Genomic DNA, 58,552 nt, shown 5'->3' on the forward strand with positions numbered 1-58,552 from the left:
GAGCCCGCGAGGGGCCTGGGGGCCCCGGGCTGGAGGAAGAGCCGAGCACCGGCGCAGCCTGCGGGACTGGCACTCACCGGGCCTCTCAACCCCCAGACCTTGCAACTGCAGTTGGAGCTGGAGGAGGAAGAGGAGGAAGCTGGGGATCGAAAAGAGGGAGGGGATGAACAGCAGGAGGCGCCCCCCGGCGAGGAGCTGGAGCCCAGGACCCGCGCAGGGGCCGCCGACGGACTGGTCCTGGACGTGCTGGGTCAGCGGCGCCCGCCCCTCGCCCAGAGACAAGTCTTCTGCTCCGTGTACTGCGTGGAGAGCGACCTGCCCGAGGCCCCCGCCTCGGAGCAGCTCTCGCCGCCCGCGTCGCCACCTGGGGCTCCGCCAGTGCTGAACCCTCCCAGCACCCGCTCTTCCTTCCCCAGCCCCCGACTGTCCCTCCCATCGGATTCTCTCTCCCCCGACGGCGGCAGCATCGAGCTGGAGTTCTACCTGGCGCCCGAGCCGTTCTCCATGCCCAGCCTGTTGGGAGCTCCACCCTACTCTGGCCTGGGCGGTGTAGGGGATCCCTATGCGCCCCTCATGGTGCTGATGTGCCGGGTGTGCCTGGAAGACAAGCCCATCAAGCCCCTGCCTTGCTGCAAGAAGGCCGTGTGCGAGGAGTGCCTCAAAGTCTACCTGAGCGCCCAGGTAACTTCACCCCCTTCTCTTCCCCATTTATTATTCCAAATCACTGGCGAGGAGGTCCTGCTCTCGATCTGATCTCCCTGCTCGCACGAAGAGGTGACCGACACACTTACTAAGGATCTCTGTTAGTTTCTCACGTCTCGATTGTTATTTAAGTGTATTTTGACCTCACTGGTTTACTTAACTAGAATTTAACTTTGCTGTGAACTTCAGGCTATGGTTGGCAGTTGTAGAAGGCACAAGATACAAGTCTTTGCCCTCCTCTTATTTCTTATACAGGATTGCAAGCACGAGCTTGCTCAAAGGAGGAGAGCAAGAGACTGCCTCATCGGCCTGGTATCCCAGAAACTAACAAGCAGTGGGCATAGAATAAATATTTATGGAGCTGGTGGAGAAAAGAATTGAAATAAATATTTTAGACCCATACTACATGAATTTGTAATTTTGCTTCATTTATATATTCCAGAAAAGCGTGAATGTTTAAAAAAATTTATCCCTTGGCCTTTGCCTACTTTTCAGTTTCCTTTTTGCACAGTAACATTGAAGTACTTTTTTTTCACTGAGGTTTTAGGCCAGCACTCTTTAAGAGGGAAGCAAAACAGAAAGAGCAAAACAAAGCAAAGAGAGGCTAAGAGGTTTCTCAAAACAAGTACTGGTGAAACTTTCTTCCTCTGCTTTTATTTGAAAACTTGTTTTTTTTCTTGGAAAGCTTGAGAGTGCACCAGACCAGCTTTCCTTCACTGAGGGTGAATGCGTTCTTCCAGCAGTTCTCAATCTGTGATGTGTCTGCCAGTGTTTTGCACAATCCTGAATGCCCTTTGATCCTGTGTCCAATTGTCCTAGGCCTATTCATCTTTCAAAACCCTGTGTGTTCAGGTGCCAACTCTTCTGTGAAGCGTTGCTTCACCCTCCGAGTCACTGCTTATATACTTTCACAGTATCTTACATTATCTTACATGCACTGAAGTTGTTTCTTTCGTGTCTGCTTGTCTTGTTAGACCGTCTGGACAATGTCTTAGAGTCCCATATGTGGTAGCTTCATGTTGAGTCCCTTGCACATCATAGTGTTTTTAATAACATTGGCCGGGGCAAACTGAACAGGGCTCCATACCACATGATTCCTCTATGTTTTGTGGCTAACTCATGCTTGGGTCTAGACTGGAAGTGTGTACAGTCCCTAACTGAAAATGCAAACAGACACTTAAAACGGTATGTTACATAAACAGTAAGTTGGCTAACATAGTGGAGATTATTTAAAAGCCTCTGAGAGACTGTTGTTTCTTTCATGCGTTATCTACAGAGATTCTTAAAAACAGGAGGAATGTCTGCTGCTGGTTGTGGTAGTTTCTGTATCATCATCCTCAAACAGATTTCGCTGCCCAGTGATGGGATTCAGACATTTCCAAAACATAAGCCTGGCTCCAGGGAAGTCACTGTGAGAGCAGATGTGTACAAAAGAACAATACAAGGTAGCATGGGATGAGATGTCAATAGAGTAACAATTCCAGATAGCACTTCCTGTTAAATGCTGGATACACATACCAGAAATTCAAGGGAGGTAGTCATTGTGGCTTGGGGCACTTTAACTAGCAGTTTGATTTCCTTACGGTGGGCCCTTTCCCCAAAGCAGTTTTCTTTTTCTTTATTACATCTCATTAGTTAATTTTAGGAAGTTTTAGTAATGGTGGTAGGGAGACAGAGGGAGATAGTCAAGTGGTCATTGCAGTGTACAGAACAACCACTAAAAACTACTCTGCAGTGACACAGTATCTGAAGCTTGTCTGCAGCATTTCTGATTGTATGTATGTTCCTAACCTTCTTCCAAAGTATTTGCTGGGACTTTCAATAAAGAATAATATACATTATTGACCGGGTGTGGTGGCTCACGCCTGTAATCCCAGCACTTTGGGAGGCTGAGGTAGGTGGATTACCTGAGGTCGGGAGTTCAAGACCAGCCTGACCAATATGGTGAAACCCTGTCTCTACTAAAAATACAAAATTAACTGGGCGTGGTGGCGCATACCTGTAATCCCAGCTACTCGGAAGGCTGAGACAGGAGAATTGCTTGAACCCGGGAGGCAGAGGTTGCAGTGAGCCAGGATCACACCATTTCACTCCAGCCTGGTGACAGAGCCAAACTCTGTCTCAAAAATAAATACATAAATAAATAAATAATAATAATAATATACATTATTTAAAATAATAAACAGCAACAAAAAGATGAGTCATAGCATAGCATAGGGCATGCTTTCACCTCAGGGCTTTTGTACTTGGTTTTACCTGTTCCAGGAAGGTTCCCTCCGTGGCCCTCTTATCTGCTCACTGTACTCCTTTTTCAGGGCTATATTCAAACGTCATCCCCTGTGACTTTCACTGACCACCCCACACGCTCTCTTTTTTCCTGCTTTTCATTTTCTCCATAGCACTAACATACTCTGTCTTCCACTTAATTAAGTCAAGACAGAAGTTTTCACATGATTTGTACACTTCTGTATCTTTAGCATCTATAGCATTGTCTGGTATATAACAGATGGGCAGCCAGAACCTACTGAACTTGTGAAAGGCCTGAGATTGCCCCAGAAACCAAGGCTAGGAAATGGTGTTCCGCATTGGCACTAAATTCTGTTCTGAGCTTCTTGATATTTAAGACAAAAGACAAAGGATTAAAGCAGACAAAAGTAACAGGTTTGCTAAGTTTGTAATTAAACTTAGAATTAAAGAGCTTAGATAAACTTGTAGCTTATACATAAAATAGCCTTTTTCAGTAGGTAAAAATACAGGATTGTCGTTGTAATATTTTTGATCTATGTCAATTCAATGGTCCCTTCTACTCAAAGGTTGTGTTTCTCTGTCACTTAACCTCTCTATGCCTTAATTTCCTCATCAATGAAATGTAATTGCGGACAGTCTGTAATAACCCACCAGTTCCAAAGCAAAACAAAATCAAACTGCATGGTTATTTTTCTGTCCTACTGAACCACATCAAAACGGCATAGTGAATGCTTTCTTTCTCAGGTTAAAAGTTCTCTTAGGTTTGACAGAAGCAAATGTGTCAAGCCTAAACTTTCAAGGTTCCTAAAACCTTTAAAAAAATGATGTATTTGAGATAAAGAGCTATTAGTGACTTTTTTTTCCACCATTTCTTTTAGTTTGTGCCACGTAGTGCATTATTTAACATCACTTAAGAAAATAAAAGAGTCCCTATGAAACATTTCATGCCAACATTAAAATGCATATTAAATGTGAGTTGGAATATTGCCTGGTTAAATGAATATTTTTCTAAAAGGAGATGCAGAGTTCTTTGAAAGAAGATATGAACTTGGAAGATAGGAATGTGGATTTTTAGACAGCATGTTTTCAGCAGTGCCATGGACTAATTTGTGACAAAGGCCAATTGGTAGGTGTCATCAATATTTCAATATAGACATAGCAAATTAGATGGTGACTTAAGTACCACTATGCTGTGTATAAAATTGTAGTTTTATTTTTTAAAACATAGTTCTTCTCCAGTTATTGCCATGACTGTGGCTAGGGAGCCTTTCTTAGTGGAATAACTTACAGTGCAGTGGGTACCATCCAGTTTCTGATTGTCATGGTGAAGGGGTGGACTAATAGCTTATAAATCTTTAGCACCACAGTAGATGTTGATTTAGAAGCTGTACAGCTCCAGGACAGAGATAGTTATATTATTTATATTATATTGCTCATGTACATAAATCTCTGGCACATTCATTTCAGAAGTACATTTCCCAGTGACCTGTGTATGCATGTGTGAATATGGCTAAAGCATGTAGTCCCAGGGATGCCTGCAATATCCTGCAGGTCTCTTAACCCTTCTCGGTATTGGTCTTCTCAGCTGGCTTGGCCTTTACCACATTTTCCTAGGAGGAAATATTTTCTGTTGCCTTCTTTGTTTCATAGAATGATACTATGTTCATTTCAGAAATCCTCCACAGATATCTTTCTTTTATGATTTGGTTTAGAGAGAAAAATCTGTCATAAATATGAAATATTAATATTTAGTATTTTAGATGAAGAAAGGAAGAGAAATGAGGATGCCAAAGGGCTTGCTAAAGGTGACAGCTGTTGTGGATTCCACCACTCTGCCTAAAAGTGCTAGAGATTGGCAGATGCATATAACTTGGAATGTATACACCTGTCCAATGAGTATTAATAGATACAAGCAACACATTTCTTCTACAGATTGTGAACAAAACAGCTGCTAGATGATAAAGTCCTAAAATGACTGTCTACTGTAGTCACCCTAGAATCAGTGACCCAGAGGTGAAAGCTTATATATCCTATTATTAAATTATGAGTCATCCAAATCTTCATGGGTAAAAGTGTAACATAAATTCCTTTTTTTTTTTTTTTTCTTTGAGACAGAGTCTCGCTCTTGTCGCCCAGGCTGGAGTGCAATGTCTCGATCTCGGCTCACTGCAACCTTTGCCTCCCGGGTTCAAGCGATTCTCCTGCTTCAACCTCCCGAGTAGCTGAGATTACAGGTGCATGCCACCAAGCCCAGCTAATTTTTTGTATTTTTAGTAGAGATGGGAGTTCACCGTGTTGGCCAGGCTGGTCTCGAACTCCTGACCTCAGGTGATCCACCCGCCTTGGACTCCCAAAGTGCTCAGTGATTACAGGCATGAGCCACTGATCCTGGCCCCATAAATTCATTTCCTTTAAACCTTAAAGCACCCTGCATATTTTTAGAAACCATCATGTTCAGTGTTGAGTTTGAATGCAGTTGTCTTCACACAGGTGAATTTATAGAACCTGTCATGACCATCATGGTTTTGGTAGTCCTGAAAATGTAAAGAATAATACGAGACTAAAATTTGTTGAAGTCACTCTAAAAATTTTAAAAGTGGGAATTAAGGCATATTTAAACGTATCCTTCTGTGTGCAAAATGGGTGTGTGTGTGTGTGTCTGGGGCTATAATAACATTTGCTTTCATGCCTTACTCATTCCATTATTTTCCTCCACTCTCTACATCATTGCTCTTTAATAATGTTTCTTTTTTCTTTCCCTTGTTCTTTTACTTTTTGCAATCTGATTTTAATTGGCATTTGATTTCTCTAGAGGAATCCTCTGTCAAGTGCTAAGCCCTGGGGCCAGCAGAACTTTTTCCGAGGCATGTTGCATGGGTATTTCCTTTCTCTTCCAGTTGTCTGGAGATGAGACTACATAGAGGAACCTTGCATTGCGTTCCACTGCCTAAAATATCTCAAAGTAACGTTACAAGTACTACTGACCCAAGGCATCAGCTGATACCTGAGTGTGATTTTTCCCTCCTAGAGTAGAGCTCAACTTTTATACCTGAAGGCTCTTCCTTAACTTCTGATACAAAAGACATAAAAAAGAGATCATTAGAATTTAAACTCTCAGTTTTTTATTACAGGTTTGTGATGGACAAGGTAGGCATACCTGAGCGGTAATTTCTTATAATTTTTCATTTATCAGTGTACTTTTTGTGCATTTAACAAGCATTTATTGGGCTACCTGTATGACAAGCACCATGAGATACTCTATAAATGTATTAAATGTTCTAAAGGAACCATCTTATAGCCTTATTGGCAGTATTTTTCCCAGCTTTATCTGATGGCATAAATAAACTTTTTTTTAAAAAAGTTACCAGACAGCTATGGATCTTCTTTCTCTCTGGGAGATTTTTATTAAGCCAGTTCTGGGACACCAGCTATCTTTTTATTAATCTTACTTACTATTCCTTCTGTTATGTTTAATCCAAAGTTATAAATCTATTACTCATTTCTTAATATAAATATTTCTCAGCTATTTTTGATTGCTGGAAATATATTAGTAAATATAAAGATGTATGTATTTTGTTCATTTCAAAATATTTTCTGCCATTATTTAAAAGAAAACACAGTTTTGCTCAGTTTGTTTTGGATCATTCATGACATACTTAAAAATATTTATTTTTTTCAAATTCAGTTTGTCGGAAGGGTTTTACATTATAAACAAAATGAGCCTTCCCAAATTGAAGTTTTGCTTTAAAAATTCAATGTGTATGGGAGAATGGCTCCTAGTTTATATTGTTCTCTATCAACTTTATCACTACTATTTGCCCCACCAATTTTGGGATAATTGCACTTGAATTTGTAAGTTTTTACAAACAGTAAGAGAAACCATTTATTGGACATCTATCTTGTAAACATTCTTACATGTATTTTTATTTAATTTTAATTCATTTATGTATTAAATACTTATTACATATAAGGCACTGTTTTAGGCTCTGGGGATACAAGAAACTAAAACATTTAAAGCTCCTGACCTCATGGAATTGTATGCTAGGCTGTGGAGATGGACAATGAGATAAGTAAATTATTTAGCATATTAGGAGATAATAAGGGCTATGGAGAAGGAGAAATAAGGGAAGGGTGATATTGGGGAGGGGTTTTCCTTGACAACTTTATAGTTTTGGGGGGAGTTGTCAGGGAGGATATGTTTTACGAAGGGACTTTTGAGAAGAGATCTTCGTGATGCAAATGAAGGAACAAACCATGAATATATCTAATAGAATAATAAGTTGTAAAGTTCCAAAGGTAGGAGCATACTTGCGAGTTTCCAGGAATTGCAAGGAGATCTGCGTGGCTGAAGCATAGAGAATGAAGTGGATAGTGCTAAAAAGAATACAGCAGGAGGAGTGGGGAAAGCTGGTCAGGCAGGGATTAAGCCCATCAAGTATCATCATTTCCCTAAAGTAAGATGTTGTAAGAAGACACTGAGCAAAAGACTAACCAGATATGCCTTTCCCTTTAAAAGAGATTACTCCATCTCTTTGTGGAAAATATACTGTAGGAGTCAAGACTGGAAGTAAAAAGATCAGTTAGAAGACTCTGGAATAAATCAAAGGAGAGACAATACAGTTCAGACTAGAGTGATACAGGCGAACATGGTTTGAACTGGTGGAATTTGGAATATATTGTGAAGTTAGAACTGACAGAATGCCAGTGATTGCACGTGGGATGAGAGAAAGAGTCAAGCATGAGTCAGGTTCTGAGCCCAAGCAATTAGAAAACTGGGGTTGCCGTTTAATAAGATGAGGAATAGTGTAGGAGGACTAGGTTTAGGGAGAATGAGAAATTTGACATGCCGTTTAGACATTCATGAAGGGATGTTGAGTAGGCAGTTGGCGTCTGGCATTCAGAAGGGAGATCTGAGCAGAAGATACACGTTTGAACAAGGATGGGATATAGATGGTATTTAAAGCTATTAGACTGGATGAGGTCACCTGTGGAGTGTCACTAGCTAGAGAAGAAGGATAGGAGATTGAGTCTGAGCATACCAGTGTTCATGAATATGGAGTCTGGGACATCAGAAAGAACAAGCAAAGAGTCTAAAAGGGAGTGGGCTAATTAGGCAAGAAGAGTACTGAGAGTACTTACCCAGAAGTCAAAGACAGTGTTTTAAAAGGGATAATGATCTGTGTCTAATGCTTCTGATAGTTCCAGTAGGATGAGGTTTGAAATTAACCGTCAGATTTCCCAACAAGGAGTTTATTGGTAACTGTGAGCCTAGTGCTGTTTTCATTGGCAGCCGTGGGATGGTTTTCAGGTTAGAGTGGGTTCAAGAGAACAGGAACAACTCTGTTTTTGTACTGCGGGTAGTAGAATGTTATATGAGGGAACTCAAGGTTAGAGAGATTAAATAACTTGCCCAAAGTCTCAAAGCAAGGGAATGGCAAAGGTGGAAGTGAAATTCAGATGTTTGGCTCAAAACCTGTGGCTTTTTTGCATTCTTTAAATTGATTATCTCATTTATAAGGTAAACCTGTATTTTTCTTTTTCTTTTAAGTTGATACACATATTGTACAAAAAGCACAAGTCTTCCAATCCAAGAAGGAGAAGACACTTAATTACATGTTTTGAGGAAGTGAGCGGCTCCCACTCACGCTTAGATCTAGAGATGACAGCCAAACTCAGTCTCATCTTCATGTAAGGAAGTCAAGAGGAATTTGGCTTAGGAAAGCTATGAGTTGATATGATTTACTGTTAAGTTTTTTTGCTTTGTTTTGTTTTGTTTTGTTGGAGATGGAGTCTCACTCTGTCACCAGGGTGGAGCGCAGTGGCATGATCTCGGCTCACTGAAACCTCCACCTCCTAGGCTCAAGCGATTCTCCTACCTCAGCCTTCTGAGTAGTTGGGACTACAGGCACGCGCCACCACGGTCAGCTAATTTTTGTATTTTTAGTAGAGACAGGGTTTCACCAGGTTGGCCAGTGTGGTCTTGATCTCTTGACCTGGTGATCCTCCCGCCTCGGACTCCTGAAGTGCTGAGATTACAGGCATGAGCCACGGCGCCTGGCCGATTTACTGTTGAGTTTTAATGGCAGCATACTCTCCTGTTTTCTTCCTAAGTTTCTGGTCATTCCTTTTGTCAGAACTTTCTTGTATTAATTACCATCTCTTAACGTTGCTGTCTGCGTGTTCCTGTGTGAAACCCCTTCTCTTCTCACTTTGTATACTGTTAGTGGGGCCATCTTACCCACTCTCATGGTTTCAACTAACACCTACCTGTTGTTGGTTCCCAAATCTTTATCTCTATCCCCAGTCAACAGTATTATATAGCCATCTCTCTCCTGAACAACTGTAGTGGATGTCCCATACATAGCCACCTTAAACTTCTCAAAACTAAACCCCCCTTTCCTCCCCTTCTTTGCCACATGCTCAAAGCCTTGCTTCTTTTTTGAGATTCCGTTTCCAGTCATTGTACCCAGGTCAAAAACTTGGGGGTCATCACTGAGCTATTCTTTTCCCTTATCTCCCACATCTAATTAATCACCGGGTCCTGTCAATTCTACGTCTTTAAAATATATCTGTACTCTCTACCATTTTCTGTTTCTGCTGTCATTTCACTTGCTCAGCCTCTACCATTTCTCTCCTGGATTCTTATGAGAGTTTCCTACTTAGTCCCAGTGATGCTGTCTTGACTCTCTCCGACTTACTGTACACACATATGCCAGAGGGTTCTTTATAAAATGCTGGACCAGTCTTGGCACTCTCTTTCCTAGCCTTTCAACACCTGCTTCTTGCTAATAAATTAGAATTTAAACTTTATAACAATATCTATATGTCCCTGTGCATTCTGACTCCTGTGTGTCCCTCCGAGCTTTCTTTCTCAACTGTCCCACGACACCTGTAGAGATAAGAAATTTTTTCTTCTTTGAATGCTCCATGACTCTGAATTATGAGCCTTTGCCTTTAGTGACATGAAGTTTTGTCTTAGGGGAATCCTCTTTCTCTTTCCTTGCTGCCCTAACTCTCTTTGCCCCATTCACACCCATTCTTCCAGTTCAGCTTAGACATTCTTCTGGGAGAATCTTCTTGACCCTCTGATTAAACATCCTTCCTATATTCTTTGATAACCCTCTTTACCTAAGGTTATCAAACTATATAGGAATCTTCTATACAATTATTCTTGTTTCTCTGTATTTAAATCGCCTGTTTCCTGCTCTGTGCTTCCATTAGACTACAAAGCTTGCTGCATGTAAATTTTTTTCCTAACTAATTTCCTAGCACTTTGTGTGTTATATATACTCTATAAGTAGAGTGGATGTTTAAATTTATTCCACAATAAATAATACAGTAGAAGCTAATATTGTCAATATGTAAACTATTTGGATAGGCAAAGTGATATTTTTAAATGAAAATTTGAATATTCCATTTTCTTGTTTAAAAACCTGTAAGACCTCCTCATTGCTTCACATAGAGATTCCAGCTCATAACACTGTGGGTAAGGTTTGGCCTCTGCATCTTCTTCAGTCCCTTCTTCTGTCACTCCAGCTCTCCTCCCTCCAGCCATAGAGTATTCTTCTCATGGTTAATTTCAGTTCACTGACTCAGTCTTCCTTGTATCACCAGACTGAGTTAGTCCTGTTAAGGTTCTTAGAGTCCTTTTTCCTCTGCCACCACGTATTTACCTCTTTTTATAATTAAATGGTATGTGATAATTTGATGTTTATTACGTCAGTGCTCCCCCATTATTCTTTGAGCTATTTTCATAATTAGCACCTAGCACAGAGCCCAGAAGAGAATGAATGATTGAAAATAAATTATGTTTGCTATAAAAAGTAAGGTAACTCTTTTAATCTGAACTTTTGACATATTATTCTACAATGCATTTATTTAGATTGGTGCAAAAGTAATGGCAGAACCTGCAATGAGTTTTGCATTAATCCAGCGAACTACTGCGGCCTGAGTCTTTATGCTAGCATCCCATCTGTCACTGAGGCGCGTCTTCTTTCATTCCAGTACCTGTTCTGGTTACTGTCTAAAAACAAACAAACAAAAAACATTTTATTTTGATAATGACATTGTGGGTCAGGATTTGGGAAGGCCTCAGCCAGTCAGTTCACCTTCGGGGTTTCTCATGCAGTTTTAGTCAAATGTCAGGTCACTCGCTTGGTTGGCAGCTGATGCCGGCCGCTGTCAGTGAGCTCAGCTGTGGCTGTCTACAGAGTGCCCACACATGGCCTTGCCGGCATGGCAGTCCCCGAGCTTCTTACTTGCAGATTGGCCTCACCCGGAGCCAGCATCCCAAGGGATGTGGAAACTGCATGACATTTTCTGCCCTAAGTTTGGAAGGCCCTCAGCATCACTTTGGTGAGGCAGTGATAAGCCTGCCTAGATTCAAGGGGAAGGGACATTGACCCCAACTTATTTTGGGCAAGTGTCAGAGAATTTGGGGCCATATTTTGAAACCTCCACTACTTAAGAGAAAAATCAAGAATGTGGTGAATTAGCTTTCGAGCCTGAATTTTAATTTTTTTAAAAAAATTATATATTTTCTATCATTTCCTTAAATATTTCCAATTCATATCGTTCTATTAGTAAATACTTTGTTGGTGTGTTTTTGTGCTTTATCTTTAAATAATTTAATAATACAGATTCACATAGTTTTAAAGAAAACTTATGTGAAAGCTATTCTCTTTTAAAATTAAATATTTTAAGTAGTTCCACTGTAATTGAAATATGTCAAGGTGTCAGGATCAGCTTCCAATAATTCTGATTAACAACACTTAATATTATTCTGTATAGCATAATTTCCTTTCCATTAGAGTATATCAAAATTACAGCTTCAGTTACAGTTAAAATATTTGAAAAACTTAGCACTATCTTTCTGAATAAAAGGAGTTCATGTAACAGATTTTGTTTTGTAGTCTAGATATATTTTGTATAGGAATAGTATTGTATCTAATGACACTGCAGAATTAACCACCCTAGTCAATCTTTGTGAAATTGGCCTACTGTTTGTTTGTGGTATTCTGGTTTGTGCGGGTGACTGTTTGTTTGTGGTATTCTAGTTTGTGTGGGTGATGTTATCGTGTGATTTGTATCTTCTTGAATAGATAGCTGTTTAAATTTCCAGAAGCATATATGTTGTCCTCGAGTTTCTTCCTGTTAGAGATCTGTATTCTCTGGAACAGAAGAGGCATGTTGCTTTTATGATGTTTGCCCCACTCCACCTTTGCCCCCTGGCTCAGGTAACTAAATTCTGGGCTTTTTCATTCATGTGAATGACTAATCCCTTATTAAATCTTTCTAAGCTATTTGCCTCAATAACATTCTCTACTGTAAGATTCAAAACTTAATTATAGGGTACCTGGCAAATTGCTTCCCTTTTTGTGGTGTTGATTCTTGCTTTATTTCCTTACATCATTATTGGCCATACTCAGTGTTCATGAAACTCATGAGCTCTGAGTTGTATGTGGCAAGTTTAATCACCACAGCTTTTCCCCTGGTTGCTTAACAATTTAAAGCAGCAGGCAAAATGAAACAATTGCTTATAAGCCATTTTTCCTAATGTTTAGAGTTTAGTGTATTATTATTATTATTATTTTTTTTTTTTTTTGAGACGGAGTCTTGCTCTGTCGCCTGGGCTGGAGTGCAGTGGCCCGATCTCAGCTCACTGCAAGCTCCGTCTCCCGGGTTCACGCCATTCTCCTGCCTCAGCCTCCCGAGTAGCTGGGACTACAGGCGCCTGCCACCTCGCCCGGCTAGTTTTTTGTATTTTTAGTAGAGACGGGGTTTCACAGTGTTAGCCAGGATGGTCTCGATCTCCTGACCTCGTGATCCGCCCGTCTCGGCCTCCCAAAGTGCTGGGATTACAGGCTTGAGCCACCGCGCCCGGCCCGGGAGTACAAAGTCTTTATGACCTTCGCAACCAATGTCTCTTGGATCTCACCTTTTCCCACTCCCATCCAGTCACCCGTGCTGAGAACAAACCCGGGGCAGGCTCATGGCACAGGCCAGGATGGTCTCGATCTCCTGACCTCGTGATCCGCCCGTCTCGGCCTCCCAAAGTGCTGGGATTATAGGCTTGAGCCACCACGCCCGGCCCGAGTTTAGTGTATTATTAATGTATGTTCATCTAAGTAGAGCTATTGGGTGAAATCACAAGTGACTCTGATATGGCCAGATTGTAGCCCATCTTTTTGAAAGTAATTAATTAATGAATAATTCATTCATTCATTGAGACAGTGTCTTGCTCTGTTGCCTGGGCAGGAGTGCAGTGGCTCAATCATGGTTCACTGCAGCCTCCACCTGCTAGGCTTAAGCAGTCCTCCCACCTCAGCCTCCCAAATAGCTGGGACTACAGGCGTGTACCACCATGCCTGGCTAATTTTTTGTTTGTTTGTTTTTAGTAGCTATAGAGTTTTCCATATTGTCCAGGCTGGTCTTGAACTCCTGGGCTCAAGCGATCTAACCACCTGGGCCTCCCAAAGTGCTGGGATTACACGTGTGAGCCACCGCAGTCAGTCCATTTTTTTCATACGAATATATAAGCAAAGTGGGAAAAGTGACTTTCATTCTCTTGCCAGAGATACTCTTGGTGGAAAACAATAGGTGCAGTCCCCAAATTCTCATTTAATCCTACTTTTAACTAGTTTTAACTTCAGTGTTTTATTTTTCCTATGTTATCATTTTTCTGCCTCAAGAGTTTTAAAAAATATTTTTCCTATGTTACAATTTTTCCTCCTCCAGATATTTTTTAAAACAAACACTTTGAAAACGATAGGCTCCTAAAATTAAAGAAAGAAGTATTCCTTGTGTCTTCAAGTGTTGGTGCTTTATGTTAAACTTATATGGTATATGTGTATATATGTATATATGTATACATAGACATATGTATACATACTGTTTGTCAAGTTCTCACAGTTATTTTTGTGTCACGGGGGAACATTTTCTGATCTTAATTTAAAAAATCCTAAGCCTAGTCATTTCTAGTTAAGTTCATGTATTTGAGGTGTAGTTTCTCCTCCCTCCCTCCCTCTGTCTCTCGTTTCCTCCATTCCTCACACTGTCGCCTGGGCTGGAGTGCAGTGGCACAGTCTCAGCTCAAGGCAACCTCCATCTCCTGGGTTCAAGCAATTCTCCTGCCTCAGCCTCCCGAGCAGCTGAGATTACAGGTGCCTGCCAAGTTTTATATTTTTAGTAGAGACAGGGTTTCACTATGTTGGCCAGGCTGGTCTCAAACTCCTGACCTCATGATCCACCTGCCTCGGCCTCCCAAAGTGCTGGCATTGTAGGCGTGAGCCACCATGCCTGGCCTATTTATTTATTTTTTGAGTCGGATTCTTCATAGTGATTCTTGTGCCTCAGCCTCCCGAGTAGCTGGGACGGCAGGTGCATACCACCACACCCAGCTAATTTTTTTGTGTGTGCTTTTTATAGAGATGAGGTTTTCACCATGTTGACCAGACTGGTTTTGAACTTCTGGCCTCAAGTGATCCACCTGCCTAGGCCTCCCAAAGTGCAGGGATTGCAAGTGTGAGCCAATGCATCTGGCCTCAGGTGTAGCTTAAATCAACCAGAATAGATAACCCTTGGGTTTACCTTTCCTTTGTTCTTAGTTTTTATTATGTCACCTTTTGAATCCTTGAGGCTTTTCCTTCGAGATGAAGGGAAAGCTTAGAAGGAATGTTGAGCAGGAAAACCCTGAAAGGATAGTGATTTTTTCTTGACACTTTGCTCGTTTTTTTTGTTTGTTCTCAGTATTTTTGAAAACAAACTGTTCATACATGCTTTTCTCTTTAAAATCACTAGTATGTCTACAAACTAAACACTTGGAATCAGAATTTTCCATCCTGCTTAAAAATCATCCAAATGAAGAGCTTCAGAGAGAGTTTTTAACCCTTTTTAAAAATAATATAAAACATTAACACTTTCTGACTAGTTGCAAGATTGACATCACGGAAAGCACAAATGTCCTAGCTGAATTTCAGCAACAACCTTTGCATAATTGATAGATGAGACACCAAAGTAAGTATAATGATTTAGAAAGCACAAGCAACAGTGCATACTTTTGCATCTCTTTGCCTGCATGAGGTGTCTTTTCAGTTATAATAGTTGTTAAAACAAAGTATTGAAATAAATTGAACATAGACCTTAGAAACCTAGGATCACTAAATGCTGAACAAAGATTATAAAATAATGAAGCCAGTTCTAAAACATTGCTTTCACAATTACTCGTGACAGCAAAATGTTTTATATCATTAATTCATGTATTAAAATTAAGATGCTGAAAAAAATCATGGGAGCATTTAGATTGCTCTGTTCTAATATGCTTTTGGCGTATTACAATCTAAATAGATTTGACAGGGCTCTGTTGGTTTGCTTAGGGTGGTAAGGAGGTCAAGGTCAAGCAGGCAGTCTCCTCACAGCCTCGTTAACAACATGCTGACCTGTGGCCATAAACTACCCTTAACCCTGCACAGTCATATCATAAAGTGTCTGCTTCTGGTCATAAGACTGACTGAGACAAGATGGAGGAATTACTGTTAATCTCATCACCTCTTCTGAAAAAACAAATTGTGGAGCCCCAAGGGGTGTTGCAGCTCTTGCTTGTGGAGTCCCAAGATCTGAGTCCCCAAAAATGTTACAGCTCTTCACTCCCATAGTGAGCGGGAACATGTTACAGCTTCTTTCTCCCATAGTCTGACAAGCAGGAGTGTGCTGCAGCTCCTTTATACTTGTCGCTCACAGCTTAGTGGGCAGAAAGGAGGGTTACAGATCCTTCATTCCTGGTGCCTGCAACTTGGTGAATTTGAGGGTTACAGCTCATTTGTTCTCACTCCCTACAGCTTGGAAGTCTAGGCTGTTGTCCCATGACCAAGAGGAATAAGGTATATGGACACCAGAGAGTGAGTAAGGCAGAGAATAATTTTATTGAGCAGCAGAAGCAAAGCTGTCAGCAGAGAGGGGACCCTGAAAGCAGTTCCGCTTTCTGCCTGTGTGGCTGAGTCCAAGGTTTTTATGGGGGTGGAATGTGGGAATGCATGCTGATTGGTCCATGGGTGGTCTTTGGAAAAAGCACCATTCGATTGGCTAACAGGTATCATCCAGAAGAAACCAATAGAGAGAGAGATTGTAAGATGGTGATAGAAATTCTCACTTTGGTCATTGATCCAGAGCTGGCAGTTTGGTTTTCAGGTTTCAGGCTGTCTTGACTTGAAGGTTGGGTTTCACCGGGGACCTGACCCTGTCTGCCTACAAATTTGTCTGTCCCCTGTTACTATCAGTTATGTAATGCTGATTGTTGACTTAAGGTGTTCTAGGAAGAGAAAGTTGTCTTTGTAGGAGTAAAAAAGTTAGAACTTGGCTATTGTCTGAAAAATGGTTGTTGCTGCATAGGGAGGGTAGGAGAAAGGAGTTAGGGGTGGGCAGCTCTCTAAGTGAGCAAACATGAGGAAATAGAGAGGGTGTGCAAGTGACCATGACTGGAGAGGGGTTCAGAAAGGCAGTGTGGCAAATACAGGTAGGAAGGTGAGAGCGGAATGGTGACAACAAGAGTCAGCAGAACAGATACCAGCACAGTGCAGAGCACCAAAGGCAGAGGCACCTGAGCAAGTGTGCAAAGCCTGGGGTGGGCATAGGCATGGCATGTTTTAAGAACTGAAGGAGGCAGTGAGGTTGCAGTAGCACAGAGAGCAGGGGGGAACCTGAAGGGGATGACTTACAAAGGTAATAGGAGGGTCAGATAGTATAGATCCTCCATGGAAATTATACTTTATACTATGATGGCAAATCTTCGGACAGTTTGCTTGAGCTGTAACATGACAATTAATGCTTTAAGAGGATTCTAGCTTCTGTGTGGAGAATGAATTGTGTTTAAGGGTTGAGTTGGCAAGAGTAGAAGCAGGGAAATGGGTTAGGAGGCAATTGCAGTAGTCAGAGGTGACAGTGGTTTGCACTAGTGTACAAGTGGTGGAAATGGCTCTGTCTCGTGTCCTGTCACTTATTGGATCTTTGCCTTTAAAAAATGTTGGAAGTGCATTATCTTTAGTGCAGCAGAACATCCTTGCAGCCTTTCTGTTGAGACATCCCAGGTTTTACAACTCTGTGTACCAGCTGTAGCTTTTATCTTTCAAGCAACATAGGATTAGCCTCTGCTCAATTTGATTCTCTCATATTTTACCCATCTGGGAGGGATTTTTTGTTTGTTTTTAATGTTTGGTTTCAGAGACATGTAAAAAGTCACTGGCCAAAAATTTTGGAAACATCTTTTGAGAAGATGTCCATAGTTACTTCACTAATTGTCAGAATCAGTTTTTCAAAACAGTTTAGCCATCCTCTGCTTCTCAATATTTTGCAATTTGCTTTTTTTTAGTCTTTCCTTAATTTGATGCTCAACAGTTTATCTTCATTATTTTTTAAAACAAATAGAAACTATCACCCTCCCCTTCCCAGAGATAACAAAGGTCTTACTGGCCAACCTTCAGTTCTGAGAGAATGTTATTGGAATTTTTTGGTAATTCTATTTAGTTCTTGTTTTTAGTTTGTTGAATTGTTTTTGATAACTTATTTGCTTCCCCAGTTAATTCCTATTTAATTACGCATATTCCTCTCTTCCTTCTAATTCTTTTTTTGTATAACAGTGTTTCCTTCTGGTGTAAGTTCCATATCCTCTACCTTTCATGGCAAAGGCCTTGGGGTCATGGCTTAACCATACAATAGCTGTTTTGATCGTGCCTGTCCTTTTCTTTGTTTTTAGTTAGAGAAGAGTGATAAAGTAACAACTTAAACAAAGATTTGCTTTGTTGATTTTATGCTGAATGACTGAATTGCCCCTCCCTCCATACTTTGATTTGTTAATTTCGTAGAGTCCTGAAATTTCCCTCTAGTTACACTCTATGTTGATCATAAAATCAGTAGTATTTCAGTGGAAGGTACTAAAATGTCAGTGTGATTTAAAAAAAAAAATTTATGAGAAAGCCTCAAGTATTTATCTTTAAAATAGATATGTTCCATGTGCATGTTGTCTACATTTTAGAAGAACATAAACTCTGTACGTCTGTTTAATTACTGATTTCTCAGTTTTCTCTGCATATCTGGATAAATGTAATTTAAGAAGCAGTAATTTACTCAATTTAAAATATTTTCAAATTACATGGTGTGAGCAGTCACAAGACACTGTATGGTGCTTAAGAATACTGTTTATAATGTTTATGAAAAAATTGATAAGAATTAAAGTAATTAAAAGTTTGATTTTATGTTTTATGTTTAGAACATTCATTAAATTTGTAATATCTCTTTAAATCCTTTACGGGACATTTAACTGTAATTTTTCCCCATGTGAACACAAAATATCCGAGACAGGTTTCAATTAATTTAGAAAGTTTATTTTGCAAAGGTTAGGGATGCACTGTGACATATCCCCAGGAGGTCCTGACAATGTGTGCCCAAGGTGGTCATGGTACAGCTTGCTTTTATACGTTTTAGGAAGACAGGAGACATCAGTCAGTATGTCACCAAACATTGGTTTGGTGAGGGGGTGACTTCCAGGTCATAGGTAGATAAGAAACAAAAGATTACATTCGTTTGAGTTCTTGATCAGCCATTCACTGTATATACAATTTAGTCTGGCTCAGTGAATCTGCATTTTTACATAAACAGTAAGGCAGAGAAAGCAATCAGATATGCATTTGCCTCAGTTAAGCAGAGGGATGACTTTCTGTCCTGGACTTGTGAAGATATGCTATCATTTATTGCCAGGGTGAAATTCAACAGAACTGTTTAACATAGAGTAAAGATTTTGGCTGGGCGTGGTGGCTCACGCCTGTAATCCCAGCACTTTGGGAGGCCCAGGCGGAGAGAGAGAGAATATCCTGGCGAACGTGGCGAAGCCCATACGAAAAAAAAAAAAAAAAAATAGCCAGGTGTGGTAATGGGCGCCTGTAGTCCTAGCTCCTCTGGGGGCTGAGGCAGAAGAATCGCTTGAACCTGGAAGGCGGAGGTTGCAGTGAGTCGAGATCGTACCACTGCACTCCAGCCTGGCGACAGAGCGAGACTCCATCTCAAAAAAAAAAGAAAGATCTTGAGGCCCACAAGGAATTTCCTTGTGGGCAAATTGTGAGGGAGGTATGTAGCTATGTAGCTTTTTTATGTTTGTAGCTATCTTATTTAGGAATAAAAGGGGAAGCAGGTTTGCCTGATGTAGTTTCCAGCTTAACTTTTCCCTTGGCTTAGTAATTTTTGGGGTCCCAAGATTTATTTTCCTTTCACACTAATATTAATCTTTCTGTCAAGAATCAACTCACTTCAAAGTAAGTTCAATGTTTGCAAGAAGTTTCTCTGTAAATGTGATAGGATTTAATTTTTGGATCATGACAGTTTAGCATTTTTCCTCAAAAGTACCAACTTTATTGAAAAACAGAAGATACTTCATAAGGTAATACAAGATACTTTTTCAATATTTACCTCACTTTCTAGATACTTGGATATTTTATATAGCAAAAATGTGGTCATTGGTACCTCATGTATGGGAAAGTTCTGTAGTCTAAACTCCACCCCCAGCCTCCAAAAAAAAAAACAAAAAAAGGATGCCTGCATTGAGTTTTGTTTCAGTAACACATTTTGCATAATAATTTATAATCATTGCCATTTTGTAGATCATTTATTATTAATAATATATTTACATATGTGTCTATGCTAGATCCTTCCTGAAAACAAAGTATTAAACAATTGCTTTATGTACCTACCCTCTAAAGGCATTTGGTTTCTAGATGATATGAAAACACTGGTTTCTCAAGTCATCTTTGGTACATAATTGATAGATTTATAAAGTAAAATATGTCCAAAGTTGATGACTTAATGGTATGTGAAAGTTATTTACTCACTTCCTGGTGAGAAGAATAGGAATGGGGTTGCATTATTCACATGTTACCTTTGATGAATATATTGAAGGGCTGTGAAGGGAATTCATTCATCTTTCCTTGGCTAGCAGGTTTGCTGCTGGTTCATGAAAGGGTAAGAAAAGGGAAGAAGCACATAAAGGCGTCACAGTAAAAGGATCACTTCATAGAGTAATTTGTTTTAAGGAAAAGCTTTCTATATATTTCTTCTTCAACACTCCCCCACCCCACCACAAATAGAGGTTCTTAACTTGAGAGTCTATTTGTTCATGTATTGTCTTCAGAAGGGTCATAAATGTTCTGAAATTTTATGTAAAATCAGTTTTTCTCTTATGAGTGGGTCCATAACGTTTATTAAGTCTTTGGACCATTACCCAACAAGGTTTAGAACCACTGGTTTTAAAAGGCTTTTGTGTCTTGTGATGTAGAGACAATCAGATTCTGGGGATTCTTTGGTTTTCATGGTAACTAAGATGTGGGATAGAACTCTGACTATGTACTTTATTTAGTACACAGAGGAGGACACAAACATGAGAAAATTAAGGTAGTGAGTGAAATATGGTCAGGACAAATGTAAATTTAGAGCCTGAGTGGTGGTTTAGTGGATTTATGTCCTCACTTGTCACTAATGAAAAGGACCTTACAGGTTATATAATTAAAGGTAGATACTAAATACTGAAACTAATACCACTCATTCTATTCCATCTTCTGTGGTAGCCTTCACTTTCATAAGGGGGTGGGGGAGATACATAATGATGTTTTTACCCCTAGTAAAATTAATTAATTGATAATTTCCTATGGTGTTTTGTGGCTATATTGCAAATGAAGTATTTGCTTACTGGCTCAGTAGGAAGAGGCTTGGAATTAGATAATTTGGGTTTAATCTTTGCCCTGTAATAACTGTAAGACGCTTGGAAAAGATATTTAATGGGTTAGTGTCTTAGTCTGTGCTGCTACAACAAAATACTGAGACTGGATAATTTATAAACAACAGAAATTTATTGCTCACAATTCTGTAAGCTGAGAGTTCAACATCAAGGCACCAGAAGATTCAGTGTCTGGTGAGGGCCTGTTCCTCATGCATGGCACCTTGTGTGCATCCTCACATGACAGAAGGGGCAAAACAAGCTCTCTGAAGCCTCTTTTATAGGATATTTATCCCGTTTATGAGGGCAGAGCCCTCAGTCACCTCCCAAGAGCCCCACTTCTTAATACCATTCACCTTGGGTGTTAGTTTTCAACATTAATTTTTAGGGAGAAGCAAATATTCACATCACAGCAATAAGTTAAATCATTTTGTGTTTTTATAGGTACAAACAATTTACTGGAACAGAGAAAAGTGCTAATAATGAGACCCACTTGTGTATGGGAACTTGGGACATAATTGTGGTTGTGCTATAGTCAATAAAATAGAGTGGCCGGGCATGGTGGCTCACGCCTGTAATTCCAGCACTTTGGGAAGGCAAGGTGGGTGGATCATTTGAGCCCAGGTGTTCGAGACCAACCTTGTCTGTACAGAAAATACAAAAAAGTAACCAGGTGTGGTGGTGTATGCCTATAGTCCCAGCTACTAGAGAGACTTGAGGTGGGGGAATCACCCAAGACTGCGAGGCCAAGGCTGCAGTGAGTTGTGATCACACCTCCAGCCTGGACAACAGACTGAGACCTTTTCTCAAGAAAACAAAGAAAGAAAATAGAGTGGAAGGGAGTGGACATTTCAATAAAGGTGCAAGGATGGTAGGCTTTCCATGTAAAAAATGAGGTTTTTAAAAAATCTCATCATATGGAGAAATAAAGTCCAGATATGTTGAAGACCTAGATGTGTAATCAAATTTTAAGTGTACTAGTAGAATTGATTTTCTGATGTCTGTATAACCTTGGTATGGAAAAATATTGCTTAGAACTGGAGAAATACAACTCTGAAAGGAAATGACTAAGCTTGATTCCCTCTAAGCAAATAATTCCTGAAGGGGGAAAATGATACTATAAACTGAGACAAAAGACAATTCACATCTGGGAAAATAGTTTTATAATATGTAAGACATAAAAGGTTATTATCCATGGTATATGCAACCTCATACGAATCAATAAGCAAAAGACAAAGCACCCAATAGAAAAGAAATGCAAAGTTTAATGACATTAATGGCCAATAAATGTATACAAAAAAGCTCATACTCATTATTAGGTCACGTGATCCATACTAATAGAATAATGCAAGTCAACAAAACCAGTTAGTGTCTCACACTTTAAAGTGCAAGATCCAAAAGTCTGGTGTGTACCAAGTGCTGGTTAGGATCGGAGAAAAAGGGATGTTCACACACTGTTTGTTCTGAGAAAAACTCCTGCACATGTGTAAGATGTATAGATGAGTTTATATATTACAGCATTATTTGTAAGAGTAAAAAATTGGAAACAAATTGGTTTTTCTTTAATTTTTTATTTTTAATTTTTGTGGGTACATAATAGGTATGTGTATTTATGGGTTGTATGAGAAATTTTGATACAGGCATGTAATACTTAATAATCACATCATGGAAAATGGGATATTCATCCACTCAAACATTTATTCTTTGTGATACAAATAATCCAATTATACTCTTTTAGTTATTTTGGAAATGAATTTCTATCTTTAGGAAATTGATGAGAGAACTCTGATATATTCATAAAGTAGAATATTCAACTGCACATAATCTTAACTAAATCTCTACATATTAACATGAAAACATGTATTGGAAATATAATGTTAAGGAAAAGAAGATCAAATTTCAGAATTTAAGCAGTTTCAAAGCAGTGAAGTTTTAAGAACACATAAAGCTACAATATACGGTTCAGAGAAATATGTATAGTATAGTAAAAAAACATAAATCAGATTTATGAGTGCCTAGTTGTGGGAAGGAAGAGAGGTATAGCAAGGAATTGTATTTATCTGTAATGTTGTACTTTTTATATAAAAAATAGGAAGCAGAATGGTAAAATATTAAGATTTATTAATAAAGGGGTATTGTGAACATGGTTATGTTACATTAATCAACTTTTTGATATTTCTTTGATTTTTGGAAAATAAGTGCTGCTAAGATCTGAATGTCTGTTTCCTCCCAAAATTCATGTGTTGAAACTCAGCCATCAATGCAATAGTGTTAAGAGATGAGGCGGGCCCTTGGGAGGTGATATAGGTCATGAGAACTCATTTCTTTCATTGCCTTTTAAAATGAATTCTAGATATGTCACAAAGGTAGAAATGATCATCTCCATTAGAGGAGCATAATTCAGACTGCATCCCTTGATTACCCTTCCAAGTACAAATAATGCATTTGTTTTCTCTGCCAGGCTGGCGTTAGTCTTGATTTGTAACTTTATTTACAAAGCCAAAGATTGCTATTTCTATAAATGCCTTACCTTCTTTTGTGACCTTGTTTTTGATGATTGTCAGGTTGACCCTTTTCCCCCCACATCGAGAAAGTTTTTTGGTTAGAAGGGGAGGACAACCATCTGACTTCCTTTGATGTCATATTCAAGTACTGATCTTAAGGTGTCCTTTGGGTTTTTACAAAGATACTCTAATGCATGGCTTCCATCAGATCCCTTCCTCCAGTTGTCTTCAGCCTTTGCTTTAATGTATTTTGATTATTGTATGCCCTATCTTCATGTTAGTAATCATGCCTAATCATTTCAAATAGACTTTTTAAAAGTTGAATTAAACCAATTATTGGTGCAATAGCTTTCTTTTTGTGTCTATTCAAAGAATTTTATAAAATCTCTCTCTTCTTTGTCTTATATCAAAGGCTGGCAAACATTTTCTGTAAAGGGCCAGATAGTACATATTTTAGGTTTTGTAGGCCAAGAGACAAAATGAAGAATATTATGTAGGTACTTGTAATACAAGAGAAAGGACAAATTTCCATATATTTTATTGAGAAAATTGAAAATATAATAAATTAGTAATGATAATAACAAAGTATCTTGAAATTTTTAATATAGATTTACTAATGTGAATAATAGAATTATTTCTTTTGTGGTAATGTTTTGCTTGACTGGGGTTCAACATTAATGTTTCCTGTCATTAGTATTAATTTTAAATATTCATCAGTCATACTGATCTGTGTTGAAATGTTACATATTTCATATTTAAAATATCTTTTCACACATATAGGTTTTGCCAAATATAGCTATTAGTCTACTAGCATGTATGCACATTCATAATTTGGAAGTTTTTAATACAATTCTTTACATTCATCTCTTGATATTTGCCTTTTAGAATTTCATTACAGTGCAAAATACTTCCAACTGAAGATTAGGTGGAAGCTCCTCAGTTGCACAGTCAAATGGATGTTTAAAAAATTCCTTATTGAAATATGTTTCACATAGCATATAGTTCACATATTTAAAGTGTATAATTATTATTTAGTATATTCGCAGGATATGAGATCAGTATCACTACCTAATTTTGAAACATTTTTTATTCCCCGTAAGATAAATCCCATACCCATTATTCATCATTCCCTGCCCTCAGCCCAGGCCTCCCATCCCCATCCTAAGAAACCATGAATCTAGTTTCTGTTTCTATAGAATTGCTTTTTCTGGACATTTTATATAAATAGAGTCATGCAATATGTGGTCTTTTGTAACTGACAAATGGATTTTGAAATAAGGAAATTTCTGTGCACTGCATCAAGGTCCAAAAAATGTTGCTGGAATATTGAAATCGTAAGTTGAGCTCAGAAAATGTATCTACTGCAAAATTTGTGTGAAAATAGAGATCTTGCTTCTTGTTTTTTAAAATTATTATTTGCTTATTTTTAGACACAGAGTCTGGCTATGTTGCCCAGGCTGGCTTTGAACTCCTAGGCTCAAGTGATCCTGCTGTCTCAACTCTTGGAATAGCTGGGACTATACCTTGCCTGGCTCTTATTTTAATTTTTGACAGGATGAGAAGTTGATATAGCAGCTCAACATTTGAATCTTGTGATTCAAATATTAGTTGTTACAATGATTTTACTGCAGTATTAACTTGTACATTCTATGGTTTCTTGTGATTTTAGATTGTATTAATTAATATACATTAGAAAGTCTGCAGCAAAAGCTAATTTCCAAAGCCGTTAGATTAAGTGTCCCCAACCCAGGGATCCATCCCTGTACTGTTAGGAAACAGGCCATGTAGGAGGAGGTAATGCTCGGGTGAGCGAACATTACTACCTGAGCTCTGCCTCCTGTCAGCTCAGTGGAGGCATCAGATTCTCATGGGAGTGTTAACTCTGTTGTGAACTGCACATGCGAGGGATCTGGGTTGCACACTCCTTATGAGAATCTAATGCCTGATGATCTGAAATGGAACAGCTTCATCCCAACACCATCGCCCCGACCCTCATCCATGGAAGAGTTGTCTTCCATGATACTAGTGCCTAGTGCCAAAAAGGTTGGGGACGACTGCATTCAATGGTCTACAGCAGTTTTTCCTATTCTGAAAAGTTTCAGCCTAAGCTCAAAATACTGCAATAAAACTTTACAACTGCTAAACCCATCAAATTACTGGATAAGGCACATCAGGATATTCAGCTTCTACTCATGACAGAATTCACAGAATGATTGTTAAATCCATGAAATCAAATGAATTTTATAAGTGACACTATTGGTTCAATAACACACGATGGATTTGGGTATTTTTCACAGAGTACCTGCTGATAAGTAATACAGTGAATAACCACAACCGTTAAGCACCCAAAATGTTCACTAGCTTTTTAAATTTGTCAAACTAAGCACATTTTTGCCACCATCCATTGTAACACATTTTAGCAGATTCTACTTGAGATTGTACTGAATTTGTGTTTTCTCAATTTGTTTAACCTTTAAACTTCTTTAATTAAAGTTCTTTAATCGTTGACACCTTTAATCTTCGCCTGTAGTTATTCCACAGAGAATGTTCATTCATAGAGACTAATTTTCCAGGTCCCTTCAAACTCAGCTTTGACTCCTCAAATAAACAATAACAAGTAAGCCATATCTGTATGTCAGTTGACATGTAAAGAGCCAAGGAAAACAACTTGAAACCATTTACCTTGTTTTTAAATTGCATGTTAATGTTGCTTCCAAGTTTTGCAGTTCTTTGGACAGGGGTATTGCCAAAGTGCTAATAGTCTTAAACGAGTTTATTTTCTTTATAAGCATGTATCTGCTACAATATAATGTGATTTAATTACCTTACCATTGGTAAATAGCTTTCTTTGCTTGTCTAACAAATGTGCCATTTGAAAAGTTACTTTGGTTGCAGCTTCATTTTCATATTTACATTTTGTGAAGTTCTATGTGATGGAATATTGTTTTTTTAAAATTTACTGTTTTTTTGACCATCACTTTACTGCTGGTTGGTAATATTTTGATGAGTGCTTATGCTAGTAATGTTGTCATTTATTGTATTGTTTTAGTATAACTACAGTGTCACTGCATAATAAACAAAGTTATTTGCCATGTAATTATATAGCAGAATAATCCACGCTCCATTGTGCCTTCAAAGCATGACACTTGAAGTTTATTTATCTTGTTTCTTCTTTTGACATATGCAATAGTAATGAAAAAAGTAATGCAAGAGTCATGGTAAGGTGATATGCATGGTACTCCAAATGCTGTCAAGTTTTAACTGTCACTGTGACTCATAGTGAACTGAGCAACGGTGGGAATCAATGAGAATGTCACCTGTGATCTCTGTCACAACTCAGCTCTACCATTGTCACACAAAAGCAGCCATAAACAGTGCATAAATGATGAGCATAGCTGTTCCAATAAAGCTTTATTAAATTTGAGTTTGACATAATTTTCATATGTTATCAATTATTACTATTCTTTTCATTTTTCTATTTGACCATTTAGAAAGGTAGAAGTCATTCACAGCTCGTAGGCTGTACCAAACAGGCAGCAGGTTAGATTTGGCCCATGGACCAAATAGTTTACAGAACTCTGTCCTGTATTATTGATTTTCTCTTTATTGGATCTTTCTTACTAGCATACAAACCAGCTGTTATTGTGCTCTTCTTTAAAAAAAAAACCAACAAAATAAAGACTAGGAAACCCTCCTTGTGTGGCTCCATTTTTCCTTGCAGCTAGTATTCCTCTTGTTTGCTTTCTTTGTAATGCTTTGCAAAAGTTGTCCCCACTCCCACCTCTTATTTCCTTTCTTTCCATTTTATCTTGAACCCATTTAAATCAAGCTTTGCCTCTACCTCCCCACTGTAACTGCTTTTGTAAGTATCTGACACAATTGATCACTCTGTCCTCCTTGAAATACTTTCTGCCCTTGGCTTCAAGGACACTATAGTCTTCATTTTCTTCCTTCCACACTGGATATTTATTTTATGATTTGTTGTTAATTAATCTCCTTCTGAGTTACTTCTTAACTTTTGTTTTGACTCTTACAAGTCTCGGTCCTTTTATCTTCTCTATGTATGCTCACTGCTCTTATTATCTTATCCAATTTCTGGTAAGTATTCTCTATCTGCCATTGGCTTTCTAATTTATATCCCGAGCTCAGGCAGTTTCATGGAACTCTAGACTTGTTTATACAGCTACGTAATAAATCTGCAATTGATTTTATAAGAGATATCTCAAATTTGACATTTCAAAAACTCAGTTCTTTACATTTCCCTGTAAGCCTGTTTTGTTTATAGTTTTCACCATTTCAGTTGATGGCCATTCCATTTTTCCAGTTGCTTAGATCAGAACTTTGGAATCAACTCTGACTCTTCTTTCTGTGATAGCACATTCTTATTTTTCATGTGTGATTGTTAGATCTGTCTTTAAAATATAACCAGAATTGAGCCACTTCTCACCATTTCCCCTGTTACCACTGTGAACCATGCCGCCATCATTCTCACCAGGAATCTAGCAGTAAAATCTTAACTGTTCTTCCTGCCCTAGTACCTTTGTAGGGTGATCTCAAGAGTGAAGCCAAATTGGGCATGGTGGCTCAAGTCTTTAATCCCAGCACTTTGAGAGGCTGAGGTGGGAGGATTACTTGAGACCAGGAGTTTGAGACCAGCCTGAGCAACAAAACAAGACCCCCATCTCTACAAAAATGAAAATAAATAATTAGCTGGGCACAGTAGCTCATTCCTGTAGTCCTAGCTACCCGAGAGGGGGGTGGGAAGATCACTTGAGCCCAGGATTTTGAGCTTGCAGTGAGCCAAGATCACATGACTGCAAGGCCTGGGTGACACAGTGAAGCCACAGAGATCATTTAAAAATGTAAGACCTGGCATGTTGCTCTTTCACAATGGCTCCTCAGAGTAAAGGCCAAAGATCTCACAGTGGCCTGCAATTCCCTATGTGATCCATGACTCTGTTCCCCCACGCTGTTTCCTTTCTGACCTCTCTGACTCCATTTTCTATTCCTCCTGCCATTGCTCACTCAGAACAAGCTTCTCGGACTCTTTGCTCTTTCTCACATCACACCCATGTCCACATTAGGACCTTTCCAATAGCTGTTCATCTTTCCCCTAATATTTACATGGCTAGCTCTTAATCTGTTTCCAGTCTGTGCTCAAATACCAATTTCTCCTAGTGGCCTTCTTTTTGCACCCCATGTATAAATGCTACCAACCCTCATCCCCCTCATACCAGCATTCTTCTTCCTTGTTTAATCTGCTCTATTTTTTCATAGCTTTATCATCTTCGAATAATGATGTGTTTCATATATTAGATTCATTTTTGTTGTCTTTTTCTCTCTGCAAGTCTGTAGGCCATGAGGATAAGAATTTTGTTTGGTTTTGTTCATTCATGAGGCCTGCGTGCTTGACACATAGTAGGTGATCAACAGACATTTGTTGTAAATAGTATATTGAAAACGATTTTGTAAATCGTTTTTTCTACATCCAGAATTGTAATATTTTAGAGCTGGAAGGGATTTTATATTATAAGTAGTTTCTAAACCTGTGCTAATAGCCACATGGTACTATTCAAATATAAATTAAAATGAAGTAAAGATTTGATTCCTCAGTCCTAGTAGTAACATTTTAAGGGCTTTTGTGTTCAGTGGCTGCTGTATTTGACCACTCAGGTATAGCATTTTTCTGTCATACCAGAAAGCTCTATTGGACAGCCCAGGGCCCATGGATTCCCCAAGGTCATGCAGGTCATTAGTCCATGACTGATACTGAATCCAGGGGACTCAAATGATTTGTGAAAATTACAAACTATCCATTCTCATATAAATGCCCTGGGGATCTTGTTAACATTGCAAATTCTGGTTCACGAAGTCTGAGATGGGGCCTCCACTTTTACAATTCAAACGAGCTACAAAGTAATGCCAGTAATACTGACCTGCAGCATCACACTTTGAGTAGCAAGGCTGTAGAATGCTCTAAGATATTAAGGAATAACTCCTTTGAACATTTTAAGTAGGACATATATTCATTTTTACTGCAAAGGTATGTTCTGTAATTAGAGTAATGTTTCCTGGTAAAACTAGCTGAAACCTTAAATACTGGTTTTGTACAAAGCTGTATATATTAAAACATGTTTTCTATTCCCAAATGAAAACTTGATAAATCATAGCCAAGCAGGAGAAAACAAGAAACTAAGAGGTTATGGAACATTGATTTTAAGAATGTACTTGACATAGGCTGGTTTGTGGTTTACATTTTTAGTGCTGTGTAGATGTAATGGCTGTTCTGCTAACGTCTATAGCAAGATACTGGATGTGGTTAGCTCATTCTAGTGTATGATATAATAAAAGTTTAGAATAGTGAGAGGAGGGGAAGTTTTTCTTGTTGAAATTGACTTATTCTATTTGTTTCAGAATGTAGATTTGATTTTGGAAAGTATGATGCTGTCTTTTGAATGATAAAAGTACATTGAATTTTTCTGTTCCAAATTTTGTAAAGAATAATTCATTACCTGGACATCATTCTTTGTTTTGATGATTTTTTTGGTCAAATTCTAATTGTAAAGTAATTGGATTACTTTAATAAATTACTGATTAGTAAATGTAATAAATTTACTTTAAATAAATTTAATATATTTATCCTTACTTGCTTATACAGATGACCACTCAGCTTTTACCTAAAGCAGTTTATGTCTTTGATGATGTTACATTTAGGTATCAGAAAAAGACACTGCCATGAAGCTGTCTAAATTTTCCAGTGTAATAGAATATTTGTTCATTTTATAGACTAAGAAACAACTGTCAGTGGTCCTGCCTACAGTAGTAGTATTGGCATAATCAAATAATATATATTTTGTAATAATTGACTTCAAATTGTACAATGTACTTGATATATGAACTTTCATTTGATCTCTATTGCTGGCCAGTTATGCCTAAAGTTGACTTACTATCATAAATGCATGAGGCATCTATTAAAAATAGATTCCTGAGGTCTTGCCCCAAGAAATTCTGATTTAGTAATTCTGGGATGTGTCCCAGAAATCTGTATTTTTAACAAATACTTTGGGTCTTCTGACTAAGTGAACAATATAAATGGAGGGCTTAGAACAATAACTGGCAGATAGTAATTACAAATAAATATTAGATCTTCTCCTCCCCTCCTCTCCTTTCCACTAAAATGATTATCATTAGCCCATCTGATAACCAAAATTTGGTTAGGTTTTCTTTTCTTTGATAAAGTGTAGGAAATATGAGAGAATAAGATGATTTCTCAGTTGCCCAAATATTCACTGAGGGCTTTCTAGTTGCGGCATGCACTATTCCAGATCTTGGCAGTGCAAAGGTGAACCTGTCATGTTTTTAAGTCAGGGAATTGTAGCCTATTTGGGTAGATATATAAGTAAAATCACTTGTCTTACAGTGTAGTAGGTGCTACATTGGAGCTGGGTGCAGGTGCTGCGTGGCACATAGGAAGGCCAGGTAGGCTGGCTGTTTGTCAGGGAGAGTGTTGTAAGGAATAGTGAGGCCTCAGATGAGATCTAAGGGTAAGTAGGCGTTAGCTAAAGAAGGGGCTATGTAAAGAGTGTGTCAGGGCTAAGAGCACCACAGCTGAGACGGCATACTTCTTCAGTGAATTGCAGTGGCTCAGAAGAAGCAGGACATCCTCTGGAGAGGTGAGTAGGAATTCGAGCCATTAATCTGACAAGGAATTGAGGCCTTTATTCTGCAGGTAGTGGGCAGTGATTGAAAGTCATTGAAAACATTTTGCATTTGAGAAAACAAATTACTCTGGCTGGAGTGTGGAGAAGGGATTGGAAAGAGGGAAGGGGTCATGTTGGAAGGAAGAGGAAAAAGCAAGTTTGGAAGACAAGGGAAGTTTAAAATATTAGCCTAGAGAAAATATATGGGATATGCATGCATCTTTTTGTTTTATAAATGTTTAAACATAATTTTAAAATATAGGTAGAATAGTCAAACCCCGTGTGCCTGTCACACAACCACAACAATTAGTGACTTATGAGCAATTGTGTTGCATCTCTATTCCCACTCACTTCCCCTTTCCTTTCTTATTTTGAAGCAAAATCCTGACATGATTTCATCTGCAAATCTTTCAGTATGTATCTCTCTAAAGTAAGGACTTATTCTTTTGAACATAAACATAATTACACCTAAATAATAATCATTTCTTAATATCATTATATATTTAGTCAGTATTCAAATTTCCAGTTGCCTCATGAATGGTAGACTTCACAAACTTGTAAGTGAAGTAACTAAGACTGTCTAGACTTCTGACTTCAGATGTGTGAATCTGCTTTCTCCCATACACAGTGGCTTTGCTGCTCCCAAATTGGAGAAAAAAAGTTAGTTACTAGCATGATATTAGGTAGGTACAAAAGTTTCTACAACCTGCTTTTTGTATATATCCTGAAACTACTACATCCTGAGCTGCTCAAGTGTTCTTTGGTGCTAGCAAGTGCTACATTAGGCAGTTGTATGGTGTTATATTTCCAACTATGCTTTCATCTTTTTTAAGAGTAAGAATTATACTTGAAAAACTGTACACCTGTTACTTGAGCCTGAATTTTATAGCTCCGTGGCTGACTATTGGCAGGCTCAGAGATTTGGAGCTCACTATCTAAAAGAGGTAGTACTGAGAAAGTTGAGGATATACTACAAGAATTTTTTATGATCCAGGGATAGACAACTTTGTAAATTCAGGCTACTAATATTGTGTAAAAATGGGATGTTACGTATCCAAATATTAACCTAAGGATAACTTATAGTTCTATTAAGAAAAATTAAAACAAGATTATTTCTCTTTGTTGACTGTATTTGTACCCTTGAGTAGGGACATGTTTGTGGTTTGTCAGTTATTTATACCATCACCTTCTTCATCCATATTTTATTAAAAGTTAGTGTACTTTTATTGCCTCTAATCTCTTTTACAAATTTTATTTTGTAAAATATTATACATACAAAAGAGTATAACACATGGATATAGTTTTAAAAACAGTAATAAAATGAAAGCTCACATAAAAAATAGAGCAGTAACAATACTGAAGGCCATGATGTTGCCCATCCAAAACACGCTGTGCACTCTGATTCAGAGCTAAGCAATGTCCTGGATTTTATTGAATTATTTATTAATTTAGTTTCATTACAAATGTATGCATCCCTAAACACTGTTGCTTAGTTGTGCAGATTTTTAATCACTTTCGTAAAAATGAAAACATTCTTTGTATGTTTTTATAGGAATTTTACTTTATTCCAAGTTAACATTTTGAGATTCTTTTATATGAGACAGCAATTTGTTCATTTTTCATCGCTGTTTTGGAGTTTGTTGTATGACTATAACCCGATTTACTTACACTTTGCCTATCGAAAAACATTTGGAGGGCGAGTGCTGTGGCTCATGCCTGTAATCCCAGCACTTTGGGAGGTCGAGGTGGGTGGATCACCTGAGGTCAGGAGTTCGAGACCAGCCTGACCAACATGGCAAAACCCCATCTCTACTAAAATTACAAAAATTAGCTGGGCGTGGTGATGGACATCTGTAATCCCAGCTACTCGGAATCTAGGATAGGAGAATCATGTGAACCCAGGAGGCGGAGGTTGCAGTGAGCCGAGATCACGCCACTGCATTTCAGCGTGGGTGATAAGCAAGACTCTGTCTCAAAAAAGAAAAAGAATCAAGAAAAGAAAAACATTTGGAATATTTCTTTTTTTTTTTTTCCTATTTCTCTTATAGACTATGTATATGTATAGGAATTTTTCCAGATTTTTTTTATATGGGAAAGGTATTGTTGCTTCACAAGGCCGTGGATCTTTAACCTGGCTTGGTATTGACAAATTGTTTTCCAAAGTGCTTGTGCCAGTTAATACTCGCTCCCACAGCTGATAAAATTCCCATTGCTCCATAACCTCAACAGTACTTCGTAGTATATTTAAGTGTTTTGCCAGTCTGCAGGGTATGAATAAACATCTTGTGATTTTATGTATTCGATTACCCTCATTTATAATTAGCTTGAGCTTTTTTTAATTTTTGAAGATTTTTAATTTTGAAGATTTGTTTTAATTTTTGAAGATCATTTATGTTTTCTCTGATGTGCTTTTTCATATCTTTACCCCCTTTTTCTGTTTGTCTCTTTGGTTGTCTCTTACTGATTCATAGGAGTTTTTATACCCTTAATACTGTTTTTATACCCTCAGTACTGTTTTTATACTCTCAATACTAATCTTTTGTAAAATCTGTTGTGGATATCTTCTACCAATTCTTTTTCTATTTTTATGATGTCTTTTTATGAAGAGTTTTAATTATCTTTAATCTATTGCAATCTGAATTCTGTCCCCACAGCTCTATTGACATTGGCTCTTGAAGGCAAACTTCATAATGAGGGAAAGAGTCAAGTTTTGCGTAACCTGAAGCATATACAGTGTGAACATACTCTTTAAGACTAAGTTATGAATATAAAGTTAGATGAAAAGGTAAATGATTAGAATGAGACTATAAATCACAATTACAAATTTTAAAAGCTACCAAATACTACAAATATTGCACAGTTTTAAAATATAACATTCCTCTTAACTGTCTTGTATATCTTTATGTCACTTATCTTTTTTTTACTATATAAAGCCTGATTACCTTTGTATAATGAAAATTTTGTAATGTAATTTTGAAAGATTGAGTGTAAAAACGATCCATATTTTCTTTAAATCATCTTAATATGGTTTAGTATTGACTTGAGTTGCATAAAATATGTTCCTCTTCACACAGACTTGTTTGTAGTACTCCTACAAATTTATGTTCTACAAACATGGACGTGCTGGTAGATTGTATTTTTATCAGTTCTATCGAAAAAGAGTTTGTTTTCTGTTCTGGTCTGGTGTGTTTTCATTTGTTAAGCTGATGAGAAGAGAATTTCTGTTTTGACCAGACATAGAAAAGAGAATCCTCTGTTTAAAATGTTGTTTCATGATCGGAAGCATTTTTCTATAGAAGAGCTCACGGCTCCATATATTTCCATGTATGGCTGCTTCACTACCCACATATTCCCCACCCTGAGCTTTATAGAACATGTATTACAATCCTTGTGCTTAAGTCATGACTCCAGGTAAGTCGGCGCAAAAGAATGGAAGATATTCCTGGAAATCATTCCTACCCTAGGGCTCTGCCAATTACTTAATCATACTCAAAAGTGACTGTAAATCACAGACAGGTTCGCACAACTCAAGAGTTAATATATTCCCAACTCAAATACTCCTTAGGCAAATCCAAAAAATGTTCACTGACAACTGTAATAATGACAGCAGACGCAGTGATGGTGGGGAAGTCAGAGTGGAAAGTGACAGGGGTCTTAACCAATTACAGTTAAATCTCTTACTCCTGCAAAAGCATCTGACGCAATGAGCACATTCCTAGGTCCTTGGAAACAGCCTGTGGCGATGAGATACCCGGACACTAGTTTCAGGGTAAGTCCTGCATCTTTAATCTGCTCACTCTCTCTACAACCCTGAACACTTTCCCTTGCTTGTTTTCTTTACTTTCGTACCTTTGGTTGTCTCTCCCTCAAAGGCTTCTCTAGACTCTTCTAACAGTATTTCTCCAATATCTGCCTTGCTTTTAATTTTTTCATCCTGTAAGTATCCCTTTGACCTTACTGATCCCACCGCTTGAACTGTCCTTACCTGTTCTTACGTGAGGGTGACTCCAAAATTTCCATGTTGAATCCTGGTATGTCTCCCAGACTCCAGAGTCCCTTTTCTGATTGTGAGCAAGGGGCATCTCCTAATTGACATGGCTCATCAGATGCCTCAGATTATATATGTTCAGAGCAAAGTTTTAATATTTCTTCCATTCACCATTTCATCCTTCCATGTTCCAGTCATTTCTCAGCTCCAGTCATTTTCATTCTCCCAGTCATGTAGCCTCAAATCTTTGTCATCTCTGTTACCTCATTTTCTCACACTTTACTTCCCTCATTTCGCCCCTCTACTCTCCTATCCTATGGATTTACCTGATATGTCACTTACATCTGCCTTTTTTCTTCCCTCAGCTCTTTTCTCCCATTTCAGATTCTCTAAGAGAGGTACAAACTGCTGTGGGATATGGACAAGGGGGAGTGAAGACGAATTCAACTTTTCCTAAAGCCTCATGTAAATCCATCTGCTTATCTCCATCTTCACTTTGTCCATGATCCCACAATTCAGAATTTCTCTACCATTTTTCTATATACATTTTTTTTTTATATTGGCCATCACATTTGAAAACTGTATAGAAGGCCATGCACCTTGGCTCAAGCCTGTAATCCCAACACTGTGGGAGGCCAAGGTGGACAGATCATGAGGTCAGGAGATTGAGACCATCCTGACCAACATGGTCAAACCCTATCGCTACTAAAAATACAAAAAAAAGTTAGCCGGGCACAGTGGCGTGCGCCTGTAGTCCCAGCTACTTGGGAGGCCAAGGCAGGAGAAACGCTCGAACCCAGTAGGTGGAGACTGTAGTGAGCCGAGATTGCGTGCCTGCACTCCAGCCTGGGCAACACAGTGAGATTCTGTCTCAAAAAAAAAAAAAAAAAAAAAAAAGTGTAGTAATATTTTGTCAACATGAGATTATAAGCACCTGTATGATTATGAACATGTAGTGGACAAGGAATCTATTCTCACTTTGGTCCAGAACAATGCCTTTCATATAAGAGGCCCTGAAAAAATACATGTGGAATTGACTCCTTCAAAAGTGCCTTTTGGCCCCGCGCGGTGGCTCATGCCTGTAATCCCAGCACTTTGGGAGGCCGAGGCAGGTGAATCACGAGGTCAGGAGATCGAGACCATCCTGGCTAACACGGTGAAAACCCGTCTCGACTAAAAATACAAAAACTTAGCCGGGCGCGGTGGCGGGCGCCTGTAGTCCCAGCTACTGGGGAGGCTGAGGCAGGAGAATGGCGTGAACCCGGGAGGCGGAGCTTGCAATGAGCGGAGATCGCGATACCGCACTCCAGCCTGGGCGACAGAGCGAGACTCCGTCTCAAAAAAAAAAAAAGAAAGAAAAAAAAAGTCCCTTTTGCTGCCACTTTTTGTTTTCAAAAACAGATACATGTCTTTATACCTTTACATATAGTATAGAGCCTGCAGTTGATTTATAGCAGTATTTGGCATAAAACACAACTTCTTTCTCAAGGTGACTTCAAGCCTCTAAAACTCATACTTGGAAAAACATACTGTGTATCATGCTGAAGACAAACAAGGCCTGGTGGCCCCTAGTCCAGTTCTGAGACTGGTTGGTCTTTGGGATATTTCATTTTAAATTTCCTCTTGTAGGAATGCCATTCCATTTTTAGCCTGCCCGTGACATGAGTGGCTAACCGCAGGTGCACGGGGAAGTTGGCACTTCGAGCTGACAGGGATTCATTTCTTCCTTAGCCGATGCCCCAGCAGATCCCTTCTCTAGTTTCACTGCATGCTTTCTGTCTTGTGAATTCCTATAAGTGTATCTCTTCTCTCATCTTTCCCTCTTCAGGGCCCTGAATAAGAGGCCCTGAAAAAGAGGAAATACAAATGGCCTTTACCTTTATTTTTTTTTCAAGCATTAAAATTGTAGTTCAAACTCATTGTTATGTTTAGTGTGATCTTGTAGAAAATGCACTGTACTTCAGGTTCATAGACTGTAGCTCTGCCAGAGCCTAAAGTATAACTACAGTCAAGCCAGGTGACCTACCTGTGCCACATTTGCTTAATCTTGAAAGTAAGGGTGAGCCTTAGGGCTGTTCTCTGGATCAGATAAAATGATGAAAACTGCTTTGAAAAGCTTGGAGCAGAATTTTTCCACATTGAGTAGTGTTCAGATAACCTTTAAAGGAAAAAATTATCATGGACCCTTGGTGTTGACTTAGCACTGTAATGTTAAAAAAAAAAATCCAGTTGTACTTTTCACATACTTTATACTTATTTCTTTTATACAGATAAACAGCTACTAAACTGAAATAAATTTACGAAAAAGGTCCCAGAACAATTGTACAAACAATAGCTTATTTACAAATTGACAAGATCAGTTTAATGAACAATATTGTTGTTTTTGCTGCTGTTTGCTGAAACTAAATTAGTGTAACTGAGCATTGTACTGATTACTGCCACTGGTCATGTAATGATTCAGTTCTCGCAAGCCATGTCTCTGTTTAAGCTAGAGAAACCTTGGCTTATGGTCCCATTATTTAATATTTACTTTATGAATTTACATCTCTGTTTATTTTTCTTTAGTGCTTGGCAAATAGCATTAATATACTTGCCACATCATACCATTATTTTGAATTTAAGTTGGTGTTTTAATTTATTTGAGATTCTAGAAACTAAAAATGTATTCTGTTGAATGGTATTATAACATGAATTATTACTTAAAAATTGTCTTAAAGCTGATTAAAACAAGACTCTTAATATAGTGATAGTTGCTGTATATTAGGTTATACTTTGAGAAACACACATAATGTTATAATATTTGATATGTTTTATATAATACACAATGTGTAAATGTAAGAGAGGTATTATAGATATCAGACAATAGTTGTAAATTGTTCAGCCATTTTTATATGATACAACATTCTATAGAGAAAAAAAGTATTATTTTTTGAAAACTACAACTACTGATTAATTCCTAAATATCTTATTATTTTATAATTTGCTAGGGACATTTTGGTCCTCACATTAATCAGGTATTCTAGGAAAATATGGTACATTTCAGATTTGTATGCCTATTAGAGAAATAGACTCCTTAGAATATATTTTATCTAAATATACTGGCTGAAATACGTGAGTATCTATGTGCCTACATTGTAAGGAAGTTTTCCATATTCCTACTTCAACTAAGTTCATAGTCTAGCAGTGTGCCATATTACTGGAAGGGGTAGTCCTGGATGGATAACTGTAGTAAAAAGATTTTTTAAAAAATAGAATAAGCTTTACTCCCTAGAATTCAAGCATAACATGCATATCACAGGATTTTTTGTTCTTTCTTTTATATTTAATGCCATGGATATTTCAAAAGTATGGAAGTATGGTGTATGAAATATCTTTCAATTACATATAATGAAAACATTCTAAAATGACCTTGGAATATAGAGTCTGAAATATCCAGTCACCAACTCTAAGATTACCTTTTACTTATTGATTTGGCACTTTGCAAAATACTAATTTTTAGATTGTTCTTTGATTTTTCTATTGATTAATACCACCTACTGCTGATTTATGTGGCTTTTCTTATAAGGGAAACAAAAGAAGTCAAGTTTTTTGAAGACTGGAGTTAGTTATATTAGGGAATGTTGAATTCAGTATTTATGTGAAATTCTATGTAAGTTTTCTTGTATTTTTAGTGTTTTTTTTTTCTTGTTATCAGTTTTTGTGTGTTTGTTCTCCCTTGCCCACCCCCCATTCTTAGAGGCTATGCTTTTGAGGTCAGTAGTAAATGGAGTTATCTTTTCTAGACTTGTTGGACTTAATTTGAGAATGGTAGCATGAAGGAACTCGTGAAGTCTGGGGCACAGAGAATCCCATATTAATGTTACCACCTGTCTTATAACATGGCAGATAAAGATGTAATGATATATTTTGTCAACTAGTAATTAAAATATGATAATTGAAATAAGTAAACTTCTTCCTGATAATTCCTAGAAGTATGGTGTCTTAGTGATAAACTATAAAGTAAAATTTGAATCACAGTTGTTAAAATTAAGGGTTATTGCTTACTAATCCAGAGTTCACACACTTGTCTTGGTCTTTCCCTTTAAGTTTGCAATTTTGAACGAAGTATAGGATTTCTCTCTTGTGTGATAGGAACACATTGTAATGAAATCCTTCATGCATCACTGCATTGATTTTGTATTATTTGTGCTGAGAGAGGGAAACAAAATGATTATTTTCTAATGCTGAGTGGAATGATTCAAAGCAAAGATAAGTGAAAAAATGCATAGCAGCTGTAGAACAAATGTTACTCCCATCAATTATCCCTGACAGATGAGGGTGTATTCTCAGGCAGACCTCTGGAATCACTGTTTCCATCTAGGCAGGGTGTACTAAAATAATTTCTCCACCTGTATTTTAGGTGCTGTTGTATTCTCCATATGAAATAAGATCTTTAGTTACAGATCTTTTTATGAACCCCAAACTCCTAATGGATGGTATACATTGAATTATTTTTGTATTGTTAGAGAGTAAAATACTGGAGAGAATAATAATCTCTAGAATGGCCTACTTTGATGAGCCTAGCCAGGACATCTTTGTCTTGTTGTTAGCTTCTAAATGAAGTGCCTTTCTGTCTGGTCTCTTGCTACTGAGTGTGAGGAATCTTGTTTGGCTGCTGAGGAATTTAGCTGCACTTTCCAGGCACTGGAACAATGTGCCCATTCGTGGATTAATGAAACCATGACCTCAAGCCTTCTAATCCTCCTCGTCACAAGCTTCATGGTCTTTAACTGGCCCAAGTTACTTTTAATTACTGCTCTACTTCTGCTTCCATTTCTGTATCCAAATGCTGTCGTGGCCCCTGCGTGCCTCTTATCCCCATCTTCCCTTGAGACTTAGAGAACTGCTTGCTTCTCTTTGCTTTGTTTTGGTTTCATTTCCTTATTTACTTCCAACCTGAATACCTTCCTTGACTTTCATCCCCAAAGAATTTTTTAACCTTATTATCTCCTACCACAGCCACCCCATTTTCCTCTTCTTGCTTGTAATTGTCAGCGTCATGCTGGCCCCGTATGTTCCTGTTTGAAGTCTTGCTAGGTCTCCCTCCTCCTCTCTACTTTCTGACAGTGTCCACGTGATTTTTGTGCTGGCTTATCAAACTTCATATCCCTTATATGGGAACTTTCCCCCATTACATTATTTTTGTAACTAAGTACTTAATGCGTATTGTGGAATCTATTTGGTTCTATTATAGCTAGATGAAGGAGACTCTTGCAGACTTTATTAGGCAGAGGAGGCTACTTGGTATATTGTAATAGTTCTGGGTCTACAGTGTAAGGCAATTATATCATATAAATCAGAGCAACCAGGATGCTGTGGAGTCAGGAAATATTGTTATTATCCTAATAATGAGAAAGTATAAAAAATTGTTTGCATATTAAAAGGACTGATTTAGTAATAATAGTGGTAGCCAAAGATTAAATGGCCTACCTTAGTAAGTAGTGAGCCCTTTGTCATTTTAAACACACACAAACACACACACACACACACACACACACTTATACCTGTTCACCTTCAGATTTGTAAAGGAGGCTACAAATCAGATATATGGGTGAGTAGAAGAGATTTAACATTTGATTTTCAACACTAAAATCATAGGATTTAGTGATTAGCAGAATCGAGAGGCTGTATGGTTCTAAAATCACGGATAAGATAATGAAGTAAGCATATCATAGTGGAAAATAGCACTGGCTCTGGAGTCAGACCGATAGGGATTAAAATCCCAGCACTGCTGTTTTTTGGCTTGTAACCTTGGAAAAGTTATTTAGCTTCCTTAAGCCTCAGTGTCTTCATGTTACAGTGGTGATACAGGAACTACTACATAATAAATACTCAGAAATTATTAGATAGCAACATCATTATCATCATCATCATCATCATCATCCAGAGATGATTGTAGGAATAAACTTTAGAGATTCACTGCACAGTGTGGTGACTGTAGTTAATTTATATTTCAAAATTGCTAAAAGAGTAGATTTTAAATATTCTTAAACATGAGATGATGGATTTGTTAATTAGCTTGATTTAATCATTCCACAATGTATACCTATATTAAAATATCACGTTATACCTTATAAATATGTATGTATAATTATTTGTCAATTTTAAAAATACAAGTAGTTATAGCAAAGGAAAACCCAGTGTGATTTTTCTATTGTCTATATCTATTGTCAGAGCTCATACCACGAAGCTTCTCATACGATATGTCTTGTAGTCCTCATAATCTCCTTGTTAGGTACGTGGTTTTGAAGGAGAAATTGAGGTTCAGATACATTAGGGAAGGCCTCTGATGGGAACTCAGAACTAATTGATCCCAACATCTGTGTTTAAACTTGTTGTCCAGTAGCCAAATGACGTCAAGTGCTGCAAAAATCTGCACTTAAAACACACTTTTTAGATTAGATTTTTAAATTCAAATCTCTTTTTTAAACGATGGGTTGAAGTTTTTTTCTTTAAAATTCATCAATCAAATAAGGTTGCCTTTCTTAGAGATAGCTTTGAAATAAAATCTGAAAGGAAATATTAGACAAATGTTAAATTATATTAAAGAAAACAGGGCTTGCCAGTTATATTTCCCCTTTTGTTGTAGGGCACACATCTAATCCTTACCCTGTTACTGAGTTACAGTTTGACTGTGACCACAAAAGTAATCACAGTCAACAGGAAGGCCTGGCACAGTAACAGCTGGCATCAGGTGCTGCATCCTAGTTAAGTGCCATTACTTATGCCCTTACCCTTGGATTGTACCAGCACTGTCTAGCCAAGATAGTTTTCCTATGGCTGATGAATCACATGGTAAGAGGGATGAGGGTGGAAATTGAGGGGAGATGAGCAGAACGATGAAGAACCTAGCCCTGGGGAGAATAAGTGTCTGGCAAATTTCTTCCCTGGCTAGGAAATTGCCTCCAAAGGTAGGTACAAAAGTGTTCCAAGTTGGGATAGTATCACTGGGAGAAGAACAGGCTTTTAGTGAAGTGTTGTGAAGGCCTAAGTCTTTTTAAATCATCCTCTGTTTCACCTGTTGCTGAAAGGGAAAGTTAAAATTATAAATGCATAAATATATGCACAAAGGACAAGAAACACAGCTCGTGTGTAAATGTAAATTCTGGTGTGTTTCTTCGAAAGTCTCACTATATATTAATAATTACACAAACTTTACAGGTTTTTTTCAGTAGTTGACAAAAGGAAATAAAGGCACTTTCTAAAGGCCTTGTCTTAGTCCATTTTTTGCTTATATAACAGAACACCACAGACTGGGTAATTTATAAAGAAAAGAGATTGATTTGGCTTATGGTTCTGGAGGCTGGGAAGTCCAAGTGTATGGTGCTGGTGTCTAGTGAAGGCTTTCATGCTGTGTTATTCCATGATAGAAGGGCAAGCCAGGGTGCCAGGCAGACAGGAAAGGGGGGCAAAACTCCCAGGATAACAGCATTAATCTATTCATGAGGGCATAACCCTCATGACCTAATCACCTCTTAAAGTCCCACCTCCTCATAATGTTGCAATGGCAATTAAATTTCAACATGAACTTCAGAGGGGATGTTCAAACTATAACAGGCCTGTATGTTAGGTTTATAGCTATGATGGAAAGGACTGATGTAAACTCAGCCTCAAACTTGGCACCTCAGGTCAGTCAGGAAAGTGCCTAAAGCTTCTTCATTCTGAAATATCAGCATATTGAGACATCAAAGGATAAAAAATTCTTTGCAAAATGTTGACTCTGCAACTTAAAGACAGATATGGCTTGCATAACATAAGGGTACAAGATGAAACACCTTAATCATGATGAGAAAGCAGAAAGAAATTGTATTTTGCAGGCAGGAGAATAAACTTGATCTCTGCAGGAAAGTCATGATAAAAACAGGTATGTTTGGATTGGGTTTTCAGTCATTAACTGGTTATCACTGAAGCTTCACTGAACTGGTCATCACTGAACAACAGCTCTTTAAAGTTTCCTTTGAGGCCGGGTGCAGTGGCTCACGCCTGTAATCCCAGCACTTTGGGAGGCTGAGGTGGGTGGATCACGAGGTCAGGAGATCGAGACCATCTTGGCTAACAGTGAAATTCCGTCTCTACTAAAAATACAAAAAATTAGCCGGGTGTGGTGGCAGGTGCCTGTAGTCCCAGCTACTTGGGAGGCTGAGTCAGGAGAATGGCATGAACCTGGGAGGCGGAGCTTGCAGTGAGCTGAGATTGCGCCACTGCACTCCAGCCTGGGCGACAGAGTGAGCGAGACTCCGTCTCAAAAAAAAAAAAAAAAAGTTTCTTTAAAAATCTTATGAAAGAACTTTTTTTCTTAAATCCATACCTTTGAAATCTTGGAGCACTTAATTTTAAAGAATCTTTAAGATGTAATGCTAGAAATTCATGTACCATATTACATTCTAAATATGATTTCATGTGATTATTCTGTTATTCTCTTAGATAAAACTATGCAATAGAAAGCTTTCAAATATAGACTTGTTTAATTAAATATGGTTTATATAGAACATAAGGTATTAGCATAGTTAGGAATTATGGGAAATTATTATTATTTATACTGGAAATTCGGACTTGATTTATGTCACACTCTAAGAATAGTATTTAAAATTCAGATAAAAATCATTTATACTGTGCCAGCTTTGAGGAATAGGTCAGAAAAGATGTTTGTTATAAGAACTTGGTAATGGGCTGTTAATTAATTAAATAGTTTTTAAGGCACGCTGCCAGACCCAGGAAAGTGCTTTCCAAGTCTGTACTGTTTCCATAGCTCCTGCAAATGATAAGAGGCTTGAGGATACTTCCCAGGAACTCCTGCTTTTTCGGAGGTGACTCTGTCAGTTGAAGTGTGAATGAAGAGTGGAGCATAAAAGTAGAGTATGCCTTTATCTTGGAGATGTTTATGTTGCAATAAATGAAGAGAAAAGAGTGATGAACTTTTGACTCAAGTTTCCAAAATTCACATTATAACTGTGATGCAGGAGTTGAGAAATTTCCATTAAAAGAGTTATTCGGTGCAGGTGATTAGTAATACTCCACTTCTAACCACAGGGCTATAGAAAAGTTAAAATAGTTTAATCTCACTTTCCTAGCACAGTTACTGTTATAATGTTATTTTACTTGTACTCATTTTTTCTATTATGTTATATAGTTACAATCCATAGAAATTTACAGCATGCTTTTTTAAACTTAGATTTATTTAACATACATTTTCCAATTTACTTCATAAACTTCATAATTAATTTTAATGAAAGCATACTATTCTGAGCAAATATATAACAACCTAATAGTCTCCTATCAGTGGACATTAAAAATTATTTCTGAGTTTTGATTTTTATTATTAAAGTTGAATGCATGGGCTGGGCGCAGTGGCTCATGCCTATAATCCCAGCACTTTGGGAGGCCAAGGTGGGCAAATCATCTGAGGTCAGGAGTTCAAGACCAGCCTGGCCAACATGGTGAAACCCCATCGCTACTAAAAATACAAAAATTAGCTGGGTGTGCTGGTACACACCTATAATCCCAGCTACTCGGGAGGCTGAGGCAGGAGAATCAATGGAACCTGGGAGGCAGAGATTGCAGTGAGCCGAGATTGCACCATTGCATTCCAGCCTGGGCGACAAGAGTGAAACTCTGTCTCAAAAAAAAATAAATAAATAAGAATGCATGATAGACATCTTTGTGTATACAGCTTTGTCTGATTTTTATTTCTTCTGTTACAGTAATTATTAAATATGTAAATAAAGTTATAGACAATTAATTGTGAAATTTGTTATCTAGTTCACAAATTTTGTCTTCAGCTATCTCTAGTCTATAAATCTACTTGTCAGTTGAATTATTTCAAAGAATGTGCTCCTTATCTAGAGTATTGTTTACATCATTTTTTCATGCAGGCTTCTTCTTGCCTAATAGCTTCAATTCTTCCTTTTATCACTTTGAACATTTTTTGTTTTTGTTTTTGAGATGGAGTTTCACTCTTGTTGCCCAGGCTGGTGTGCAATGGCATGATCTCGGCTCACCGCAACATCCGCCTTCTAGGTTCAAGTGATTCTCCTGCTTCAGCCTTCCAAGTAGCTGGGATTATAGGCATGTGCCACCACGCCTGGCTAATTTTTTGTATTTTTAGTAGAGACGGATTTTCTCCAGGTTGGTCAGGCTGGTCTCAAACTCCCGACCTCAGGTGATCCGCCCGCCTCAGCCTCCCAAAGTGCTGGGATTACAGGTGTGAACCACCGCTCCCAGCTGACTTTGAGCATTTTAAACATAGTTATTTTAAAGTATCTTCCCATTTGTTCTGTTTTCTTCAGTGCTTGGGGTGCAGACATCTTTTGTTTGTGGTGACTAATGCTTCTCACATGTCTGTTTTCTTGTTCTTAACTTTGGCTTGCACTATCTTATAGTCATCTTCACTGAGGGGAAACTATTTTCCACAGACATCCATTATACTTCAGGTTAGAGGACCAGACAGTAGTACCTTTTATGTAGGGGGCATATGTTCCAAGACCCCCAGTGGATACCTAAAATCACAGATAGTACTGAACACTATATATACTATTTTTTAATACATACATACCTGTTATAAAGTGTAATTTATAAATCAGGCAGAATGAGAGATCAACAATTACTAATAAAATTAAAAAGTTGTAAAAATATGCTATAATAAAAGTTATGTGGCCAGGAGTGGTGGCTTATGCCTGTAATCCCAGCACTTTGGGAGGCTGAGAGATCACGAGGTCAGGAGATCAAAACCATCCTGGCTAACACAGTGAAACCCCGTCTCTACTAAAAATACAAAAAATTAGCTGGGCGTGATGGCGGCTGCCTGTAGTCCCAGCTACTAGGGAGGCTGAGGCAGGAGAATGGCGTAAACCCGGGAGGCGGAGCTTGAAGTGAGCTGAGAAGGCACCACTGCAATCCATCCTGGGAGACAGAGTGAGACTCCGTCTCAAAAAAAAAAAAAAAAAGTTATGCGAATGTGGTCTCTCTCAAAATATCTTACAGTAGTACTCACCTATTTTCACCTATTTTGGGACCATAATTTAACACACGTAAGTGAAATCATGGAAAGCAAAACCACAGATAAAGTGGGACTTCTGTACTTAGAAGGAAGTTAAGCATTTACTAATCCTGGACCTGCCATCCTACCTCTTTTCTGCTCAGGGTCCATGAATCACACGCATACTGTGAGTCTGAATATCCCAGTCATCAGCACAGTCCAGGTCTTGGTTTCCAACTTCTTGGAGTGATTCTTTCTCTACCCTTAGTCAAGCTGATGAAAAGCTTTGTGCCCTTGACAGAGTGCTGATTAGTCCTGCAAATATAGCAGCTCTCCGTGGCTTTGTGCATTTAGGTCAGGTCAAGCTTTCCTTGTGACTGTATCATTTCTCTTCCTTTGATCGCCCTCAGCCCCAGCTTGTATCTATCTGGTCCTTTCCCAGGGGCTACCTTTTTATTTATTTATTTATTTTTTAATCCTGTAGATTTCCTTCTCTTTGTTTCAAGCTTAATTAGATAGTGAAAATGTTGTGTTTAATACTTTTATGTGTGTGTAGCTGGTGGAGAGATTTTCCTTATCAGCTCGATTCCCCATATTGAACTGAAATCCACCAGATTACTTTACTGTGCCACCAGCAATGTGTGCGTATTAGTTTCTCCATACTGACATTAGCATTGTTATCATAAAATGTATTTCCCCTGGTTTAATGGTTGAAAATGATACATTACATGTAATTTTATATCACTAGTTCATAGAGAACAAGGAAGTAGATAGAATGTGCTTCCCTGAATAGACATGTTAGAAATGTACATATAAAGGGATTTGTTCTTTGACCTTTTGCATTTTTTCTCTTCTCACATTCATAGGTGCGTTGCTGGCACTTGAGTAAAGATAAAGAGTAGGAGAATCAAAGCTGTTGTATAATTAGTTCTCTTCTCATCCACACCCATAAATCAGTTCAAGAAAGGGATGAAGGTAAAGTACATAGATGAAGAAGCCACGTTTATTTGTGCTGCAGGAGCCCTTGTAATCTCTTTAAAACATCTCCTGTGAAGCCCTGTCACAGACATAGAGCCTGGAAGAGTAGATTTTTTCACTTTCCTCGAGTATAAGTGATTTTCTTTCAGATGATGCCATCTCTTTCTAGAAAGAATGTAAGAAGGCAGGAAAAAAAAAAAAAAGAAAAGAAAAACAGAGACTATTTACCATGGAGAGCTATATCCCTGTAATCATTTATTATGATGGTAGGACGTTGGTGCCTGGCAAGCTGACTACTCTATTGCATTATAATTATCGGCTCTTTTTTCCTTCCTTTCTCTCCCTTTCTCCCTCCTGCCCTTCCTTCCTTTTCTTTCTATTTTTTTTAACCTCTGTTGTATGATCCCTCTGAAAACGTAGACAGGTATCAAAGCTTTGCTTTCCTAACTAGTATCAGAGATAAATTGCTGACAAGCTGCATTCCATCTCCATGCACATTTGTTAGGAGAACTTTCAGCAAAAACTATTTATGTCCTCTCAATTTTATTTCCAGTTAACCTGACCCATGTTATATTACAGAATCTTTAAAAATGTTCAGATTCCCATATTGCTCCAGCTATTTTAGACTAGTTTCAGAAAATAGTTTTTTGGTTCGTGCCTGTCGTTTTCTGTTCCCTTTTGCTAATGTGAATTGAAGACAGCTTAGCCTTTTTTTTTTTTTCTGCTAAATCTGAGGGTCAGACAGGTCTTCAGACAGCACATTTGGCTTTCACAGAGAAAAGGGGAAGAGAAGACTGCAGTTGGCCAGCACCCTCAGGGTGTACTGCCTGTTCTCTCCATGTGATCCATTTCATGTAACTGAAATGAACATTTTCTTACATTATGCTTGTTCACTATTTTGCTCTAAAGGAATGAAGATAGTGTTACTAAGGTGCAGACACTGGGCTGCTCAGTATGACTGGTAATTATTTCCCCTTAAGAATTGCCAGAGTATAACAGTTGACCATGTTTTTGTCTATTTTATTCTCGTTTATTAGTGATCAAGTATGTTCAGTTTTAGTTTCAATTGATTCTTCTCATTATAATGTGCTTTTTAGGTGTAATGCATGAAGTGACTTGATGTAAGAAGTTATAATAGGATTAGATATCCGCCTTACTGTAATTCTCTTCTAAACAAGCAATTCATGAAATAGCTCAAAGGAACATCATGTTTGGCAGATTTGGATGTCTATACCAATTTCTGCTTCTTCTGATGCGAACAATTTCACATTAAATCTCCAGGAAATTTTGTTTAAATGTGCTTCAGTTTAAACAAACTTAAGTTTATTTTATGCAATAAAAATAGTTTGCTGTGTTAAAAAAATAGATCTTTTACAATTTACTAATAAACTACCTATTCTACTTACTGCTTTTGGCAAAATTTACAGAAAGGGCACTGTTTTGTTTCTTTGTACCTACTACCCTATTACCCACAGGTTAAACCAGGGACTCTGGGGTTCATGTGTGTTTAGTAGTCTCCCTGATGCTGCTGTGCCTGGGTGTAGCAGAGAGAGCTGAGGAATGATCTAAGGTCTGCCGGCTCCAAAGTCCAGCCCTCCTGGGGCTACCACAGTACCTAAAATTCTGCAGTTAGACTCAAAGTTTCAGTTAAGATGTACCATCAAAAAGACAGGGGGTTGAATTCAGTTATAACCTGAGAAGGTTGACACCTAAGCCACTGGTATGCCAGACACATTAGCACTGACTCTTAAGATTTCTTAAATCACTTTGGAAAGCAATATTTTTGAAAGTAGTATGGTGGTGGTATAGGGTACCAAGAATGTTAAGAAAAGAAATGGATCTGTTAAAAAGGCAAAGAAGCAGAATGCCAAAGACAAGTTTTTCTTCTTTTAAAGTTTTGTTTAAGGCTGACCATAATAATTTTAACCTTTACGGACAGTAGAAATCTAAAGACTAAAAGCAAGTAAATATTACATGTAATTGGGTTCTCACCTCCAATTATATAGGTAATAATAATGGCCATCATTTGTTAGGTATTTGCTATGTGCCAGGTGCCACCATCTTTTATTACAGCCTGACAATTTTGGCATTACCATATTCACTTGGAAAATCAGAAACTGAAGGCTCAGCGAGATTAGACGATCACTTATTGGGCCAGATACATATTGAATTGGGTTTTAGACCCAGCATGCTCCAATTCCAGAGCCCCCTACTTTGTTCATCTCACCTCATGATTTTCGGTTTCTTGATCTATTATTTTAGCCTTATTAACAATTTTTTAAATGTAATTACTTGGAAAAAAATCACTTGGTTAATGTCTGAAAACATCTACTGACATTAGTGTAGATACATTTTTAATTGGATTAGATCCCATAGTTTCACATGAGAGAGGAAGAAATGTCAAGTTCTAAAAAAGTCACTTTAATTTTTTAAAAAATGATTTACTAGGAAGCCAGTATTATTTCTTTCATGGTATTTTCCCATCTAGTTCTTTACTTTCCATTGCATTTCATTTTTCTTTTCTTTGCTCATTTTCCTCTGTATCTACTTTGATCAGCTGTGTTGTTTAAAGAAACTCTTCTTGGTGAGATAACCACCAGCCCTAATTTTTGGTGCTGAGTTCTTGACTCTTTCCTCTGTCTTCATATGCATTTTAGTGTGATGTGTAGTCCCCATCAGGAGGGGCTGGCCACATGCATCTTTAAAATCAAAAACCACTTTCTACTTTTAAAAGGATACTCATTGAACAAATATATACTGAATCTAATTAAAAGCCTTAGATTATATAAAAGAGTTAGTCAGAGGTAGTTTGGTATGTAGTCTCGCAAAAGAAAAAGATACTTCAAAAGAAACAATAAGAAACTACTAAGGAATAAGAAACTATGAAGGAATGGGAAGGAATTGAAGCACTTTAAATGTTTCCAAATATTTAAAATACAGCATATACAATACTAAAAATGAAAGCATTGCTAAGAGCTATCCTGGTAAGCACAACAGAATGAGTATTTTTCAGTTTGAATAGCTTATATGACAGAATTTGGATAATTTTTGCAAATTAACATTTACTGATGAATTTGAGATATGTACAACAAATACTTTTAAGGTACTCCGTCATGTCTACAGTGTATTTTTATGTATACCCATTTTATATATGCCTACTGAATATACCCATTATTGGATAATGGTTCACAATTGTTTATACTACTTTGGATCTTCTGTTTAAAATATATTTGCATGATGATAATTTAACATGAACCTCATTGACAATGGTAGATTTATAACTAGAGTATTTGACATATTCCTAGAAAGCATTATTTTTGTGTTTTGCAGAAATTTATTCTATGCAGAATTTTCATGAATTTGTTCCTATGTTTTCCTTTGGTGCTCCTTAGCGTAATATGGTAGTGGACAGTTTTGGGAGTTAAAGTTTTATTTTACTTTTGTAATGTTCAAGTGCCACTAATATTTGAATAAAGCAGATGTGATGCTTTCATTTGATTTTTGGCTTTGTTAGCAAATCTATGATCATCTTGGAATTTCTTATTTATGTGCTTATGTTTTGATCACTATATTCCACTCCCTTTTCAAATCCTTATTTATAACTCCTTAAATTGAAAGTATCTTTTCAGAACTTCTAGTAAAATATCTTTGAACAACCCAGTCTTTTTCATGGGTAGTTTTTCAGATACAGAATATTAAATGTTTATTTCCAGAAAGTTAACATTTCTGTCTTGATTCTTCTTATATGCCCATAAGAACAAAAGAATTGAAACATACTTGAAATCATTGACATTTAGTTCTGATTTTTTTTTCATTGTTTCAGTATGAAACAGTATATTCACCTATCCATGTATTATAAACTATTCATGGTTCTGGAGATATAGCAGTTAAACAAAATGAGTCCCTGCTTTTTGGAGATTATAATTTAGTGAGAAGAAACAGGTAATAAACAAATATACATAACGAGACAGGGGTGATAATGGTTAGTGTTACCAGAAGAACAAAGCTAACATAAGAAGAAGGGTAGGAATAGGCCAAAAAGAAAGGTACGTGCTTGCGTGCGTGTGTGTGCTGTTTTTGAGAGCATGGTCATGGAATAGTTCATGGATGAGGGGATGATCATAAGAGACCTGAATGATGGGAGAGAACTATGGAAATGAGTCATGGAACACCCAGAGGAGGAGCTTTCCAGGAGAAGGTCAAGCAGGTACCACAGCCCTGAGGCCAGAAAATGCCTGGGTTTTAAAAAAAAAAAGAAAAGAAAAAGTCTGAAAGCTTTGGCTATTTTCTTTTAGTAAAGACTTATACAGTTCATATTCAGCTACCATATCTAATGCATGTTAAATAATACAGTAAAAGAGAAATATGTGAATTCTGAGAAAATGGATATATAATAGCAAGAATACTCCATATATATCAATTACACCCTAATCATTCATTGTGTCATCTCACTGAGTGGTAACCAGAAAGAGCACAAGATTTTTAGTCTAGCAGATCTATTTCCAAATCCCCATTCTTCTGTCATGTACCTACTGGATGTACTTACTGTCCTTACCTTTCTAAGGTAAAGGACATGTAACAGCAGCAACAAATAAAAGCAGTTCTTAGTAATTTATGAAATGTGTTAACATAAATCCTAGAAACATAATGCCCCACCGACTATATATGCAAGTTATACTGTCATCCTGTCTCTATTTATAAAAGGAATTTATTGTATTTAAGGTTTTTATTTGTCTGCCTGTTGTTCTCTAAATGGGAACTGACTCTGGATTTCATTCAGGGCTAGTGTGTACACACATCCAGAGGATGCTGTTTGCTTAGACAACTTCACATAGCACCATTTACATCGTTTTCCCTGGAGTTGGTCAGAATGGATGGTCATTAACTAAACCAAGTGATCCTGGAATAGATTGAAAGCTCTTGCATGCCTTTATCAAAATACCACCATAAAGTAGATGGGAAGAGATTTTGGAAATGATGATAGCAATCACTCACAGTTATTGAGTTTATACTGCATTCCAGGCTGGGCTCTAAATGCCTTGCATGGATTAGCTCACCACAGCCTCGGTACAATTCTGTGAGGTATATGTAGATGAGGAAACTGAATTACAGAGAGAAAAATCAAATTATAATTGATATCAAGCTCTGCTTTCCTCTTATTTAATGTTATCATTAAGTTATTTGGTACAGCTATTATTCAAACAATGTATATGCCTTTCTGGTGCAGGAAATGAGCTATGAATCCATCTCCGTGATGATTGCATCATCTCACTGTAGCTGGAGTAATCAGCCTCCAGAGATAACTGAATCTTTTAGCCAATTATGGTCAGAAGCAGTTCAAAATCACACACACTAAAACCAAACTTTTCTCATGGGTTAGAGTCTTAACATTCTGATAGTATGAAAACTTCATTCTCCTAGTGATTTCGTTCATTTACCTGGGTTACAATCTTCCCATGAACTCACATTTGTGATGAAAGGAAGTTACTTTTTAAAATAAAAATTAATACCATTTAATGTCAAGATATCTCTTTTGTACTTTAGTGTAGTATTGTTAGGGACTCAGTCATGTATGTGCCTGACTGAACTTTTGAGCAAACCCAAAGCGCCTTCCCAATAAACCATGTTGACCCTGCTCAAAATTCTCTTCAGGCTACATGTGCACTGAGATGAACTGGTCCTGTGATTGTATAAATATATTTAAATATGTGTTTTTATTTTCACAGAAAACCAGCAACATTGCCGTTTAGCTACTTCATGTCTGAAGCATATAGACTTTCACCTAACAGTCAGCAGTCACTTAGGTGAAGTCACTTTCACCTAACACTTAACAAGTCACTTAGAGTCACTTGTTTGCTTGATAACAATGTGTATGCTATCTGGTTTTTATCAGGAAGTCACCTAAAATAGTTGATATTCCAGAAAAGGAAGCAAAGGAACATATTATATAGTTTGAAGTCACATCTTCAGAAAGCTGTATACCTAAACTCTATTACTTTACATCCCTGTAAAAAAAACCTTCATTAGATGTGTTGATTTTTTAAAATGGCTATATATCAGTTTTATAAGACATCTTTTAAAAAGTTCATACTTGTAAAGTCAGCAATTTTATCAGTTGTTCTAAGAAAATAATCAGAAATGCCCACAAATAAATACACTGGGATATTCATCACTACAATATAGTAGAGAAAACATGGAAAACTCTAAATGCTGAATGGTTGAGATTAATTACATAAATAGTAGGATGCCTGTATATGGAGGAACTTTATGCTATTTTAGAAAAGAAAAGCGGTAATGATATAATAAACATAAATGCCAAGTTATGATCCCTATTTTACTTACATTTTAATATATATACACATTATAATTGTATATATATTGGTACTGCTACATACTGTATATTTTCTCTATTTTCTACATTTTCCCATGCTCAGAAAGAAAATAGTAATATAAAAAGAGACATAGCTTCTCAAAACTCAAGAATTTTACTTCTAATTCACACACATACGTAACATGTACGGGGGCATTCATTGCTGTATTAATTCTAAGAACTAACATTTGGAAACAACTTCAAAGTCCAACAATTAGAGATTAGATTAATAAAATATAGTATATTCATAGGATAGACTATAATGTAGCATTTCAGCAAAAAATAAATTTTTGTTCACCAGCATAAGTAGATCTCAAAAAATGTTGTGTGAAGAAAGCACAATACAGAGCAGTATGTGTCCACTGTTATGTGAATGGATTCACTGGTACATAAAATATAAGCAGCCCCACAAATCTAATGGCATTGAATGCCAACTGGAAGAAGAAATGAGAATATGAGGGGAAAGGGTCCGGTTAAAAGAGACTTCAATAGATGGATAGATGAAGTCTGTAAGCAAACACAACAACTTAATAACAGCTAGAGGCATATGGTTCTTTCATTATTCTTTGTACTTTTCCAGACTTCAGAAATTTCTCAAAAAATTAAACACCTAATTGTAGGCAAGAAAGTAAAGACAAAATTTAGAGCACTCAAATTTTACAGTGAAGGAGAGAAGAGAAAAACATCAGAAGCTTGAGGGGAGTACATTGTCAATAGATTTTTTTTAAAGATGGGATATACTAAAGCTGTGTTTTGAATTGAGCCATGACTCTTCGATGGGATATGAAATCAATGTAGTGGGTCATTACTGACCATTCCATTATTTTAGTCCATTATTTAATGGTCACTCCATTATTTTTAATGGAATCTGTGCAGAAAAGAGTTAACAGGGTTGGGACTGCTGTCCTTAGAAAGTTCTCTTTGTAAGTTTGACGCTTGGCTGACGTATGGGAACATAACTACTAAGCCTTTTCCTACCCTTATAGAAAACTTTCCCTAAATGATAAGAGTGGCTTACAGTGCCTGAATTGTTGGTGCTCACAGTAATGCTGAAAACATGCCTTTCTTCTGGAATTCTGGAGTTTTAGTGCTTGCTAGACAGAGGGAGCCTATGTGAGCAGTTTCCAGGAAAAACCTTGAGTTGCAAGTCTCTGATGAACTTCCCTGATAGATGACACATCACACACGCAATTACTGGAGGAATTACGCACATTCTGTGTGACTTCACTGGGAGAAGACTCTTGGAAACTTAAGCCTGGTTTCCTCTGGGCTTCGCCCCATGCACCGTTTCTCTTTGCTTCTTTTCACTTTTGCTATAGTAAATCATAGCTGTGAGTACAACTTAAAATTTTTAAAAAGACATGGTCATAAGAAAATATGTTTTGAAAACTTTTGATGACATTGCCTTTCAGTGTAAATATGTCATATGAATTTTCTTAGCATTTCATGTATGGAAAACTTCCTCTTGCCCAATGAGTATGTTTTTCTTATACACCATATTGTGTTTTTCATTTGCCTTTTCACTGGGAAACTGTTAAATGTGAGGATTAATTGGTAGTTGTCCTAAGCAAGGTTTTTGTATCAGCAGTATTAGCTCTTTGATGAACTGGCAGGTGTTCCTTCCCTGTCTTTGGTAGCTTTATTTGTCTCTATTGTCATAAGCTGCTTTAAGGTTGTTCTGTGGAATTACAAATTACCTATACAAAACAAGTGTATGAGTGGCTAAAATAACAAGGATAACCTATCTTGGGGAAAGAAGACTTCTGTATAGGTAGTCTTATTATGAGAAGTGTTCCCAGTTCTCTGCACTTGGTACTAGGATCATCTGTTCTGTAGGACTTTAAGCTCAAGTCTGTACAACCCTATCATTAAAATAAGGATTAAATTCTTTTCTTAATTATTTATATTTAAATGCCATTGACTTTGGGAGGTTATTATTACATATTAACTGAGTGTATTTTTGTATTGTGGGCACTAGTCATTTTAATCCTTCTATTCAAACTGTGTTCAGTAGTTATTCTGACACAAGCATAGCATAATAAATGGATTAACATAGGCAGTGGTGAAAGGTCAAAATGAAACATAGCATTGCCAATGCTAAGGGAAAGAATTCACTTTATAAAGAGGGTACCATATATTTTCATGACACACATTTTCTGATGTGTTTAAAATATTTTTGGTTACAACCAATCTTCTAGTAGCACGTAATCAATTGATTTAGAGTTTTTATAAGTATAACAGGTATCCATTTCTAACAGTAGTTATTCAATAATTTGTGGTAGGGTAACATGGGATTGTTTAAGAAAAGTTGTATGTTTTTTATAGAGACATGGTGTAAGGACTCCTTACTTACAAATGAGTGTTAATTAGAGGTAGTATAGAATCATGTAATGTCACTGTTTTATATCTGTATTTTGTACAGTGTTTTAAATAATTTCTTACCTAAGTCTTCCCTTTTTCATTTGAGGAAAATTAACAATTATCTTTATCTTTATAAGATTAGGTGACAAATGGAAATCCAGGGGGCACTGGTATTGAGTAAGAAAATAGAATTATTTATAGTATTTTCTTCAGAATTTGGCTTTAGTTATGCAACAGAGCGATATCATTTTATTTAAGGGACAGTTCTCTTTGAGCACAAGATTTTTTGGTGAAAACATAGCATCCTGTTTTTGTTGAAGACTTTTCAAACACATTAGCATTTATAAAACTTGAGCTTTAACTCACAAAGACAGTGAGAGAAAAGGAAAAGCCAACAGTGAACCAGAAATCAGATTTATTTTTAGGGAAAAAAAAGGATAGATGGATAAACTGACTTAGCAAAGCTGTTTGTTAACTTAGACGATTAAAAAGAAATATCAACAATAAAGAGGCTAGTGTGCACCAGTGAATCTCAGAAAGTTTTTGGTAAAGATGGTAGTAGGACTAGTTGAAAACCTAAATAAGGAAGAGGAATGCTACCCCCCTCACCTCTCTTGACCATAATCAGGTGACTACCCCTCTCCCAGAGTAATGAAGACTGGAGGTGTGCACTGGAGGTACTGCAGTGTGGTAAGACAGAGGCACCATACTGAAAGTAGGGAATCTATGGAGAATCCATATAAAGGGTGGTAAATCTCCCCCGACTCCATTTGGCCACATGTTCCAGCACTGGCAGCTGGACATACACCTCCAGGGATAAAACTGGGGGATTCTTCTCTGGAGAAAGTGTATAGCCCCAAGGAGAAGACCCTAGGTTACTGCTGCTTGGGACACTTGATCTCCCAGTGAAAAAGCCTGCTTGCCCCTGATCACTGTGATGCAATTAGCCAATGAGGCTGGCTCACAGATCTTCCAGTTAGGTTCCTACTGCCTCTCTCTTAAATGTAAATTTCATGACACCTCCACGAGGATCTTCTCCATCAAAAAAGGGAACATCAAGCAAGAGAGCAGGCAACATGGAATCCAGGAGACCAAGGGCTTCAGTGTTGGAGAAAAGTAGCAGGCCTAGCACCAGTAGGTGTTGGAGAAAGAGAGAGGGCACCAGAAAGTGTGCTCTAAGAAGGAAAAAAATGGAACTTGAGAAACTAAATTATTCGTCTGATTTGGCGGAAAATGATCTTCGGAGAAGTTTATAATTCAAGTGGAGAATAAAAGGTAATAAGGGTTAGAAATTAATTCGTAATTAGTATAGAAAGCTAAAAAATAAAAAGGGAAAAATTTAGGTTTAGGAATGTAATAGTTATATGAGAATAACATATATATTGTTAGACTCAGCAATAAATAATAAGTGTTGCTTATATAGTCATAATATTCTAAATGTAGATTATTAATTAACAAAAAACTGTACTATGGCTATTGAGAGGATGGGTGGATGGAGGTGGGTAAAATGGTAAGAAAGATAGCAGAGTTGTAAGTTCTAATCTTTTGTAATAGAAAGTCAATCTCTAATGCAGGAGCATAAGTATACTTAGAAACATTAAGGTAATACCAAAATAAATAGCTAAGATTGGAAAACTCTTTGCCTCTGAGGAATGAGAGTTACGGTTGGATCTCTGTTTTTATTACCCACCTTGTAAGAATCATTTTCACTTTTAAAAAATAACATACATGTATAATATTGATAAAAATAGAGTAGGCAATACATGTAGGTGACTTACCTAACTGTGAATTTTACATTTCTTAGACATGATTTTATTGCTCTGTGACTTTGAGAATGTTACTTACCTTCTGAAAGGTTTTAGTTTCATTATTTGTAAAATGAGGGTAATAATAATAAATACAATAAAATAACCTCAAATGAATATTATGAAGAGAAAACAAAATGATGCATACAAAAGCACTTGATATCATGTTTGGAACATATTATCAATATTGGGTATTGTTAATATTGTTTTGATATTTTACTACAAAGGTATTTGACTATCAAATCTGTTAAGTTTTTATAAGCTATAAGAAATCAGATTACATCTGAATAGCACTTTGGCTTTACTTTATTACCTTTAAAGTCAGAAATGATTGCATCTGGATAGTTAAGGAATTCCTAATTGAAGGTCATATCACTGAAAACATTGGTACTTCTAAGGCCAGTTAGAGTTATTTACTAAAACTCTTCGTTTTGAGTTTTCCCTTTTAAAGTGAATCTTTAGCTTGTATTCTCTATTTTAAAGTGAGCCTTACCATTGACTTCCTTCACAGAATTAGAAAAAACTACTTTAAATTTCATATGGAACGAAAAAAGAGCCTGTATAGCCAAGACAATCCTAAGCAAAAAGAGCAAAGTGGGAGGTATCATGCTACCTGACTTCAAACTATGCTACAAGGCTACAGTAACCAAAACAGCATGGTACTGGTACCAAAACAGAAATATAGACCAATGGAACAGAATAGAGACCTCAGAAATAATGCTACACATCTACAACCATGTGATTTTTGACAAACCTGACAAAAACAAACAATGGGGAAATGATTCCCTATTTAATAAATGGTGTTGGGAAAACTGGCTGGCCATATGCATAAAACTGAAACTGGACCCCTTCCTTACACCTTATACAAAAATTAGCTCAAGATGGATTAAAGACATAAGACCTAAAACCATAAAAACCCTAGAAGAAAACTTAGGCAATACCATTCAGGACATAGGCATAGGCAACAACTTCCTGACTAAACACCAAAAGCAATGGCAACAAAAGCCAAAATTGACAAATGGGATCTAATTAAACTAAAGAGCTTCTGCACATCACAAGAAACTATCATTAGCCGGACTTGGTGGTGCATGCCTGTAATCCCAGCTAATCGGGAGGCTGAGGCAGGAGAAT

General features: G+C 37.4%; 1 long non-coding RNA gene across 1 annotated transcript; it reads left to right on the forward strand.

Annotated features, from left to right (window-relative positions):
• Positions 1–20,338: 20,338 nt before the first annotated feature.
• On the forward strand, positions 20,339–46,884 carry LOC105513562. The gene is made up of 4 exons (XR_001002047.1): positions 20,339–20,496; positions 33,560–33,640; positions 43,682–43,783; positions 46,774–46,884. It is a non-coding gene; the product is annotated as an uncharacterized LOC105513562 (long non-coding RNA).
• Positions 46,885–58,552: the final 11,668 nt, after the last annotated feature.

This window comes from Colobus angolensis, unplaced genomic scaffold (genome assembly GCF_000951035.1).
Source record: "Colobus angolensis palliatus isolate OR3802 unplaced genomic scaffold, Cang.pa_1.0 Scaffold231, whole genome shotgun sequence".
In the NCBI taxonomy this organism is placed as follows: domain Eukaryota; kingdom Metazoa; phylum Chordata; class Mammalia; order Primates; family Cercopithecidae; genus Colobus; species Colobus angolensis.